We start from the raw sequence: 72,089 nt of genomic DNA, 5'->3' as shown, positions 1-72,089 counted from the left end.
ATACCATGTTAGAAATCACATGGATTTCTTCAATGGGATCCCAAACATAGCAAAAGGGAGAATAGGAAAATTGATTCCAATATTCATTCATTATTAAAATTGATAATAGAAAAATACAATGAGTATGCTATTTATAGCACAACTTCCTAACTAACTATTTCACTACTAACAAACTATCAACTAACTATTCCTAATCACTAAATGTGATTCTTATATTTCTAATATCCCCCCGCAAGATGGAAGTGGTATTTAGTAGTACATCCAGCTTGAAAATATAACTAAACAAAAACTGTAATGATGAAAATCAAATTCAGTATATAAGCAGTAGCAATCTTCATAGTCCGCAGCTCTCAAGTCTCAATCCATATCATGTACTCATAAACTGGCAGCCTTCTCTTATCCTCTAAACAGAACTCATTCAGCATAACAAACATAATGCTTGATCCATCTTGACAGAAAGTGTATTTTGTTTCAAATTACTTATTTCATTCTGTAATTCTGCAATTCGAACTAAATCTCCCTGTGAAAACCTATCACGCAGATCCTTCCAGGCATCACATGCATTTTCAACAAACACTATGCTATTAGCTATGGAAGAAGTTACCGAATTGAGAATCCAAGAATGGATTAAGCTATTGCATCGATCCCAAGCCTCATAGTTTGCATCTCCTGGCACTGCAACTGGAATCTCACCATTGATGAACTTGAATTTGTTCTTCGCAACCAACGCACGCTTCATTGACCGTGCCCAAGAATTGTAGTTTCTCCCATTGAGAGGAGGTGACACCATTGTTGCAGAGGGATTTTCTCCGGAATGGATGTAGTAGGGCGAAATCGGGTTCTGTGCTGGTTCCAATACCACATGCTGTTGTGGATTGCCATTGTTGTTGTTGATCTGTGCTTGACGCACCATAGCTGCGGAAGTTGGTGATGGCAGAACCCTGGTTAGGGCTCTGATACCATCAAAGAAATCAGAGAAGAGTTTCTTCTTAACAAGGAAGAAGAAGATGAACAATGATTTTGATTATTCAATCAATTATCGAAGATACAAGAGATGAAGCTATTTATACTATGATTAGCTTCTAACTAATTGCCAGCTGTATCTAACTAATTGCCAGCTGTATCTAACAGAATGCTAACTGACATTTTAACTAACTTCTACATATTACAATAAGGTCCTCACTAACTACTGTAGTTCAATTCTGACCCTTGATCTTTTACAATTTTCTTCTCAGCAAAGGAGCTAGGTTCAGGAATGACAGGAACAAGAGGAGGAAGAGGAATCTCAGTGATGCATCTTTTCATTTTCCTAGGCTTCTTCTCCCTTGAATGATGGTACTCAAACTCATCATCAGATGATTCAGTTGCATAAGGGTCATCATAAATCACCCGCAGTTTCCTGGTCATCTTGAACTCAGGCAAGGGTTGAGGCCTTAACCTTCTACTCGCAGGTTGCTTTCGAGACTTGGACATGGTGAATCAAAAAATAGGGGCAAAACCCTCACAAAACCCCCTCAAAACAAAATAAAGAGAAATTAATCAAACCAACAACAAATAAACTAAAAAGGGTAAGAAAATCTCAAAAGTTTTCAGGTGAGATCCCCTCTCAAAAATAAGAAAAGATGAGAAAATCTTTGTATGTGAAAATCTTTGTATAGTATTTGTTGTTGAATTTGATAGGACATGGAAAATTATCGGATTTATAAAATACAAAAATAAATATTAATATTATTCTATATAAATTGAAGTTTGTGATTTTATTGTTCAATTTGATATGAATGCCACAATAATCTTACTGTTTCACTTACACTTAGATATATATTTTTTAAGTTTTTAGTTAATATATATTATTTACATACTAATTAAAAAAGTTTAATATTAGTTACAGGACATAAATGATAATTTTATTATAGGATTATAGAATATAATAAGTAATATTAATACTAATCTTTTAAATGTTAATATCATTTACAAATATATATCCGCAATGTTTTATTAGTAAGCTCTTTACATCATTAAATACAAAAATAAATAACATTTGCATCGGTCTAATCAAATTAATTATACTCATATAAATATTTTTTATGTTTTTCTTTTCAGGAAAAGTAGAACAACAATCGTTATTCTCAACGTAATTATTTAAGTAGAAAAAATTGAGGATTTTCTCATTGTCTATTTTTAAATTTTTTTCCAACATTTGTAAGTGATTATGCCAACAAAACAAGCTAGGAAAAACTCTACCACTAAAATAAAAAATCCACAAAACTTCAATCACAAACCCCACAAGCATAAACGCATGTTTGAACTTCAAACAAATAACCCCTATCATCATCATCAAAAAAACCCAAAACGAATACTTAGACACAGTCTCCATTTGAAATAAAAAACAATGAAACAAGGCCCTATCAAGCCGTACAAAATCTGTCTTAACCAACAAAACGTCATAGAACTGAGACTCATGTCCTAAAGAAACATAACCAAAGAATAAATTAAAACTACAAAAAATAAGAAGACCAAACAAACTAACAACAACCTGAAACTGACGACATCTCCATCATAAACTTCATATAGGTTACTTCAACTCTTTGCAATAAACTATTAAATTTTTAAATAAGAATCTAAACTAAATAATGCAACATTTAGATAAACAAAGACAAAAATTACAAATAAATAGAATGATTGCATGTCTACAAAACAAAAACAAACACATTCACCACAAGGAAAAACACTTTAAAATTTTTATTTTTCTATACCAAAAAATAATTTTATTTCTTTTGATTCATAAATTATATTTCAATAAACATAACAAAAATGTTACACGATAAAAAAATATGAATATCTCTCGTGCAACGCACAGGTCAAAAGTACTAGTAACAAACATATATATAATACATGTTGACTATCTATATATGTTTTTATCTATATAATCTAAGAATATTCATAACATTTTATGAAATGCGTACTTTTTAGTAATTGTGTCATTACTAATAGTATTTGGTAATAATTAAAAGCTTACATAAAAGTAGAACTAACAATAAATCATGCAACTAACTTAATTTTTTATAGTGCATAAATATAAATTGTTAAAAAAACTTAATTCATTAATAAAAATTTTTTATAAATAAAAAATATAATATAATTTTTCATATTATTAATTTTTTTTTCGAAAAAAGAGAACAATATATAATAAAAGAGGAATAAGAGTCAACACACAACAAGTAAAAAAGAACCTGTGAAAGCAAAGTACAACAAACAGCTAGCTAAATGGCATTTCATATTTTAACTTACTATTTTATAACATTTAGCATTTCATTTGTGTTTTAAAATATACATCATTTTACTAAAACAAATTTAATAATGTCCGCTCAACGCGCGGGTCTAACATCTAGTTTCTCCTATTCATGTGCTTGATGAGCAATATGCTTCCATGTCGCATACTAACAGAGATGTATACTGCTTCTTTCTCAACGACAAGGGAAGGGAGTGAAGAACAAGAGGTAAATCTCGTGGTGGACGAGTCAAGCGTTGTGATTAAGACTAGGGAAGACTGTTGTCAGTCATCGAGAATGAGCCCCTCTTTTGACTACTGTTATTAGTTGATTAACTTCCCTCACTATTTTTTGAAAGATGAAGATATATTATATAAATAAAATCAAGAGAAAAATCTCAAGAAAAGTTACAGAGTGCCGCTTATAGGGTGGAGGAAAGTGCTTGGCTTCAGAAATCTCGCTTGCGCTGGTTGCGGGTGGGAGATAAAAATTCCAAGTTTTTTCATAAGGTATGCAAAGCTCGCCGTCTTCGAAAGAATATTTCATCAATTGAGATGGAAGGAAGAGTGTTTTCGCGGCCTGAGGAACTAAAAAATGCAATCAAGTCTCACTTTCAAGGCTTTTTCAAGAGCTCCTCGGTGTAACGATCACAGTTGAGAAATGGAAGAATTTTACAGGTCACTGGTACCCAGAACAGATTATTGGAGGTCCCTTTTACAGAGGCGGAAATATGGGAGGCTATTAGAAATTGTGAAGGGAACAAAGCTCCAGGCGGATTTGGAATGGAATTTTATAGGAAATTCTGGCACGTAGTTAAACACGATGTGGTGCGCTTGTTTCAGGAGTTTCATAGTCATAGTAAGCTGGTCCGGGGTCTGAATTCAGCTTTTATTTCATTAATTCCAAAGCCTGGGAAACACACGGGAACCATACCTGATTACAGGCCAATCAGCTTAATTGGGAGTACTTATAAGCTGATTTCAAAGGTCCTGTCTTTACGTTTGCGGGAGGTGATCCCTCATATCTTGACTCAGAACCAGTTTGCTTTCACTCAGGGTCGTCAGATAGCAGATTGTTGTTTTATAGCATCTGAGGTGGTGGATACGTTGCGTCAGAGAGAGGGTGGAGGTTTGATGTTTAAGCTTGATTTTTCTAAGGCTTATGATAGCATAGAGTGGCGAAGCTTATTTGACATGATGGATGCCATGAGTTTTGGAGAACGGTGGATTGGGTGGATGTAGTGTTGTGTTTCCTCGGCCACCTTGGCAGTGCTTGTGAATGGGTCTCCATCAGAGTTCTTTGCAATAGAGAGGGGATTACGGCAAGGGGATCCTCTCTCTCCCTTGCTGTTTAATATTGTAGTTAATGGAATGTCTTGCATGTTAAACCAGTGCTTGGAGGGTCCTTCTCCGTGTGGTGTTGAAGTGGCTCCGGATATTCGGGTAAATCATCTGTAGTTTGCAGATGATGTTCTTTTATTTTGTGAGGCGGATATGTGTCAGGTATTGTGACTGATGGATGCTTTGGAGTCCTTTTTGTTTACCTTAGGTTTAAAGCTTAACGTGTCTATGTCTGAGGTGATAGGGGTGAATGTGTTGGAGGAGTGTGTTAATATGGCTTCTGAAATAACAAGTTTTCGAATTGGTTCTATTCCATTTGTGTACCTGGGTTTGCCTCTTGGTGGTAATCCTAGGAGGCGGTGTTTTTGGCAATCAGTGGTGAGTAGAATGCAATTGAAATTAAGCGGGTGGAATTCCCATCATTTGTCTCTAAGTGGACGACTTGTCATGCTAAAATCTGTGTTGGCGGCAGTACCCTTGTATTTCATGGCTCTTTTTAAGGCACCAAAGGGGGTTATTGCTGATTTGGAAAAAGATGATGTTTCGCTTTTTGTGGGGTGGTGTTGCGGGACACTCCAAGGTGCATGGGTGGCGTGGGAAGAGGTGTGTAAAGGGAAGAAGTATGGGGGTTTGGGATTGGGATTTTTAGAATGGAAGAATCAGGCCATGTTACTCAAATGGATATGGCGGTGTAGTCGTGAACCGTAGGCTTTATGGAGAAGGATTTTTGTGAACAAGTATGGTTTGAGTGATAGGTTTGTGCTACCTATGTGGAAAGACTTGGTATTTAGGAGGGGGTCATTGGTGGTAGCAGATATTCTTTCTGTATATAGAGGGGGCAGCTTAGTGTTTAAGAAATTCAGGGAAGGTTTGGCTGTTTAGGTTGGCACGGGTGAGGGGGTGCGTTTTTGGGATGATTCTTGGTGTGGGGAGGAGGCTTTGAGGTCTCAATTCCTGCGAGTGTTTGCTTTAGCACTTTGTAAATCTGCTGATGTATCTGAATTAGGCGTTGTGCGAGAGGGTTCATGGCATTGGTCCATTCCTTATCGTAGAGAATGTTTTGATTGGGAACAGGAGCAGTTTGATCGTTTTATGGCATCTTTACAGAGAATTATACCTGCGGTGGGGAATGATCGAATCATCTGGAAGGGTGACCAAGTTGGAAATTATTCTGTGAAAGGGGTGTGTGCAGCGGTGGAAGCAAGATGGTTCGAATATGTTGCTGTGCATGCCTCAAAGAGCCTCCGATTGGTGTTGCCTCTAAAGGTGGCTTTGTTTGTGTGGCAAGCCCGCCGGAACAGAATTGCGACGCGAGCTAATTTAGTGAGGAGAGGGATTCATGTGGAAGGGGGCGTAGCATGTAGCTTGTGTAATGGTGGTAGTGAAACTACTGATCATTTATTAATACATTGTTCGTTGATTTGGCCATTATGGTCAGCTTTGCTGAATCGTGAGGGTTGTGCAGCTGCTCTTCCTGCATCATTGGACAGCTTGATGGAACAGTGTGAAGGTTTTAGGCATAAGACTGATAAATTGGTGTGGGATGTGCTGCCGTTTTCGGTTTGCTGGTCAGTTTGGCTACATAGAAATGATATAATTTTCAACTAGAAAAATTACTCTCTTCAATGCATCTGGGATTTTATCTTTATTTGGATTTCATGATGGATTAAAGCGATGTGGCAGGGTTGCCCTTATGATGCTTTCCAATTTGAGCAGAATTTTGAAAACATTAAGGTGGTCACTCCCCGCAAGGTTCGTGTGGCTCAGCGTTGGCATCCACCCACAGGTTCTGTGCTTAAGTTCAATGTTGATGGTTCTTCTCGAGGGAGTCCAGGTGTGGCTGGGGTAGGAGGTGTAGTGAGGAATGCGCATTGGAAGGTTCTTGGTTGTTTTTCCAAGAATGTGGGGGAGAAGTTTGCTTATGAGGCTGAAGTGTTGGCAATATTACACACTTTATTGTTCTGTCAACAGTATGCGTTGTTTAATGTATTGATTGAAAGTGATTGTCTGCTTGTAGTTGGTTGGGTCCATAACAAGTCTTCAAGGCCATGGATGATGCAAAATGAGTTTAATTTGATGGATTTTTTACTGCAGGTGGTGGGATGTGTGGGGGTGGTTCGTTTATTGAGGGAAGGCAATTGGTTTGCTGATTTTCTGGCCAAAGGTGGATGTGATCGAGTGGAACCTGTTTGGTGTTTGTGTGACCCTGTAGTTTTGGCCCAATCTTGAGGAGCTCTGTTTTAGTAGCAGCTATGCAAACCATATTTCATGGTTGACGGGTTAGGAAGTCTGTTTGTTACGCTTTGGCTCGTGGGTGGTATACAAGACAAGGAATTCCGGTGTTGTGCAGCTAAGTATTGCAGATTGGATTATAAAGGAAAGGATTGAGTTTAGTTTCATTGGTTTATAGAGGTTTTTGTTTGGGATAATTAGATTGCTATGATGGTGTGAATTGATTATGATTGTATTTGATGGGCTCTCTTTGGTTTGGTATACTCTTTTTCCTTATTTAGGATTTTTCCCTTTGGGTTTTCTCTAAATAAGGTTTTGATGAGGCACCTACCATAGATTTTTTAGCATTTGGGGGTTTTCAGAAGGTTATGCTTTATTGCTTTGTATCTGACTTGTTTGGTGGGAGCTGATTTATGCTCTTTGCTTTAGTAATATTCATTTTTCTCTTGTAAGAAAAAAACAGCAAGAAGAGGTGGAAATACAAAAACAGTAACAAAAGGACAAACCGGCGCTAGAGCACGCATAACACAAATGCTATCAACAACACCTCCAAAAAGCACCCCAAGGGACTTTCCTCTAGGACAAACCGAAACATGCTGACAGTACACCACCCAACATCACAAGAACAAAAGAAAACAAAGCTCGCACGCACTGCATCTCAGGCCTAATTTTTCTAATTTGCTTCTTAGCAGCTCTTCTTTTCGTGGATTTCCCGAAGCCTCTTACATTCTGCGGCACCCATGTTCTGCCCACCAGGAGTAGCGGTTAGGAGCTTGGCCTATGAGCTTGGATTTGCCTAACAAAAGCTTCTTCTTCAGAACATTCAAATACCACCCCCACAGAGGATCCCACCGAGAAAGCACGTCGAGCTCTTGCAAGAGTTTTGGAGAGATGGGAACATAGGAATCAAACAGGGGGCTCGATGCACTTGTGCTTTGCCTCGTGATTCTCGGCGTTACTCCAGCCAAGACGCCTCGAGACTGAGCGCTACCTCTCTTTGATTTGGAGTATTTCTTTGGTAGGTTGCGTTTGAGATAAATACTAGGTTAACCAATGTTGGGGGTGTCAGAAATAGGGGAACCGATATCACTCTGATCTAAATACAAGGGAGGGGCACCGACGTCGTTTATGCATAAAGTAGATTGGTACAAGGGGTCACCAACTTTAGAGGGCCCGCAACTTTGAGTATCAGCTGATGATATGGACCCTTGAAGGACTTGAGGGAATGGGCCCAAGTCGTAACATCCCAAAATCTCGGGGTCACTTTATTAATCTTTTTGAAAATGTGAATAAAATTTTTCCGAAATAAAAACCTTTTTAAATATAGCTTAACAAGTAAGGAAGTAGTGACATGAGTGAATAGACTGAATAATTCATTTTATTAATAAAAGTTTTGGAAGCGTACAATGATTCTTTCAAATTAAAACATAATTACTAAACTAGTGTTCGACCACCCCCGAGTCAACACAACAAGAAGGTCTCTAGGTTAGGTTCGAACCCTATAAACAAACTCGGCTCACCCCCAAGAACAGACTCAATGATCACGCCCAATACCCGACTCATAGTCCACGTGCCTCCAAGGCCTCCTCTGTGAGACCCAAGATTTTAAGCTTAGAATAAATTAGTGAAATTCCTTATTAACGAATAAGTTCGATGTATCGTGAAGGGAAACCTAAACGAGAGTTTATTGGATGAAATAGATTTATGAAGGAGAAGGTTCAGGAAAAGTTCAAGGATTGTATCAAAACCGATAAGAGTTATAGCACGACTAATATTCGCCTAAGCCTAGGTCAAAGACACTAGTAAATAGCTAATTTACACTTTAGGACACGACGGAAACTAATTCCAAAAATCTTCAGAGAAATGTTAGAACTTCTCTTATTCATTTATAGACAAGCGTTTCGATACGAAACCCTGGAATGTACGAACGTCAAATTCCAATTCTCGGAAGTTTGCCGAAACGGAATCCCTGATAGTTCAAAAACCCTAAAATCTACGGACGATGAAGACTTTTTCTATTCGGAGCTTCAAACGAAGATTCCACACGCGTTCACCCATTTCTCTTGATGTTTCTAATCTTTCTTCAGAAGGAAGTTTCTGCATCCGAGGTCAATATCATAAAGTGCATAAAGTGCATTTTAATGCCGGTAAGCATTAAAAACAAGCCTCGAAAACCAAAAATCATACTGATATTTCTTTGAAGAATTAGAAGATTCAGCGGGAAGAATATCGTGTCTAAAATACGTTGGAATCAGTAGGAAAAATCGGAATCGCGAAATAATCATTTTTCCGCATTTTCCAAATCCTATAAATAGGTGGAAAATGAGAAAAAAAAACAAAAAATTTCCCCACCTTTGAGAGAGAGTGGCCGAGAGCTTGAGGAGGAGGAGAGGAGAAGAAGATTTTCGTCGTTTCTTGCCCGATCGTTCCGCCGTTCGTTGCTAATTGAAGACATCGAGGTATAGTTACTATCCCTCACTTCTGATCGTCAGATCTGTCGACTTTTTCTATGTTTTTCTGAGCTCAAAGTTTGGAGCTTTTTGTAAAATTGTCCAAATAGCTTGATTTCTCTGTCTAAACATCTTCCCTACGTGCCCAAGAGTAGTTCTGTCGGATTACATTTTTCATTCTGTCGCCGAAATTCCGCCGGAATCAATTTTTACCTCAAATATTCATTTTTGGGGCAAAGTCTCATCCTTTCGGTTTAGAACTCACGACTTAGCTTAGTGTCAGTAGGATTAGTTGTCATAAACATCGTTAGTGACATTTCCATCCGATCAGTTTTTCAAAATTCGAATTTTTTATTTTCCGAGCTAAAAATATTGACCAAAATACCCCTGCGACAGTTTTCGACCCAATAATTTTTCTGAGAGTTTCCCTGGCCTAGATATCGCCTAAGAATACCTAGGAATTGATTTAGATCGAAGAAAAAGTTCGAAAACCCTATTTTCCATAGTGGCCGAAACCTATTTGCTTGGGTACCGTGTCCAAAAATAATTTTTGGGTCACTATGACCTGAGCCATTGCGTAGCTTTTTCAATTGTGGAAATTTTGGCTCCGGTTTCGTGTCATTCCGAGTTTTGTAGCTCGAGTTATGCACGTTTTAGCGAATAAAGTGTTTTTGTACAAAACTTGAATCGAGTCAAAACTCATCCATTCGGGGGAAGCCCTTCCATTCGTGCCTAAATGTGGTACTCTGAAGCTTCTTGAACTTTGTCGAACATTAGTTAGGATTGTTTCGACTGTATCGACTTGTGTTGATTCATTATTGCTTTGTTTGCTCAAAGGTTCAATTGTGGAAACTTTGGGATTGACTGAACAAGCTTGTGAGGGAGACCTACACCGCGAGACTGGAACAACTCGAGGTAAGGGCAACTCTCCTAGTTATTAGCTATATGATTTAGGCGTCGATAACTTCGACCTGTTTATTGCTTTTGATTATGACTGTTGGACTAGACTGGGAAAACGTTTTCTGGAGGCTTCGGCCGTGTGAACTGATTGAGACGTGCGTCTCCGTTTTCTGGAGGCTTCGGCCGTTTACTGGTTTCCGTCTTATTGTTTTATAGTGGATAGACCTGTTCTATTCCTTTTAATTGCAAAAGTGCATGAATCTTGTTTTATGCCCAAACCTTATGGATATATCGACTTCGAATGCGGAGTGTTACGAGAGTTAGCAAGTAGGATCTGTCGGAAGGACTGTGCTACTGTTGACACGGAGGATCGAGGCTTTCGCCTAAACCAGGACATTGGGGATCTTTAATCTGTTAGACTTTGAAATAAATGAATGCATAAGACTTTGTTTGAGAATAAATTCCATAATGAATTAACTCAAATTAGAACACTTTGAATAATGAAGATGACCCCTTTTGAGGAAAACTTCGGATATGAAATGAGTTCGAAAATGGGAAGGGTCGAATATTTGAGGTTCGAGGAAAGATAATGATTCGAGTTGTGAACATCATGAAGAGGAGCCGTTATGAGTAGAACCGCCATTAAGTGCAGGTGCTACTCCTTGTTGTGAAGTGATTGGTCAATGGACCGACGTTTACCTTAGGGAAAAACGATAGAGACATGAACCATAGCTAGACACGTATCCGGGGGAGGACAAATCGTGGTTTTCTAGCTCTTGCATACCTGCATGACTTGATTAAAGGGCTTGTCCTTAATCCTATTAATTATTCTTTGATTAAGAGGTTTGTCCTTAATCATATTATTTATCCATCGATTAGAGAGGGTGGACCTTAATCGTATTGTTTACCCCTGGATTAAAGTGGCTGGACCTTAATCCTATTAATTACTCTTGATTAAGGGGTATGACCTTAATCATATTATTCGTTATTGGATTAAAGAGGATGGACCTTAATCCTATTATTTGCTTATGGATTAAAGAGGATGGACCTTAATCCTATTTATTGCTGTGGATTAAAGTGGCTGGACCTTAATCCTATTGTTTGCTTGTGGATTAAAGTGGTTGGACCTTAATCAATTATTTGTCCTTGGATTAAAGTGGTTGAGCCTTAATCCTATTATGTGTTAGTTGATTTAGAGGATTGACCTTAGTCATACTATTTGTTATTTGCTTAAGAGGTTAGACCTTAACTGCTATTACTTGGGTCGATTAAGGGGCTAGTCCTTGATCCTGTTATCTGTTCGTTGATTAGAGAGTATAGAGCTCATCGTGCTAGATGATTGACCGCTGAGTCTTGCGTTTCCATTAGTGATACGTGACGCTGCCCTGGCAAGGAAATGAAGATACATCTAGGCGCAGGCGGCAAGTGATGGACTGATAACTTGACGTTCAAAGGATAGAGATCGACTTATGTTGTGTCTAATTATTATTCACACGCTACTTAACTATGCTAAATCTAGCTAGGACTTATATTACATTACTCTAGGAAGTTGACCCTTTCTGCCTTGTTTGCTTTGTTTGTGTTTGGGCGGTCGGCAAACTGCCAGGCCCTAACAGGTGTTGCTGTGAGTAGCTGTTGATCGCTGCCAGGAGGTGATTGGATTGATTTACGGGAAGACTTCTTGGAGTGAGTAGATTAACCGAAGACTGGTAGAAGTAATAGTTAGATGTAAGGCTAGAGCCTGGGGTAGAGAAGTTTACTGTTATTGGTTAAAACTTATAGGGATGGTTGTATAACTTACTTTGGCTTTGGGTAGGTTCCGATGCATTGCTCTTCTGCAACTCTCGAGTGCGGGGATTGTAGGAAGTATATTGGACTTAGGGTGTTATCGCATTCTGAACCTTGTTGTCTGTTAAGGCATTACGTTAATGTATATTACATGTATTGAACATCCGTCGTCACTCACGAGTACTTGCCTTGTTAAGGCCGGATGTATGGGTTGGGGCAAGTATATGCATATCAAGTTTTGGAAATGTTTTAGAAAACAAATGAAAAAAAAATATACCCTTATTTGTAAATCCTTTTTAGGTTACTAATTGTGACCCCCAAAAGTTGGGGTGTTACATTGTGGTATCAGAGCTCCGGTTGAGATTACCAGAGCTTGTTGGGGAATAGGTCTTCTGTGCTAGGTTGTGTGACTCTGTAAAGAGTAAAAATTGATTGTCTGCAAGCGATTTTTTCGCTTAGAATTGATTGAAGTTATTGCTTAATCATATTGCATAGTTATGTTAGATGCTATCTTATGATGAGTACTAACTGTTTGATCGACTTAACAGAACATGGTGAACGCTAACCAATTAGCTGAGATGATGGCCACTATGGCCCAAACTGTGACTGCACAGGCGAACGATAATGCTATGAGGCGTGCTGCTGAGGAAGCACGCGATCAGCATCAACGTCAGAGGGAAGTGACACTGGACCAGAACAAAGGCCTGAATGACTTCAGGAGGCAAGACCCACCAAAGTTCTCGGGTGGTACTGACCCGGACAAAGCGGATCTCTGGATCCAGGAAATTGAGAAGATATTTGGCGTGTTGCAAATTGCTGAGGGTGCCAAGGTGGGCATGGCAACCTTTCTGCTGCTGGGAGATGCTGAATACTGGTGGAGGGGCGCCAGAGGAATGATGGAAGCGAATAATGTGGAAGTGAACTGGGCTTCATTTCGTGCTGCTTTTCTGGAGAAGTACTTTCCAGATAGTGCTCGTGACGAGCGTGAGGCACAGTTTCTGACTCTTCGTCAGGGGAGCATGTCCATTCCGGAATATGCTGCGAAGTTGGAATCGTTGGCCAAACACTTCCGATTCTTCCGCAATGGGGTTGATGAACCCTACATGTGCAAACACTTTGTGAATGGGCTGAGGCTTGACATTGAGGACTCGGTGAAACCGTTGGGAATCATGCGCTTCCAGTCTTTGGTTGAGAAAGCCACGGAAGTGGAAATCATGAAGAACAAGAGGGCTAGCAGCGCACGTACTGGGGGACCAATGAGGTTGAACTTGCAGAATCAACAAGAAAAGGGAAAGTTGCGACAGGGGAAGCCATATCACCGTTATGCAGGGGACAATTCTGCACCAGGACAACACGAGCTGATGGTGACCGCATTGGGGGAAGAGAGAGGACAAGTTCTGAAGCGTGAGGTGGTGTGTTTCGCATGCGGGGAGGCTGGACATTTTGCTGATAAGTGCAAGAACAGGAGTACGCGATGCTTTAGGTGCCACCAACCAGGCCATCAAGCTAAGGATTGCGAGATGCCAAAGGCTGAACCGTCGGTGAACACAGCAAGGGGGAAACGTCCTGCGACTGGAGGAAGGGTATACAATTTGAATGCGGACAGAGCCGCCGGAGCAAGGAACTAGCTAGGAATTGGTGGAATTCGAACGAGGACTTTTTGGAACCATTTGTTTTGAACTTGTTTGTTAGTTGTCGGTGATTATATTTCGAACCACTTATGTCGTAATAGAACTACCTTTGCGATGCAACTACTAGACTGAAGATGTAGACCCCGTTGATGCTTTTGGGAAAGACTTTCTTATAATCTACGTTACGTTTGAAAGGAACTAGACTTATGCATGATGCATTTTGTTGAGTTGAAGACTCGCTATTGAGTCACATAGATGGGGAAGTACACTGGCCAAGTCAATACTTTCCCTGCGTTGAATTTTTACTTAGTGGTTATATGTTGTGTTCACCCTCATGGATGGAAGATGGTGGAACCAAACCATTGGTAAGATCAAGAAGCGGACTGAACCGACGATCTTATACGGCGATAGTGCCATAGATCGAACAATCTGGCGCCGGATGGAGTCGTCAGTTGAACAAGAATGGTGGATGGGGCCATTGTTCAGAACGAGATGGTGGATGACCATCAGGAAAAGCAGGATTTGGTTGGCTGGAACCAACGATCTTATACGGTGTTAGTACCACAGATCGGACAATTTCGATGGTGGCAGGTATCATCGAGCGGGCGAGGTGGTGGATTGGGCCACCGTGCGAGTCAATAGGTGGAATGAATCCTTGAACTCGAAGTCCATTGTTTTCCTGTGTCTGAGTTTGTGATGTTGCATCTGGATCACCTGGGCGGGACGCCGATCAGTGTGTTTCAGTATGGGCATGACACTTGTTTAAATTGTATTTTGTTGGCCTTTGGGGAGGATGGACCCTAACTGTGCCTATTGTCGGTTTGGTGGATGGACCTATACCGCGCGTGTAAATTGATTGAGAGGATAGACCTCAATCGTATCTTACTGGTTGTTGGATGGTAACGACCGGTCTTTGAAACACTCCAGCAAGTGCAGATGTTGAAGCTGTCATGGTGGAAATGATTCATTGGCCGTATCAGTAAATTTTTCAAACTCTCATCTTCTTGATAATAAGTCTGATCAGCTTTATATTGGGGAATGGTTTTTGGAATCATGGCTGGTATTGGACTTTGGAAACAAATGCTTGGGAAACAAGATTCTTGAGAAGGTATGATGGAGTCGGACAACATCGAGCTGAAGGACGACTTGTCATGCGTGACGAAGGGTTTAGCCCGGGGGAAGCCATTTGGAAAAAGGACATAGGCGATGCTACATGGGAACTTAAGGAAGAGATCAAGGAATAGTATCCGGAATCTTTACTGAAGCGTAAGTTTCGAGGTCGAAACTTTCTTTTTGGAGGGTAGTAATGTGAGACCCAAGATTTTAAGCTTAGAATAAATTAGTGAAATTCCTTATTAACGAATAAGTTCGATGTATCGTGAAGGGAAACCTAAACGAGAGTTTATTGGATGAAATAGATTTATGAAGGAGAAGGTTCAGGAAAAGTTCAAGGATTGTATCAAAACCGATAAGAGTTATAGCACGACTAATATTCGCCTAAGCCTAGGTCAAAGACACTAGTAAATAGCTAATTTACACTTTAGGACACGACGGAAACTAATTCCAAAAATCTTCAGAGAAATGTTAGAACTTCTCTTATTCATTTATAGACAAGCGTTTCGATACGAAACCCTGGAATGTACGAACGTCAAATTCCAATTCTCGGAAGTTTGCCGAAACGGAATCCCTGATAGTTCAAAAACCCTAAAATCTACGGACGATGAAGACTTTTTCTATTCGGAGCTTCAAACGAAGATTCCACACGCGTACACCCATTTCTCTTGATGTTTCCAATCTTTCTTCAGAAGGAAGTTTCTGCATCCGAGGTCAATATCATAAAGTGCATAAAGTGCATTTTAATGCCGGTAAGCATTAAAAACAAGCCTCGAAAACCAAAAATCATACTGATATTTCTTTGAAGAATTAGAAGATTCAGCGGGAAGAATATCGTGTCTAAAATACGTTGGAATCAGTAGGAAAAATCGGAATCGCGAAATAATCATTTTTCCGCATTTTCCAAATCCTATAAATAGGTGGAAAATGAGAAAAAAAAAAAACAAAAATTTCCCCACCTTTGAGAGAGAGTGGCCGAGAGCTTGATGAGGAGGAGAGGAGAAGAAGATTTTCGTCGTTTCTTGCCCGATCGTTCCGCCGTTCGTTGCTAATCGAAGACATCGAGGTATAGTTACTATCCCTCACTTCTGATCGTCAGATCTGTCGACTTTTTCTATGTTTTTCTGAGCTCAAAGTTTGGAGCTTTTTGTAAAATTGTCCAAATAGCTTGATTTCTCTGTCTAAACATCTTCCCTACGTGCCCAAGAGTAGTTCTGTCGGATTACATTTTTCATTCTGTCGCCGAAATTCCGCCGGAATCAAGTTTTACCTCAAATACCCATTTTTGGGGCAAAGTCTCATCCTTTCGGTTTAGAACTCACGACTTAGCTTAGTGTCAGTAGGATTAGTTGTCATAAACATCATTAGTGACATTTCCATCCGATCAGTTTTTCAAAATTCGAATTTTTGATTTTCCGAGCTAAAAATATTGACCAAAATACCCCTGCGACAGTTTTCGACCCAATAAGTTTTCTGAGAGTTTCCCTGGCCTAGATATCGCCTAAGGATACCTAGGAATTGATTTAGATCGAAGAAAAAGTTCGAAAACCCTATTTTCCATAGTGGCCGAAACCTATTTGCTTGGGTACCGTGTCCAAAAATAATTTTTGGGTCACTATGACCTGAGCCATTGCGTAGCTTTTTCAATTGTGGAAATTTTGGCTCCGGTTTCGTGTCATTCCGAGTTCTGTAGCTCGAGTTATGCACGTTTTAGCGAATAAAGTGTTTTTGTACAAAACTTGAATCGAGTCAAAACTCATCCATTCGGGGGAAGCCCTTCCATTCGTGCCTAAATGTGGTACTCTGAAGCTTCTTGAGCTTTGTCGAACATTAGTTAGGATTGTTTCGACTGTATCGACTTGTGTTGATTCATTATTGCTTTGTTTGCTCAAAGGTTCAATTGTGGAAACTTTGGGATTGACTGAACAAGCTTGTGAGGGAGACCTACACCGCGAGGCTGGAACAACTCGAGGTAAGGGCAACTCTCCTAGTTATTAGCTATATGATTTAGGCGTCGATAACTTCGACCTGTTTATTGCTTTTGATTATGACTGTTGGACTAGACTGGGAAAACGTTTTCTGGAGGCTTCGGCCGTGTGAACTGATTGAGACGTGCGTCTCCGTTTTCTGGAGGCTTCGGCCGTTTACTGGTTTCCGTCTTATTGTTTTATAGTGGATAGACCTGTTCTATTCCTTTTAATTGCAAAAGTGCATGAATCTTGTTTTATGCCCAAACCTTATGGATATATCGACTTCGAATGCGGAGTGTTACGAGAGTTAGCAAGTAGGATCTGTCGGAAGGACTGTGCTACTGTTGACACGGAGGATCGAGGCTTTCGCCTAAACCAGGACATTGGGGATCTTTAATCTGTTAGACTTTGAAATAAATGAATGCATAAGACTTTGTTTGAGAATAAATTCCATAATGAATTAACTCAAGTTAGAACACTTTGAATAATGAAGATGACCCCTTTTGAGGAAAACTTCGGATATGAAATGAGTTCGAAAATGGGAAGGGTCGAATATTTGAGGTTCGAGGAAAGATAATGATTCGAGTTGTGAACATCATGAAGAGGAGCCGTTATGAGTAGAACCGCCATTAAGTGCAGGTGCTACTCCTTGTTGTGAAGTGATTGGTCAATGGACCGACGTTTACCTTAGGGAAAAACGATAGAGACATGAACCATAGCTAGACACGTATCCGGGGGAGGACAAATCGTGGTTTTCTAGCTCTTGCATACCTGCATGACTTGATTAAAGGGCTTGTCCTTAATCCTATTAATTATTCTTTGATTAAGAGGTTTGTCCTTAATCATATTATTTATCCATCGATTAGAGAGGGTGGACCTTAATCGTATTGTTTACCCCTGGATTAAAGTGGCTGGACCTTAATCCTATTAATTACTCTTGATTAAGGGGTATGACCTTAATCATATTATTCGTTATTGGATTAAAGAGGATGGACCTTAATCCTATTATTTGCTTATGGCTTAAAGAGTGTAACACCCCGATTTCGGTGGCGTCACTTTAGTAACCAAAAGTAAACTTAATGCGGAAATACGTGAATATTTTTTTTTCGATATAATAACTAAGACAAGACTAAATTAAATAAAACCCAAATGCGAAAAGCAATAAAACTATTATACAATATATATTTACAACCCCCGCTGTAAGTACCCAACCTCGTCACGAGTAACCTCCAGTGACGGAAAGTAGTAGAAAAGAACGCCCGTAGGCAAAAGGTATAATCCAAAAGAAAGGTCAGGTGTCTGCAACACTGTCCCTCAAAATAAGAATAAGTCAGCCCAGATGGCCTAAAACAAGACCTCTTAAGTCCAACCAACTCTCTGTGATTCCCGTAAAGGAACCACACAAAAAGCTATAGGTGGGAAACTACCCTGTCCCCAAAGAAAACAAATGATGTTCAGAGCTAAGACTCTACTCCTACACTAATCCCATCTCGAGGAGCTCACACCAGCACTAAAACCTACATGCTAGCATGATCGTCGTCCGAATTCGAAATCCAGAACGACCTAGTCTATGTACACCATCCGTCCTCCGCTCGCTATCGCGATACGCTCCTGTTCCAGCATCCCAACTCTAGTTTCCCCCGAAGGGTGAACCGTCGTGAACCAGTCCGCCAAAGACATCTGACAAAGGGCGTTTGTCCGCCAAAGCACACACAGAAGACGCGAGGGTCAACTCCAAAGAATTACATAAATAATAGCACCAATAGATATAGATAAGAGAATAGCCACTTAGGCTTATAGCTAGGGATAACATCCTAGGGTTGCATATTCCATAATGAACTTAACGGCAATAATAACAATTAACATGTTCCAAATAGGATTAACAAATAACAATCACACTCGACAACTAAATCAGTATGCATGAATGCAGGATGATTAGTCAAACAACGTCTCCGACTCTCACTCGACACGTCGCCACGTGTTCTAGGTAAATTAAAGTCTCTAAAAGCTTACCCTAAGGTAAAGTCGATTCTGCGACAAAAGACACTTCTTCACATCAACATAGTAACTCATGATGATCTCCGGATCATCCGACTCATCTCAATCCGATGGTCACAACTGCTCAACAAGCAAAGAGTATCACATACTCGGAAACTACCGGTTTCCCGGACTTATCCCCAGGATAGCCCAACAATTAGGCATGTCAAGTCGATCCAACCCCTTGGGTTGAACATACGGACTCGCACACGCAACTCCCACAATTAGGCATGTCGAGTCGATCCAACCCATCGGGATGAACGTACGGACTCGCACACGCAACAAATGACAACGCCAAGTCGGTTCACTCAAAGGAGTCGAACATACGGACGTTGCGCGTGTCCAATGACTATCGCCGAATCGATCCAATCCATCGGATTGAACATACGGATCCGCGCGTGTCGAAAAGTTGTCGCTGAATCGATCCAATCCCTCGGATTGAACATACGGATTCACGCGAGGTAAAATGGCAATCGCTGAATCGATCCAATCCATCGGATTGAACATACGGACTCACGCGTGCCTGAGTGACTACCGCCGAATCGATCCAATCCATCGGATTGAATATACGGATTCGCGCGTGTCAACAATTATTGCCGAATCGGCCCAACCCGTCGGGTTTGGACATACGGATTCGCGCCGCAAAGTCGAAGATACACCCAACAACATAGCTGCTCCAACAGCACAACCACAATAGCTGCTCCAACAGCACAACAACAAACGCTGCTCCAACAGCACCACAACATCTACATACTCGAAGCCCCTCAACTTTCTCAATGCTGGGATCCGACGACACTTCTCGTTTTCCAAAACTATGATTTGCATCCAAAGCTTCCTTCCGAGATTATTACCATTACTTAAAGATTTAGAGGTTGTTTAATGTCTTATGAGTTTTCTTTACAAAATAATTATCCTTTTAGTCTTATCGCGAATCCTATAAGTTCTCGGGATCTCCTAATCCCCAAATGACTCCAGAGAATGTCTCGATCCATACAACACCACAACAAGGCCCGAATCTCATTCGTCCTTTCAAGCTTTCTCAAAACTCTCAAAATAAAATCGGCATGACCTGCCCGCTTTTCTCACCGTTCAGAAACTCAGATTATAGTGCAAAAGCAGAATTAACTCATCATAATCAATCAACATGTCATATGTCAATATCTTAAGCAATAACCACATAGCACCTAGCATATAAGGCATGCACCACACATCCTAAATTACCCAATTAGCACTTAGCATGTCATTCACTCATCAAAAACATTCAGTAGATGCATCATCTACATTGTCAGCCGAAGCCTCAGAAAACATTTTCCAATCACACACAATTCCAGTGCATAAACAGTAAACAATGTCGAAACATCGACCCTAAGCATTAACTAGAGATTCAGTGAGAAGCCCTCACCTGTAGATTCTCCAGGACGATCTCCTAACACTTGTTCACAATCAAAGGCTTGCTCCTCTGGGAATTCCTCAAAATCACCTTTAGAGCAAAACCACAGAAATACTATCAGAATCTATCGAAAACTAAGTTATCGATACTTACTAAGGTTACTCGAAGTAATCTATACTCTAAGGTACGATAATCTAGCGCGAAAGACAAGTTTTCGGAAAAGGAAATTTTCCTCCTCCCCCCTAATAGGGCTCGGCCACTTTGTGCAATTATGGGGCTCGATTTTTTTTCGATCAAACTTGGTTCCTATGCTTTCATAAGCCGTAACTAAGGGTATTCTGAACTCGGAAAAATTATCGGATCAAAAACTGTCGCAGGGGTATTTTGGTCATGATTTTTAACTTAGAAATTTCAAAACTGAAATCCCAAAAACCAAATTTTGCAGGGACGTTACTAACGACGTTTATGACAACTAATCCTACTAACACTAAGCTAAGGCGATAGTTTTTAGCCTAAAGGTTGAAGCTTTACCTCAAAAACTCCAAAAATTGGTATTTAAGGCTAAAATTGATTCCGGCGGAATTCCGGCGACATAACGGAAAATCTAATCCGGCAGAAGTGATCTTGGGCACATATAGAAGAGGTTTAGAATCAGAAATGAAAGATTCAGGATAGTTTTGCAAAAACCCATAAACTATCCGCTCAGAAAACTCTACAGAAAAGCTATGGAAAAAGCGATCAGAGGTAAGGATTAGCGACTATACCTCGAAACCTTGAAGCAGCAACTGATTAATCAACGATCAAGCAAGGATTGAACAAAATCTTCTTCTCCTTCTTCCTTGGTGAACTCGCGGCTTTGAGAGAGAAAATGGAGGAAAATTTGAGTTTTTCTTCCTTTCTTTGCTATATATAAAGGTTGGAAATTCGCGGGAAAATGAAAGTTTCGCGAATCTGATTTTTCCGGCGTCATTCTCCGTGAATTAATAGATATGTTTTGGCAAAAGAATTCCAAAACTATAAAGAGGTCTCCTTGTATTTTTGGCAACTAATGCATAGTCGGTATAAAACTATTTTACCCGATAAGTTGCTTTTTGCATCGGATGTCGGAATGGAAAACTTCCTTCGGAAGAAAGATTGAAATCATCAAGAGAAATGGGTGTACGCGTGTAGAATATTCATTTGAAGCTCTGAATAGATAAAGTCCCCATAGTCGGGTGATTCTAGGGTTTTGAAATACCAGGGATCCGGTTTCGGCAAACTTCCGATGATTGGAATCGGACGTTCGTAGATCCTAGAGTTTCGCCTCGAAACGATTTTGATATATGGAAAAAGAGAAGTTCTAACATTTCTCTGAAGATTTTTGGAATTAACTTCCGTCGTGCCTAAAAGTGAAAATTAGCTATATACTAGGGTTTCTGACCTAGGTTTAAGCGTATAACGATCGTGCTATAACTTTTATCGACTTCGATACGATCCCTTGCCTTTTCCTGAACTTTCTCCTTCATAAATTTATTTCATTTGGTAAACTCTTGTTCAGGTTTCCTTTCACGATACATCAAGCCTAATCGTAAATGGAAATCTCTTCCACTTATTCTAAGCTTAAAAACTTGGGTCTTACAAAGAGGATGGACCTTAATCCTATTTATTGCTTGTGGATTAAAGTGGCTGGACCTTAATCCTATTGTTTGCTTGTGGATTAAAGTGGTTGGACCTTAATCAATTATTTGTCCTTGGATTAAAGTGGTTGAGCCTTAATCCTATTATGTGTTAGTTGATTTAGAGGATTGACCTTAGTCATACTATTTGTTATTTGCTTAAGAGGTTAGACCTTAACTCCTATTACTTGGGTCGATTAAGGGGCTAGTCCTTGATCCTGTTATCTGTTCGTTGATTAGAGAGTATAGAGCTCATCGTGCTAGATGATTGACCGCTGAGTCGTGCGTTTCCATTAGTGATACGTGACGCTGCCCTGGCAAGGAAATGAAGATACATCTAGGCACAGACGGCGAGTGATGGACTGATAACTTGACGTTCAAAGGATAGAGATCGACTTATGCTGTGTCTAATTATTATTCACACGCTACTTAACTATGCTAAATCTAGCTAGGACTTATATTACATTACTCTAGGAAGTTGACCCTTTCTGCCTTGTTTGCTTTGTTTGTGTTTGGGCGGTCGGCAAACTGCCAGGCCCTAACAGGTGTTGCTGTGAGTAGCTGTTGATCGCTGCCAGGAGGTGATTGGATTGATTTACGGGAAGACTTCTTGGAGTGAGTAGATTAACCGAAGACTGGTAGAAGTAATAGTTAGATGTAAGGCTAGAGCCTGGGGTAGAGAAGTTTACTGTTATTGGTTAAAACTTATAGGGATGGTTGTATAACTTACTTTGGCTTTGGGTAGGTTCCGATGCATTGCTCTTCTGCAACTCTCGAGTGCGGGGATTGTAGGAAGTATATTGGACTTAGGGTGTTATCGCATTCTGAACCTTGTTGTCTGTTAAGGCATTACGTTAATGTATATTACATGTATTGAACATCCGTCGTCACTCACGAGTGCTTGCCTTGTTAAGGCCGGATGTATGGGTTGGGGCAAGTATATGCATATCAAGTTTTGGAAATGTTTTAGAAAACAAATGAAAAAAAAATATACCCTTATTTGTAAATCCTTTTTAGGTTACTAATTGTGACCCCCAAAAGTTGGGGTGTTACATCCTCTGACGCTCACATCATATTGTCTCGCATCCTTTTCTCTTTTCGATCCATGGTTGAACCATCAGTCACGAGGTTGATGTCCAAAGCCTTGTCGTCGTCCACATCAAGCAGGTATACGACCGCATCTCGACTGATCACACGCATGCTTGTTGTCTAGGCGTTAAGCGCCCCAAATAACAAACAAGCAAACAAGTAAACAAGCAAGAGTCAACTTCTAACACACACATATCAGAAGTAGGGTATACTACCCTACCAATCACAAGTAACTCCCTAAGCTAACATTCACAAATAGGGAAACTATATTCAGCTCTAAGGTTCACAAATATGGGGAACTATCTCGTAGTTCTAAGTTATAGTTAGTCGATACTTGTGTAGATGCATGCAGATGCTTTGGATATCCGTAAGTCGATCCCTCATGGAAAAGCAGGACGAACACGACTTCACGATCGGGGTTGGACCTCTCCAACGCACTGTCGTATCACGTTCCTCTTTTGTTCAGGTCCATCCCCTGAACTTCAACATCGACTAGCCCAATCCAGGCACTTGGTCCACAAATGCATGCCATGCAAGTCAGTCATCATCACTAGGCCCTAAGCCTTTCATGTTCATCTCATATGAACAAAATCTCATAACATAATAACTTCCATGCATAACAATAAATGAAGCTAACGCTCTAGTCATATAGGCATGTTCATAATCATAGTAGCTAACATTAATTAGCCCAAATTCCGAAATTAATTATTTTTCTACCTCAAAAATATTTATTTTTATGTTCAGATTATTTTCCATAATTTTAATAGCCCAACTTTTGAATTTTACAAAGATATTCCCATGATATAGTTTCCTAACTACCTTTTTATCTTTTAATAAAAAATAATTCCATAACATTCTAGAATTTATTTATTTTTTTAACAAAAATAATTATTTTTAATTATATATTGTTATTCAATCAATTTTATTTCAAAATACTATCCTCTTTTCAATTTTTAAAAGCTTTGGTTTAGATTTATGGAAAAACCCATAAACAACACCAAGTTAACTCTTCTAACCCAATTTTCTCTCTCCTAGTCATCAATCACGAAATTAATAGGGGTTTTCTATTTTTTTTTATTCTTATGACTTATATAATTAATTAAATAATTATTCTAAGTCTGATTCTAATAAATGTTCATTTCTGTTGTTTTACTGTCTAACTACGGAAATAAATCTTATGTTGTTTTCAATATCTAACCAACAACAAAGCCAACATAAACATCAACCATGATGATATTAATCATAAGAAATTCCACACATCATGCATTTGAACATTATATTTGCATAATCATAACGGCAATTAATCAATGTCATGTCTACTGAAAAGTATGATATTTTTTTTTGTTCGCCTTAATGGCAAGAACTACTCATCTTGGGCATTTCATTTCTAGATCTATGTCAAGGTAAAGAACTCTGGGGTCATGTTGATTGTAACATCCCACACTCTAACCAAACAAGTGATGACCGTTATACGACGAATTAACCCTAGAACTAGGAATGGACTAGGATTAGAACTCTAACAAAGCCTGAGGTAGTATGAATAACTATATATATATATATATATATATGATACGTGTATGTGTGTGCTTGTGTGTATATATATATGCCTATTTTATGCACGATTTACGATGCAACGATAGAACGTCGGTGTGACGATTAGATCAAACCGACAAACAAAGGTACCAAAGACATGGTTGTCATGACTCCCATTTAAGTGGATGACTCGAGTAGATGAGGATAGGAAGCTAATCTAATCGAATCTCTTGACGGTAGTAACACGCTGTCTCAGATCGATCGATAGTCGAACCGACGAGCCAAACCCTAGCATACAATATGTGTTAGTATTAGGCATTCAGAGGGGAAATACACTATTAGAAAACCCTTAGTATTCAGAAATGATGAAGTATAGTAGCCAATTCGTCCTGACTTGAAGGCACAATAAAATAATTGACCAACTGGTGCCCTAGGTTACTATTCACCCATGATGACACACTACTATTCATCAATAGTAAGCACCATGATGGCTTCTAGTTCCCATAAACCCCTCCTGAATGATGCCTGGACGAGTACAGACCTGCAGCAGCACCTGGAGCCTTGTGATAATCAGCTTGCATGCAATTCCATAGGTGGTGCGACTTGGTTAAGCTCTTAATCTTGATTTGCTTAATTTAGCCACTTACAGCTTATAAAATGGTACCATTCGAACCCCTTGAGCCTCAGACATTCCATTCCAACACTTAGCTTCTTCAGATAGTGCCCAGAGAGCTCATAGAGAGTGAGAGACCGAGAAGAGCTTCACAAGCTTCTTCTCTTCGATTCTCTCAAATTACTGAGTGTTAGAGAGTAATTTTCGTTCCATTAAGTTCTTTAGAGAGTAAGGATTCGATCTGGGTTAGTTTCATGAAGCTTTGAGCCCAGAAAACCCAAACCCGCGAGCACCCTGCAACTCCGGCGAGTATTTTCCAGATTCCGGCGAGTGCTTTGACCTGTAACTCGACTTTTCTCAAGTTCCAAACCTCCATAGCAACACCCATCAGCACCAAATTCATCCCCATAACCTGTAGAGCAAGTCCCAGTGCCCGGAACAGCACGGCGGTGATGATTTCAGCACCTCCGATCATCTTCTCCGGCGAACCTCGTCTTCTCCGGCGAGTGAGTTTCTGCAACTCTCTCATTTTCACGTTGTCTTTGATCCAAAACTTACCCTTAAGCACGTTAGGACATTTTTAGGAAGCTTTAGACTAGTTTGGAGCCTCGAATCACCATGAATTAGAAGAACCAATGTTTGAATTTTCAAGCTCGAATGAGCTATCAGATTGAACTTCTGGCCTTGAGTTAGAGTGCCAAATCAATCATTTTATGTTTCTGGAACATGGTAGAGCCTTTTAGGATAGATAGAATCGATGATAAAGCTCTGAGTGAAAAACCCCAATTTCACCTCACGACCGACTCAAGAACTGGCAAATTGAGGTAGTTACAGTGCCTAAATGCTTCTAATAATGGTTTAGATGAACTCAGAAGGTTGGAAACTATAGGAAAAGAGTATCAGAAGTTAGTTTTAGCCTAGTTTTTGAATTTCTTAATTTGCAAGTAAACTTAGGATTAATTTGAACTTAAGCTAGACTAATCAACTTAATTAAGTGATTCTGAACTTGATTATGAGTTAGGGATACTAGGAATAGAATAATGAAAGACCAGAAGTCAGAAGTCAATATGTTAACATGATGGATTAGGAAGTTAAGTTAGTAAGCTAATGAATAAGTGATTTTGGCAAAATGGCTTAAGGAATAAGTTAAATAGTCTAGAAGTGATTTTGAGCTTAAGGACTGAGCTTAGTAACAGAATCAGGTCAGTAGAGAAAATTGGTTAAGTCTAAGAGTAGAAGGGTAATAAAAAAAAAATTAGTACATGAATTAATTTATATTTTTAGCCTCATAGATTAATAACCCGACCATAATCCATGATGCAGAGCGTGAAGGATCAGGCTCTCGAGTCTCAAAAGAAAAATCATTGAGTCACAGGTAAGGGGAGTTAGACAAGACCTTGTCTTGGTACATGACGAATAAGTGATCGTTAAAGTGATAGTAGGCATATTATTATTTACTCGCTTGTTTACAATTATTGTTGAATTTTGCGAAGTAATGCTGAATGTTGCTTGTAATTCATATGTGAATTGCTTGTGAATGATGTATTGCTGCATTGCTAGTATGGAGAGAAAGTATACAATGGGATATGGTGATACTTAAGAAATCGGCCTAGTAGCCGGATAAAAGAATTGTCTTACGACAATATGAATCTAAAAACATCTGAGGTAGGAGGGTACAGGGAAATAATTCACCGGCTTAACATGTTATTGATACTTGGATTGGAAAACTTGACATACCCGTCACATATTAGGAGTCGCTTTAGGAAGATAGATAATAATAATTATAAAATGGAATTAGTGAATAAATAGGTGATACCCTTTTATTTAAATCAATGAAGGAAAGTACATAACTATTACCGGATCGAATAACTATTTCCTGCCCTAAAACCCGACTACTTGGTCCCTTCGGATCTCGCCTCCAAACAAAATGAGGCGTACTTACTTGAAGAGTAAGGTACTGATGTTTGTTTCTAGTTCACTAGAAACTCGAGAGGAGAATAAGAGGGCGATGTATGATGTTTGTAAACAACCTTTTGGAGCGATAAGGAGTAGGTGTAACACCCCGGTTTCTCAACTGAGGAGTCACATTAGTCACCTAACAAAGTCTAAGGACTATTTCGTAATCCTAAGAAAACACGATGATTTTTTTCCTTTTCAAAACAACTAAACACAGTTTAATACATAACGTAGTCTTAATTAAACAACCCGTTCCCGACATATAATAATAGTGTCTTACAATAGCATAAGCAAGTTTCCAAAATAAGTACGCACACTTAAACAGTGGCGAAACTAGGGTTTTAGTAACAGAGTTTTCAGATAACGAAGAAGACTCAAAGCATAAACTACTAAGAGGAAACTATACAGCTTCTTCCATCCTTGCTCCGCCGGTTACTATCCCTCCTCCATCTCAGCATGGCTAAGCATCGCCAGAAGGCTCTTCATCGCGTAATAGCGTTAAGCGCCCAAACAACAAATAGCAAACAGAAAGGGTTAACTCCATGCAATTACCACGTATAAAAGAGAAAATCATGCTATTCAAATTTAATTACCTAGCATGGTAAATAAACTAGCAACTTAAGTTAATCCAGATATCAACAAAACCAGCAATATAACTAAACTCATATATCAATAACTTAACATAGATTAACTTAGATAATAATAACCTCAACAATGTAACACAAAAATCAGATATCAATAAACCAATAACTAAAATCCAACAACATAGGGTCAGGTGTTAGTTCCCTATAATGCAACTATATGTTGCTACCAAAATGGATCGATCAATAACGTCTCGCAAGACGGGACAATCACGCGGGACCACACCCCACCTCATCGCCACTTTAGAACATCTCGCAAGATGGGACAATCACGCGGAACCACACCCCACCTCATCGCCACTGTATAACGTCTCGAAGGACGGGACAATCACGCGGGACCACACCCCACCTCATCGCCACATAAAGACCAAGCCCTATATGCCAAGTCAATCAACAACAATGCCCAAACCAATGATTAATTTGGAGTAACCACATGTTATTCCTATTATCAACGAACATAACTCAATTCAATTTCATACCAACTCAGTTCAATGACAGAAACCAGTAAACGGCCAAAGCCTCTCAGAAAACGGAGACACACATCTCAATAAGTTCACTCGGCCAAAGCCTCCAGAAAACATTTTCCCAGTTCAACATAATAATCATAATCATCTGCCGATCAATATAAACATCTTCATCTCAAACACAGGCAGTGCGATAAATACATGCAAGACTCAAGGACACTCTAAAACTGAGTTACCCTTACCTTCGTGAGTAAAAGTTGTGCATGGAAATTGCGAACCTAGAACAAGGAAACACAATCATCAACACAAGCCTAATTAGGAGCAACACGATCTAATAATACTAATCGAAATCGTAAAGAACGCTTTTAAAGCTTCAGAGTTCCTATTTAGGCACAAATTGACAACAGAACTTCATTTGCTAAAACGCGCATAACTTGAGCTACAGAACTCGGAATGACACGAAACCAACGCCAAAATTTCGACAATTGAAAGAGCTACGCTATAGCTCAGGTCATAGAGACCCAAAAATTATTTTTGGACACGGTACCCTAACAAACAGGTTTCGGCCACTTTAGAAAATAGGGTTTTCGAACTTTTTCTTCGATCTAAATCAATTCCTAGGTATTCTTAGGCGATATCTAGGCCAGGGAAACTCTCAGAAAAATTATCGGATCGAAAACTAGAACAGGGTTATTTTGGTCAAGATTTTTAGCTCGGAAACTCAAAATCGGAATTTCGAAAAATAAATTGGATGAGGTCGATACCCACGACGTTTATGACAACTAATCCTGCTGACGCTAAGCTCAGTCGAGAGTTTTTGATTCAAAAAGCGGAACCTCAGCCTAAAAATGGGGTTTTCAGCAGAATTGAAGTTCTGCGGCGATTCGACGAGATTCGGCGAAATGTAATCCGCTAAACATGCTCTTGGGCATGCAGGGAATAAGTTTAGACAGAGAAATCAAGTTATTTGGACAGTTTTACAAAAAGCTCAAAACTTTGAGCACAGAAAGACATATAGAAAAACGACAGAATTTACAATCAGAGGTAAGGAAAAGCATCAGTACCTCGAGGCCTACGCGTAGCAACGAACAGAGCGACGATCAGACAAGAATCGGCGAAAAGCTCTCCTCCCTTTCTCTCCTTGAAGCTCGCGGGTTTGGGGTGTTGACGGTGGTGATGAAGTTTTGATTTTTTTCAAGCTATTTATAGTTGGTGGAAAATGCGGGAAAATTCCTCTGTGAATTCTAAGATAGGTTCTGGCGACGGAGTTCCAGAACTCAAAACAGGTTTCTCAAAATTAAAGCAAACGATCCAAAGTCGGTGTAAATCTATTTTACCCGAAAAACTACTTTTTGCAGTTGATGTCGGATGAGAAAACTTCTTTCTGAAGAAAGATTAGAAACTTCGAAAGAAATAGGTGTACGCGTGTGGAATCTTCGTTTGAAGCTCCGAATAGAAAAAGTCTTCATCGGCAGTTTACTTTGAGGTTCTTGAGCTATCAGGGATTCAGTTTCGGCAAACCTCCGAGAATCGAAATCGATCATTCGTACATTCCAGGGTTTCGTGTCGAAACACTTGTCGTGGAAAGGAATAAGAGAAATTCTTATATTCCTCTAGATATTTTGAATATCGTTTCTACAGTGCTTTAAGAGCAGATTAGCCCTTTATTAACGTTTTCGCCCTAAAGCGGAAGTGAATAACTCGTGCTATAACCTATAGCGAATTTAGTAATAATCTATGTCGTTTCCAAAATTTTCTTCTTCATAATACTAATCCAAACATCAAACACAAGTCAAGTTCCTCTCACGCTTACACATAATCCTATGCGTGAGTTGGAAATTAATTATTTATTTAATTCTAAAATCCTGGGTCTTACAGTAGGAAAGTGTTGTTACTACCACTAAAGAGAGTGGGAATACAGAGACGCCAATGGTGATCTTGTTCAGAGATGAATAGACCCGGGACTTACACAATGACTCTACCTCTCCATCAGCTACCGACAGGTTCCGGAGGGCCGGCCTGATGCAATGTACCAGGAGTCACGAAGTTGTGTATTTCTGTCGGAGAGCTATTGAGCGATCATGTCCGGTAAAGAGTGGACTGTAAGGAGTGTCCATGTTCCCGAGACGACTTTTCGAAGATTAAGAGAAGCTAAGGCTTCAAGCCCCATAAAATATACTCATCACATGATAAATATAATTAAAAAGGTTGGCGATGAACTCACCATTTCGTAAGGAAGTAGTGAGAGAAGTCAATTCGAAGGACGAAGATATAAGGCGGTAAAACCTCATACTATGTATGATCTGTATGTGCTTGTTGACATGCTTGTTTTTAATAGTATGTTATCTTGAACTTTATCGTTTATTTTATTTGACAAGTGGCTTGTGCAAAGTCGCGTTTGGCTCACCCTTGCATTATTTTTAATATAAAGCAGATCACAGGTTTGAAGATGAGCCTCCCTCCAGTACTCGCCATTCATGCTGACTTCCCGTCCCGTACTGGCTGGCACCTTGACCCCGCTACCGGTTTCTGTTTTTATTCTGGACTGACCATATTGTGGTGCAGGGTACCCGGATCAGATGAGCTTGGCTACCCAGTGATCATTCCCCTCATGTTCTCATTCTATATGTCGAGGCATGCCCGGAGGTTCCGTCGGGCGTTCCTGATCCGCCACCACAGCCTCAGCCGGAGGTGGATCCAGCGCCCCAGGCCGGATTGTGTCCCGATCCGCAGGTTGGTGTGGACCCTGTGCCCCAGGATGAGCCATTCCGACCCGTACCGATCCGAGTTAGGAGCCCACATGAGCTTTTTGCGCCTAATCAAGCACCTCAGGAGCCATTAGGTTCTCCGCCCCGGAGGACTGCGCCTCGTCTCAGGTCGACAGCAAGAAAGAGGGTGCGGTCACAAAGCTTTTCCAGAGACGCCCGAATCTACAGACAGCGGTTCGTGAAACCCGATGGATTGGGAGAGAGAGTGCCTATGGCAGTGCCGGAGGAGGGGAGCAGTGGTGACATGGAGGAGGATCCGGAAGAGGAGGAGGTTGGGGAGTGAAGTCGTATGGTCCGATGATAGTTCTCACTAGTTTTCTTAATTAATTAAGTTTATGTTTGATGATGCCTTGTGGGGGATGTGCATACCCTCACTTGAACGCTCTCTTATTTCTGTCATTCGAACTTTATAGTGGCCTTGGCCACGTATGCTATGTGTTTAATGTTTCATTGCGTGCTAACTTGCTTGCCTTTAGGTATACGGTCATCCATCTGAAAAGGTTAGAGGGGAACTCTGCGAGTGTGAGAAGTCGTAAGTGGTCTTTGAATCGATGCATCATTAGAACGGTAACACTAACACTTATGCGACAAAAAAAAACGGCTCACTCATTCATAAGTGATAGGAGTTGGGTGAATATGTCACTTGTGGAAGAGGGACGCCACATTGGTGGTAGCAGCTCTGCTCCTAACAAAGAGACACAGAAAAATGAATATGACAAGTGGGAAGTCAAAGATAATCAAGTCACAGTATGGGTCATAGGCTTTGTTGATCCAAATATTGTGCTCAATCTTAGACCATATGGCACTGCAGCCAAGATGTGGGCCTACCTGAAGAAAATATACAGCCAGAAAAATAATGCTCAAAGGTTCCAGCTTGAACATGACATTGCCAAATTTCAACAGGAGAGTCTCTCTGTAACACCCCGAATTTCGGGGGTCACCATAGTAACCTATATGCAATGTTTTCCAAAAGGATTTATAAACATGAGTATATTTTTTTCTTTTCAAAGTGTTTCTAAAACATGTCATGCATACTCCCATCTACATATAGATTTACATCAAGCCTTGAATAAGGCAAGTACCCGAAGGTAAACACGAAAGCACCCAACCTACAAAACCTAACCAATAGAAACAACTCAATGAAGAATCTATAATGCAAGGACGCCATAAATCCGACATACTTCCTATGGTCTCCGCATCGGGGAACCGCAGGAAAGCAAAGCATCGGAATCTACCCGGAAATTCAAACACAAATTCCTAAAAATCATTAGGAGAGCTTAAACCAATAACGGTAAGCTCTATAATCCAAGGCTCTAGCCTTTAACTCGACTCTACTCTTTAGGTCCTTCACTAATCTTCAAGTCATCATCTTCGGCTCGTACTGAGGTCAAGCTCCATCGAGGGTTCTCCGTCGCCTAATAGCGTTAAGCGCCCAAACAACAAGTAGCAAATAGAAAGGGTTAACTCCATGCAATTACCACATATAAAAGGGAAAAGCATGTTATTAAAGTTTAAGTGCATAACATGGCACATAAGCTAGCAACTTAATTTCATATAGATGACAGCATATATCCAACAACATAAAATCAAATCAGATATCAACAACATAGATTTAATCAGATATCAACAACATAATAACAGATTTAAATCAGATAACAATAACATCAACGATATAACATCAATTCAGATATCAACTCAACAACATATAACAACTCAGATATCCACAACCTCCACAGTATAGAATCAAATCATATGACAATAATCTCAACAATATAACATCAAATCAAATAACAATAACCTAACCGATATAACATCAAATCAGATATCAACAACCTTGACAATATACCATCAAATCAGATAACAGTAAAACCAACAATATGGGTTAATCAATGACGTCTCATAAGACAGGACAATGATAGGACCACACCTCCTCATCGCCACTTATTGCGCCACACAAGGCGGGACAACCAGGTGAACACAATCACCTGACCGCCACTTATACATCACACAAGACGGGACAGTCACGTGGAACGAAAACCACTGATCTACCACTTAATAATGCCACGAAGGCCACACAGTCGGTCAAATCAAAAGCGTCTAACAAGATGAGACAATCACGTGGAACGAAAACCACTGATCTGCCACTTAATAACGCCACGAAGGCCACACAGTCCGTCACGAAGGCCACACAGTTGGTCAAATCAAAAGCGTCTTGCAAGACGGGACAGTCACGTGGAACGAAAACCACTGATCTGCCACTTAATAATGCCACGAAGGCCACACAGTACAATCCAACAACGCATATGCACAAATATCAACAGTTTCAAATCCAATAATCAAGACAGAGTAACCCTATGTTACTCTTAATATCAACAAGCATACGTCAATTCAGTTCCATATCAGCACAAACACATCAAGCTCTATTGAGCGATGAGTGAATAATTCAGTGCTGTAAAACATAACCTTGTCATATCTACTAGAAAACAGTAATGACAGAAACCAGTAAACGGCCGAAGCCTCTCAGAAAACGGATACACACGTCTCAATAAGTTCACTCGGCCGAAGCCTCCAGAAAATATTTTCCCAGTTCAACACAACAGTCATAATCAAATGCCAATCAATTTAAACACCTTCATCTCAAACGCATGCAATGCGATAAAAGCATGCAAGACTCAAAGACGCGCTAAAACTGAGTTACCCTTACCTTTTTATTTCTCCCTCCTAGCTCAACGTCGCAGTCCAATCCAAAATAAAGCTCCCGAACTCAGCAAGTTCCCCGGGCGTCCTCCTCAGTTGTGAAACCTCACTGCTTTCTCCAAAGACCCTTCCCTCAGCTCAACTCGTTCCAAACCTTAAGCAAAATATCATTTCTTAGTCTCTAAGGAACAATATAAACTAATGACACTAATCAAAACCGGAAAAGAAGCTTTCGAAGCTTCGGAGTTCGGCATTTAGGCACGAATAGACGACATGACCTTTGTTCGCTAAAATGTGCGTAACTCGAGCTACAGAACTCGGAATGACATGAAACCTAAGCAAAAATTTCGACAATCAAAAGAGCTACGCCATAGCTCAGACCATACAGACCCAAAAATTATTTTTGGACACGGTCCAATTCCTACAAGTTTCGGCCACTTCCAAAAATAGGGTTTCCCGAACTTTTTCTTTGATCTAATTTAATTCCTATGTATTCTTAGGCGATATCTAGGCCAGGGAAACTCTCAGAAAAATTATCGGGTCGAAAACTAACACAAGGGTATTTTGGTCAGTGTTTAGCTCGGAAATTCAAAGTTGGAATTTCAAAAAATAAATTTGTTAAGCTTGATCCTAGCGACATTTATAACAACTAATCCTACTGGCGCTAAGCTCAGTCGAGAGTTTTCGAACCAAAAAGCGAAGCTTTCTCATAAAAATGGGTATTTCCACATAATTGGATCTCTGTGGCGATTCGGCGAGATTCAGCAGAAAGTAACTGGATATTCATGCTCTTGGACATGTAGGGAATAAGTTTAGACAGAGAAATCAAGTTATTTGGACACTTTTTCAAAAAGATCAAAAGTTTGAGCACAGAAAGACATAGAGAAAAGCGACAAAATTTACGGTCAGAGGTAAGGAATAACATCAGTACCTCGAGGTCTACGCGTAGCAACGAACGGCACGTCGAACCGTCAAGAAATGGCGAAAAGCTCTCCTCCCCTTCTTCCTCTCAAACCCACGACCATCTATGGAGGAAAATGTGATTCTTTTTTTCTTCTATATATAGGAGATGGAAAACGCGGGAAAATGAAAATTTCGCGATTCCGATTTTTCCTGCACATTCCTCTGTGAATTATAAGATAGAATCCGGTGACAGAATTCTAGAACTCAGAACAGGTTTCTTGGAATTTAAACAAACGATCCAATAACGGTATTAATCGATTTAACCCGAGAAATTACTTTTTGCAATTAATATCGGATGAGAAAACTTCCTTCTAAAGAAAGATTGGAAACATCGAAAGAAATGGGTACACGCGTGTGGAATCTTCGTTTGAAGCTCCGAATAGAAAAAGTCTTCATCCAAGGTTAACTTTAAGGTTCTTGAGTTGTCAGGAACTTAGTTTCGGCAAACTTCCGAGTAATGAAATCTATCGTGTGTACAGTCCAGGGTTTCGTATCGAAACACTTGTCATGGAAATGAGTGAGAGAAAATTCTTACATTCCTCTGAAGATTTTTGAATTTCGTTTCTACTGTCCTTTAAGAGCATATTAGCCCTTTACTAACGCTTTCGCCCTAAGGCGGAAGTGAATAACGCTCGTGCTAGAACCTATAGTGACTATAGTACTATTATTGGTCATTTCCTGCACTTTCTTCTTCATAATACTAATCCAAACATCAAACACCAGTCAAGTTCCCCTCACGCTTACACAAAATCCTATGTGTGAGTTGGAAATTAATTATTTATTTAATTCTAAAATCCTGGGTCTTACACTCTCAATTTGTGATTTCTATTCTAATTTCATGAATCTTTGGTCTGACTACACTGACATTGTCTATGAAGATTTTTCAACTGAAGGCCTTACTTCAGTGCAAAGTGTCCAAGAAACAACTAAACGAGATCAATTTCTTATGAAATTGAGATATGATTTTGAAGGTATTCGGTCCAATCTCACGAATAGAGCTCCAGTACCTTCCTTGGATGCATGCCTCAATGAACTGCTTCGTGAAGAACACCGTCTCCTTACTCAATCAACCATGGAACAACACAAGTCTGCCTCTCTTCCAGTTGCGTATGCTGTACAAGGAAAGCCTAGAGGACGGGACCTAAGTGCTGTTCAATGTTTCTACTGCAAAGGATTTGGACATTTTCCCTCAAATTGTCCTACAAAAACCTGCAATTACTGCAAAAAAGATGGTCATATCATTAAGGAATGTCCAATAAGACCACCGAAGAAAACTGCAACAACATTTACAGCCTCAGTTAATTCTCCTGGTGCTTCTGGTTCTGTGGGTAAAGCTAATCTGTACCATAATGCTTCAACCCATGTTCAATCTTTGACCCCTGAAATTATTCAACAAATGATAATTTCAGCATTCTCAGCTTTAGGACTCTCAGGCAAACCTTCTTCTACCTTTTCTCCTTGGTATTTCGATTATAGGGCATCCAATCATATGACCAACGATGTTGAACCCCTTACAAATGTCACCAAATATTTCGGAAATCTCAAAATCCATACCCTGGTGGAAACCATTTACCAATCACAGCTATTGGTGATATTTCTTCAGCATTAATCAATGTCTTTGTTTCACCTGATCTCACTAGTAACCTTATTTCTGTTCGTCAGTTAGTTGACAATGATTGTCAAGTTTCTTTCTCAAAATCTGGTTGTCTTGTGCAGGATCAACACTCAGGGAATCTGATCGCGAGGGGGCCTAAAGTTGGATGTCTTTTTCCATTTCATTTTTCAGTGTCTCCACGTTCTTCCTTTGCGTTTTGTTTATTGTAATTCTGCTACTGTTAATTTTGAATTATGGCATAAGCATCTAGGACATCCAAACTCCAAAGTACTTCATGACTTGCTCAAATCTGGTGTCCTAGGTAATAAAGAGTCTGCACCTCTAAGTACAATTCAATTTGGTTGGAATTTTTGTAAACTTGGTAAAAGTAAAATTCTACCATTTCCAACTCATCAATCAAATGTGAGTCAAGTTTTTGATATGATTCATACTGATGTCTGGGGAGTAGCACCTGTTATTTCTCATGCTCATTACAAGTACTTTGTCACTTTTATTGATGATTATAGTCGTTTCACGTGGGTCTATTTTCTGCGCTTTAAAGGTGAAGTCTTCTCTGCTTTCAAGTTCTCTTCCAAAATTAAAATTCTTCGCTCTGACAATGGGGGGGGGGAATACACATCTAATTTATTCCAAGAATTCTTGCAAACAAATGGTATTTTATCTCAAAGGTCATATCCTTCCACTCCACAACAAAATGATGTGGCCGAAAGAAAGAATCGTCATCTTCTTGATGTTGTTCGTACCCTAATGTTGGAGTCTAGGATCCCATCAAGGTTTTGGTGTGAAGCTCCCTCTACCGCTGCCCACCTTATTAATTTTCTGCCTTCTCCATCATTAAACAATGATTCTCCTTTCTTGCGGTTGGTCACCCACCCACATATTCCAATCTTCGCACTTTTGGTTGTGTTTGTTATGTCCATCTTCCCCAACAAGAACACACCAAGCTCACAGCTCAATCTGTTAAATGTGTTTTTCTTGGTTACTCAGCCCACCAAAACGGTTTTATGTGCTATGATCCTAATCTACATCGAATTCGGGTGTCTAGAAATGTCATTTTTCAAGAAAGCACATATTTTTTGTATCTAATCATGATACTATCTCCCCACCATCCACATTTGTTTTGCCATTGTTTCCTAATAATTATGCAGGAAACTAATCATGATACTATCTCCCCACCACCGAAACCTTTCTTGGTGTACCAAAGACGTCAGGCTGACACTCCAAATCAGCCAACTCCCCTCAAGATCACTCTCTGTCTACTGATCCAGTGCTGGATCTAGAATCAGCTCCACTACGACGCAGTAGTCGCAACCGTAAACCACCAGAAAAGTATGGTTTTTCTTCACTGCAACTTTAGCATCTATTCCTATTCCTATTCCTTCTTGCTATAAACAAGCAATGGAGCATCCATGTTGGCAAAAGGCTATTGAAACATAACTTTTAACACTAGAAGAAAATCAGACATGGGATGTTGTTCCATGTCCCTCGTTTGTTAAACCTCTTGGCAGCAAATTTGTATTCACCATAAAGTTTCGCTCAGATGGTTCAATAGACCGCTACAAGGCTAGGCTGGTAGTTCTTGGAAATAAGCAAGAATTTGGCCGTGACTATGATGAGACGTTTGCACGCGTTTCCAAGATGACAGCCTTTATTTTAAATGGAGGGTAATTTTGGAATTTAAAATGCGGATGGGGCTAGGAAAACAAGAATCCGGATCCTCTCATGCAGCCTCCAGCCCCTCCTGCAGTATTTGTGTCCGTTTGATTTATCAAATGGTGCAGATAATTTTAGTATTTAAATTATAATAACTACAGTGTGAAAATTAATCTCAACTTTAAGATGAATCTAACGGTAGATATTATTTAAGGTTTAGTGAAAGAAAAAACCCAATTAACTGGACTTGGATCTCGCTCCACCGCCACAGACTCTGCCCTGCCGTCGCAGCAGTTCCCCCTTCCCCACCCTCCGTCGCTGTCGCCACGGTTACTGGCGCACTACCGTGCTTCGGCGGGCATCAGTACTGGTATTGGTATCATTGATTTTTCTAGTGGTCAGTTAAAGGTACAAATTGAGTAAATTGATACTAGTTAATTGATACTTTTCGTGAATTTCCTGAGATGAAGACTCTAAACTTGCTCAATTTTGCTTCTGTATAAATCCAACTTGTTTAGGAGGTTGGAGATTGGAAATCTCACCATAGCTGGTACTAGCACACAGTGGTTAATTGGTACTTCCTCTCTCCAACACTCCGCCGTCGCCTTCAGCATTCGAACACTCGCCGTCAACCTTCCCGGGTTCAAGGTCATTTCCGTCAAACCTCTGGTTTCGCTCTTGACTCTCAACAAGCAAGCTCTATTTACTCTATAAAACTACTTCAATTTTCATCTCCCTCTTCGATCATCAACGTTTTGCGAATGGAAGACGACATGGAGAAACTGAGCAACTCAGAAGAAGAAGAAGAACTCAGAAGCACAACCTTCCAACGCTTGAAATCACACTCTTTGCAACTTCTCGACCTAATCCGTAACCCTAACAATCAGAACCAGAAGCATTTTTCTCTTGTTGTAATCCCGGAACTCCTTCATTTCCTTCACAATTCTTCATCCTCTGATTTACAACCGTTCTTTGAGTAAGATATATATATATATATATATTTTTTTTTTTTCTATGTATAAAAACAAACATGCATGAATTAAAAACCCTAATTCCTAATGTAATTTGTTTCAGCTACACTTTGTTCCCGTTACTTCTGCTCCTCGACGCCGCAATTCAATGCAGATCATCTCAGAAGGTTGACTCTCAGGAAATGTATGTCCCCAAAACACCTTTTCAAGTGAGTGATGGCATTGCTGAAGGCGTCGTTCATTGCTTGGAGGAACTTCTGAGCAAGTGTCATTTGAATTCTGTGGATCAGGTGGGCTGATTAATTTTGCATTTCGCGTTTTTTGTTAAATTTTTATCTGGATTTTGTTGTATTCAAATCATGAAATTTTACTCTGGGATGTTTATTTACTTGCTCGGTGTTATGTTGTTGAATTAAATAAAGCTGGGCTGTTGTTGTTAAGTGCGCAGTTTGTGTAATGAGAAGTTTACTGCTATCAACATTAGGAAAAGAGGGGGAAAAAGCAAAATAAATCTATAGCCTGAATGAATGTACATTAACAGAAAATTCATGAAAACGTTTTATCTTAATATTTTCTGGAGTAAAACTTGCGAAACAAATGAAGGTATCTTGTGCATTATAATGTGATGCAATTATACATAGTTAGCTCATGGTCATTTTTCCTCCCTTTGGTTTCAGCTCCATGGTTTTTTATTGATTATTATAATTAAATGGTTTTAATGTATTTTGATTGTGTGCTGATATGCATACTGTGATCCAGTGTTGTCAAATCGCGATCGCTGACCATCGTGGTGAGCCAAAAATCCGCTAATTCGGCCACTATTTAGCGGCAAATAGCGCGCTATAGTGGGCAATAGCGGCGCTGCGATTAGCCAAAAATCTGCTACGCTATAGCGGCGTAGCCGCTATTTGATAGCACTGTTGTGCATCAAAGCTTGTTTGCCGTCAATAATTTGGATTCACAGTGAAATGGTTTGTAGAGGAATGTTGCATAGGTACTCGGTATATATATCATGGTTATTAACACATCACTGCTTTAGAGTGTGTACCCCTCATTATAAGCTTGTTCCATAGGCAGTCATTAAGCTTGTCTGAGCAGTTGTTTGAACTGAATTTTGTTGTTTAGAATAAGTAAAAAATAAATAAAACTAACCTATATGTTGTTCGTTAACAGATGGTTGTGCTACTGAAGAAGTTAACTTATGGGGCTTTGCTGTCACCGTCCGAGGCTTCAGAGGAGTTTCGTGAAGGAATTTTGTTGTGTTTCAGGGCACTGCTTTTAAGTTTACATTCCTGTTGTGATGTGTCATGCTCATGTAAACAGATTACTGGTTTGCCTGCACTCTCAGATAACATTTATAATGATAGACTTCATAAAACCTTCAATTATGGTTCAGAATCAGGAGAATGTCTACTTGCATTTCTCCGGTCTGAAGCTGCATCAGCTGCTGTAGGACACTGGCTATCACTTCTTCTCAAAGTATGTTCACTTTCGTAGTCGAATTTTTTGGAGAAATTCCAAATCACCTTTTTTGAGTTGGGCTGGGGTACATAATTAAGTTCTTTTAATAACTGGTTCTTAACCACATTTTGTATAATAATCAACATACATATATTTGAATATAAGCATTCTTTTATTCAAGTAATCAAGGCAGAAATCTTTCTATTGAAAAGGACTTTAATAGGAATTCTCCCTTCTTTATTTTGTTCTTATACGTTATTTACCTCATCTCATATAAATTTATGATACCAATTTGGTTTATGACAAGGCTGCAGATACAGAGTCTGCAAGGGGACAACGAGGTTCTTCAAGACTTCGAATTGAAGCCTTCAAAACTCTGCGGGTGCTTGTTGCTAAGGTAATGTAATAAGCAAGCTCTTTGGAAAGGATTTAGGAGTTATTTATTTATTTTGCAAAAGAAAGGGAAGTATTTGTAGAATGGTCTATGCACGAGTAGATATAAGAGGGTAAGTTATCCTTCTAGAATAGGCAGTAAAAGAGAAAAATAAAATAACATACAACAAACAAGTTCATAAGTGCAATAAAGATCTGTCTTTTTGAACATTTGATAAGGAGGTTCCAATAAAAAACCATGGAAAGGGACCAAATAGAATGGATAAAATATTTTCTATAATTTTATTCCACTACAATGATAAAGATAATGAAACACTTCTGAAACTTTGAGCATTCTACTCCAACAAAATACGTCAAGTAACTGCTCAAACAGGATTCCTCCATAAAGCTTTACCTTTATTGTATCTTTGAAAGTTGAAACCCTTTGGAATTGTTCTATTTCTAAGCTAGCACTGCATAAAAAACTCATCCTTAGAGGTTATTTACGTTGTCTATGAACTACTTACATATATCATTAGTGTGAGTCCTATTAATTATTAAATGTCATTCTCCAAACCAAAGGAAGAGAGAGAAAAACTAATTGTTGGTTTTAGGGTTAGGGACTCTTCATTCTGTGTTGTTTTAGAACTCTCTTCTATTTTTGTTATCTTTTCTTTATATTTTGGCTCTTTTCATATGGACATTTTGTCTTCCCTCTGAAATTTTCTCTTCAGTTTTGCAGATTGGTTCTGCAGATGCATTAGCCTTCTTTTTACCCGGCATTGTTAGTCAGTTAGCTAAAGTTTTGCATGCTGCAAAAACAATGATAAGTGGGGCTGCTGGAAGCATGGAGTCTATTGATCAAGCAATTAGAGGTTTAGCAGAGTTCCTTATGATAGTACTCCAAGATGATGCTAATGCATCTGTCCTGGATACTGAAACGTCTTCAAACTTTGATTCAAATGAGTGTAAATCTAGTATTTCTCTTTTGGAGGAGCTCCGTTACTTGCAAGATAAAGATTGTGCTAAAACAAAATCTTTTGAAGATAGAAGTGTAGAGTCAGAAAACATTTCTTGTTCCCAAAATCAACTTCAAGGAATAGGGAGCACCAGTCCTGTCAAAGAGAACAAGTCTTTGCATGTGACCCGAACAAAAGATTGGATCCAGAAGACGTCAGCACATGTAAATAAGCTGTTGAGTGCAACTTTCCCACAAGTATGTCCTTATTGACAGTTAATGAATCTAGTTTCCTTGCCTTTTTTTGCAGACTTCAGAGTTATTTAGAACTTCAGTGCCTTTTGTTATTTTGATATTGTAATGTAATGTTTTATGTGATGAGTGAACCTATCAAATTTCAGATCTGTATTCACTCTTCACAAAAGGTGAGAAAGGGACTTGTTGAGGCCATAAAAGGACTATTATTGGAGTGCTTCTACACACTGCGGGAGAGTAGACAGATGCTTCTGGTTAGCTCTAAACTAGTTAATAGGAAATAATTTTTGCTAGGATTGTGCCATTGGTTTGTTTTATTTTGGTTACATAATATAATGAAAAATTGTTGATGGCTTTGTAGCTTAGTGAAAACTTGCACATGTAGCAAGCACTGAATATTGGATTCGATTCCCCCATGAGTCGTAGTTCTCAGTGTTCTCACAGCTCCCTGTTTCCATTCCCTTGTCAGCTTTTGGAGCTCTAGTAACTACAAGAATAAAAAAATTGAACATGGTATTAGAGCCTCCAACCAAATGGTCTAGAGTTTAGTCATCGTTGCCCATTATTCTAGTAAAAAAGTTGAGTTTCAGTAGAAGGTAGGTGGGCCTGTGCATTGCTCACGCTTCAAGCCCAATGGGCTCTTGCTTGAGGGTGGTGTGTTAGAAATATAATTTAAAACCATTCATATGTCCTTTACCCAACAACTTAAGCTTCCGAGATAGTTGGTTCATGAAAATATATATTATATGTCGAGAAGCCTCACATTGACTAGAGACATGGCTAAATACGTGGTTATATAAGGTAGAACAACCCTCACCACTAAGCTAGCTTTTAGGGTAGAGTTAGGCTAAACCTAAATTATGATATGGCAGAGTTGTCAAGATCCCGATCCGGATCTTAGGATCCCACGATCTTGCAATTTTTCTTGGGCTTTATGATCTGGGTCCCACACAGGTCTCATTAGAGCATGATTTGTCCTGGATCCTGATATTTGGGGAAAGGATCGTAGGATCTTGATCTGATCCTAGGACCAGGGTTTTGGAAATGAGCTTATGGGGTTCAGCCCGAAAAGATAGACCTGCTCGGGCTGCCCAACCTCTGCAACCACTTCCGATCTTCAACCTGACTGACCTCTGCGCACGACCTCCGCCGTCGACCATTGCGCAGCTGTTTGAGCCCTCTTTCTAGTTTAAGTTCATGTGAATCAGGTTATTTTCATCATCTATGTATGTGTATTTTATTAAGTATATTTTGCATTTCTAGTAGGATCTTACCATCCAATCCCAACGATCTACGATCTTGCACCCATTCTTCCTATCTTGAGTAGGATCCCGATCCCGACAACATTATATCAGAGTCTATCATAGATCTGTTTATTTGAGACCACCCAATACATGGGCCTCCCGCAGATGTTTATTCCTGCAAATTCCACACTCTAGATGTCTAGCCTTGGGCATGAGAGGGTGCATTGAGAAGACTCACATTGACTACATATATGGCCAAATATGTGTTTATTTATGGTAACCCTCACTTCTAAGTTCTAAGCTAGTTTTGGGGTGGAATTAGGTCTAACACAAATTTTAATATATTTAATTTGTTTACTGTGTTATTTTATATTTGGTTTGGTTATTAGAGTATATTTATCATCAGTCATGTAATCTTTTCTTGTAAATTGCTTTTCATTTTTAATTCATTTCGCTAATGATTCAGGAGTGCTTATGTGCTTTGGCTGTTGATGAATCTGATGATGTCTCTTCAACTTCACAAGATTTCCTTGAGTGTCTGTTCTCACAGAATCGGAAAACTCTTATTGAACGTGATGCTGCCGATATATTTATTAGGTTAATCTTTTTATTGGACATAAATTACTCACTTAGGATGGTTTTCCTTTTATTTCTTTCAATGATCAGAAATATTACCTCTTACAAATTCAGGCACCTTGAAAAGCTTCCCAAAGTGGTGCTTAGTAATGAGGAGTCAAATGCGGTGTTACACGCTCAACAATTATTGACAATAATATTTTATTCTGGTCCTCGTCTATTGGTGGATCATCTTCAGTCTCCTGTATGTGCTTCTACAATAATTCCACTTGTTCTTGCTTTACATTTTGTTTTCCTAGATACGTATATGGAGTAAGCTAAATAATCTTATGTTGTACAAAATGGCTTATATTATAAGCTTGCATTGAAAGAAAAGATAACATCAATTGCTTGTGAATGACTGACATCTTCCATATTTTGTGGTGAAATATTTTTTTTATTAGAATATCTAGAAAATGTCTCATATCATATTATCACTTTAGAAGTGGTTTCCTAATCATTATATTTCATAATTTTCTCTCTTATTTAATTAGGATTCGATGTCTATTACTCCCTCCATCCCTAGTTATTAGACCCTTTAGAGACATACCTGGTGTCCCTTTATATAAAAGCCCCTTACTAGATTTTGGAAATATTGATTATCATTTTCCATGCCCTTGTATTTATTATACTTTTGTAATTCCAAAATTTTGATTACCACTAATAATTAATGCTTTTCCACTCTACTCAGTACATTAATTAAGGGTAAATGTGGAAGATTGTATAGATTCTTTTAAAACCTATACATTAATTAACCTTATTACATGTTTTTTTTATTATAATTAGGGATGGAGGGAGTATTACTATAATAGGGGTTGATGGATGTTTGACACATGGTGCACACGCACACATTAGAGACAAGAGAACGGTTCATCAAATCTACTAATTAGGCTTTAAAGGGTAAAGCTCTCCATGTGTGTAATCTGTAAAATTTGGATAACTATAGTATAACTTGTGAGTCCTGGCCCATTAACGCTCAATAATACTAACCTGATATGCCTCTGAACTCCCTCCTCAAGCTAGATCATATATGTTAATTATATACAGTCGCATGCTCATTGTTTAATCATATTTGTCTAGGTCAGTCCTATAAATTATTGCTTCTCACTTCTCACACATTCATAAAAACATACGGTATTGTATGTCTCCTTTATGTTTATATTTTACACATTTAGTTTTGGTAAGAGTTGACTCTTTTGAATGATTAGGTAGGAGCTGCTAAATTTCTGGATGTGTTTGCTACATGTCTAAGCCATAATTCAGTGTTCTCTGGTTCGCTTGGAAAAATTACTTCAAGTCGATCATCAACCCTCGGATACCTTCCCTCGATTGCTGAGTTGAAATCTGGAGCTAATTTCTTTAGTTATGGTCTTCCCCTTATAAATTCTGGTTCATGTGAAGCCCCTAAGTGCAGCCTTATTGAAGAAAAAAGTACACAAGGACCTTTTAAAAGTGCACACGAGAACAAAAAGCTTCCTCGTATGCCCCCTTGGTTCAGTTATGTTGGTAGTCTTAAGCTATACCAGCCACTTTCATGGATTCTCCGACTTTTGGCTTTATCTTCAGTCGCAGGTGATTTCAAAATAAATACTTTTTCTTAAAGCTCTCACAGTGTTTGTTCTAAACTTGTTACCTTTGTCTGCCATTGCTAGATCATAGAAGTGAAGGTCTTCTGTCGCATTTGACTGAAACTCTGCTTGGTTACTTCCGTAAATTGGTTACTGACCTCCGTTTAAAAGAATACAAAAAAGAAAGCTGGCAATCTTGGTATGACAGGACTGGTTCTGGACAGTTATTGCGGCAGGCAAGCACAGCTGCATGCATGCTAAATGAGATTATATTTGGTCTATCAGATCAAGCAGTGAGTGATTTTGCTAGAAAGTTTCATAGGTCTTCTATTAGCACAAGAGGTCAGGATCAGTCTGACAAACTTGATTGTTCATTGTGTGAATCTTTCTGGAAGATGCCAAAGGATAAAGGTGTAAAAAGTCGTTTAGTTGATTGCATTGGTGAGATCTTACATGAGTATCTATCTGCTGAGGTGTGGAATGTCCCAGTTGATCGCAGAGTTGCTGACCTGCAGCTTGATTTTGCTGTCGAAGATATTAGTCTATACTTTTTCCAAGACTCCGCAATGTTACATGAGGAAAGACACTTTTTCCATGGCTGTTTATTCTCTGTCTGTTGACATTTATCTTTAGAGCATATTTTTGTAACATATGCAATGGCTTCCTTCATATGAAACAGGTTATTATTGATGGAGTTGGTATCTTTAATCTATGCCTCGGAAAAGATTTTGTTTCAAATGGATTTCTTCACTCTTCTCTTTATTTATTGCTGGAGAATCTCAGTTCTTCAAACTCCCAAGTTAGAAATGCTGCAGATACAGTCTTGCATATACTTTCCTCCTCATCTGGCTATCCAACGGTTAGTTTATACGTTATGATCTTAATTTATTTCCTAAATTTTCTTACTTTTATCATAGATGTATTTATTATGCAGGTTGGACACTTGGTTTTGGAAAATGCAGACTATGTGATTGATTCAATATGTCGGCAATTACGCCATTTGGACCTTAATCATCATGTGCCAAATGTGCTGGCATCCATACTGTCCTACATTGGAGTGGCTAACAAGATATTGCCACTACTGGAGGAACCGGTATGACCACACATTTGATACTGTTTTGATGCCACTATCTTCTCAGTTTTAGGGTATGTTGTGATAATTCTTGTTTTAATGGCCATTAGATGTTTGTTATGTATGTGCCATGTGTCTTATGTTCTCTCTGTCTTCAAATACTAAAGAAAGGTTGATTCTCTAAATAATGCTCAGTTGACAGTTAGTATTGGGAATCTTTTATTTACCGTTGCATCTATATGGTCATCCTTGAAACTCTATTACCTTTGATGGTACCAATTACTTTTTGTCCCTCGAGTATGTACAAAGTAAAAAATTACCTTCCAACATGCTTAGACTTTATTGGTTAAAATCTTATGGTCCTGTGATGTGCAATTGAACAGATGCGCTCCGTGTCAATGGAACTCGAAATACTGGGTAGAGATCAACATCCGCATTTAACTGTACCATTTTTAAAGGTTTGTTACAACCCCTGTTTCCTTCTATCTCTGTATGTATATATCTATGTGTTAGTGTTATCAAATATCTGCCAAGGCAGTTTCTCATGGTGGTTTTTTGGCTTTCCGTCATGGCTGATATCCCGCCATATGGCCACAATATTCCGCCATTATTTGTCATGTATGGCGGGATTTCGGCTTTCCACCATCCGCAATTAACAACACTGGTGTGCATATTTCCCCCCTTCATCTAAAATTGTGCTCTCATTTCCTTCTTTATTGGATTTTATTTAGATACCGACCTCATTCTTAACTCCTTTCCCTCTAATACTGAACAAATGTTTTGTAAGTGTAACGTGAAACAACACCTTAACCTAACTCGTGTTTATTACTAAAACTACGCCCAAGCAGGTATAAGCTAAGCTCACTAACACTAGGACAATTAACCCTAATATTATGTTTAATAGGAAACCTCTCCTTTATCTCAATATTACTCTTCATCTGGTACTTAGCGATTGATACAGTCCTAATGAAGCCCATTACGATGAAGGTGTATGCGAGGATGCCAAAAAGGTAGGATGCACCGTGCATGATTAGGAGAGAGAATGTGTAACCAACTGCCCTGGGCAGTGCACGGGAAGTGGGGAGAATTAGTGGGAAAAACTAACTGTAGGGGAATGGGGGATACAGGAGGCAAGGGGGTTGTGGAGGGAAGCAGGTTGGGATGTGGGAATTGAACCCTGGGAGAGTAAGGCCTCTCGAAGTGCCTATAGCTTCTATTTCATTGTTTCTTTTTCTTCCCTAATCACTTTAAACAATGGTTATGAAAACCGGACCGGGAACCGGACTGGTGGACGGTCTGAAATGCTCAGAAAACCGGATGAGAACCGGTCAAAACCCGGTAAAACTGGTCAAAAACCGGCTAAACTGGCCAAAACCGGCAGTTAGACAGGTTGGACCGGTTCATCATTCAGTCATGATTACAACCAGACAAAAAGCACAGCATGCTGAGAATGAGTGAGAAAGGAGGGGAAGGCTCCGATGAAGAATAAGAGAGATCAGAGATGAAAAATAGGGTCTCAGACTCAAACACCCGCTAACAAATAACAATTGTCACAACTTGGTAGCTGATTGAACAAAAAAACGAGCTGCAGCTTGAACAAGGGAAGAGGCTGCGCTGTTTTGAGGGAGAGGGCAAGATGATATCTGAATGAAGAAGCACTTTTGCATATCAAACCCTAAAAGGCTTTAACTTAGGCCCAACCACTTTACAGACCATTTCATTTTATGTCAATTGCTTCTTTTTACGGCCCACGGACCACGGTCATCTTATTTTACAGACAACCCAGTTTACTTATTTTGTGTATTAAAATAAGAGTCACTTACTTAGATCCTTTTCTCATACAAAATGTTATTTTTTTTTGTGAAAAACAAATTTGTTGTGTTTTGAATCAATATACCAAAACCATTTCAATCTTCCAGATGTATTGAAGATTTTTTTACCGTTATACGAAGACATAAAAGACAAAAATTGAGTTAATTTCAAATCAATCCTTTCAAACTATTTGATATCAATTTGAATGTAAGATATTTGAAGTAAATATAAATTTAACTTCTCAGTCAAGTTTTATTTTGTGACATTTTTTTTCTTACAAATTGTCAGCCCAAGTTTGATACATGATATATAGTTGTTGCAGGGTTTTATTTGTGTAATTTTAATTATGATTTTTATTTGTAGTATGAAATTATGGATTTCATTTTTTTTATTCAATATTACTTTATATATAATATAGTTATTTTAAATTAATATTATTTTAATTGTACGGTTCAACTACGGTTGAACCAATGAACCGTGAACCATTGCCCTCACTGGTCCGATCACCGGTCCGGTGTTAATAACCTTGCTTTAAACACTGCTATACTCAGGTCATGATCATATAATCAGGCCTGAAAGAGTAAATAATACCATATTTTACTGCATTGAGGCGCTATTTGTGTTGATACATGTTAAGTCCCACATTGACTAGAGGTATGGCCATGAATTCTTATAAACGGTAGAACACCCCTCACCTCTAAGCTTGACTTTTGCAGTAAAGTTAAGCCTAACTCAAATTCCTAGTGGTATCAGAGCCAGTTGTAGTTTCCTTTGAAGGGAGGTCATAGTATCATGTGGTAGTGACTCACACTTAAGGGAGACTTATTGTTAGTAATTCAAGTGTTATGTATGGAGTCCCACAATAGTTAAGAATGTGTAAGGTGAAGAAAATATAAGAGATCTGACCCACATACCTATCAGTGAATCACGTAACGCTGTATTAAAGACAGATTTAGCGCAGCTCTTTTTAAATTTTTATAGATTGACATATTTGCCAATTTCTTGCTTTAAAAGCAGCTATGGCTATTCCTTTTGCCATGAATTTGCTTTCTCTTTAGCATGCATGTCTTATGGTTTTAGTGTTAAAAAATTATACTTAATTCATATATCAGTTGGTTATTTGTGAATTTGTTGATCTTAGGCTGTAGCAGAAATTGTGAAGGCATCAAAACATGAAGCCCGTCTGTTGCCCCCTCAGGCAGAGTCATTTGCCATAGATGTCAGGTCTATAATCTCCAATGCTGAAGAAACAACGCAAGGTTCAGAATGAAATTCCATCTAGTAGATTGTTGTTTTGTGCAGTTCTCTTTGAAACTTGTCATTGAATCTTGTAACGTTGACTTGAATATTGAATGCATCCTTCAATTTTCTTGAAACTGGAAAGAATTACGAATAATTGATTGATACTTGATTCAGAAGTAAAATATTTATAGACTAGATTTCTAGAGGTTTCCTAGTCTACAAAGTCTAGACAATAAGATCTTATCTTATCCCAATCTATCATAACAAAATTATAACAGTATAGAATCTAATCCTAACAAACCATATCTTAGCAAATCTTCTCAACAAAACATATTCTGAATTCCTAATCGATATCTCGTAACAGGTATCTCAACAAACTTATTGCAGTCTCTGGTAGAGTTCAGCTTTTGGTTCCTTCAATTGCATGTAGCGATCTGCTGCTCATTATGCCAAAATATGCTTTAAAATGTGACTAATTTTAAGTTTGATGTTGTTAAGGTGTGTCCAATGCAGATTGACGCTTCTTAGGCTGTATACTTGGGATCTTTTCTTCTGGAATTTTGATATTAAAAAATTTGTCCTTTGACAATATCTAAATGCCTTTAAGTAGTCTCCAGATTTTGAAAAATCCAAAACAAATCTGTTCTAAAATATGTATGCCTTTAAGTTCTTGAGATAGTTAATCATGATATGGTTTTTGAGCCTGTATAAATGATATAGTATTCCATTCTTGTTGCCTCATTCATTTAATATAGGTTGATTCCGCACAACGTAGATGGCCTTTTGCATTATCCTTTATTGAATCCTAAAGGGCTCTTGTTGTGTTAGAGATATAATATAAAAACTAATCTTGTTTCTTCACCTAACAGCTCATGACACTTACCTTGATTATACCCAGTATATATCAACTACACTTCATTTATTTGTTAATGTTTGTAGGATTACCATACCAAGTGCCTAGGTCTCCTATTGACACACATAACTTAATTAATAATATCAATTTCCTTGATCATGTTTAGTATACAGCAGTATAAAAGGACTTACGTAACGTTTTTGCATCAACAGGATTCTGTGGTCTTGTTTTTTCATGTTAATGTTGGTTCCTTGATTCTTACTTAAGTGTTTTTCTGTAGACCAATGGGAGGATGTTTCATTGAAGTTAAATGATTCTAGAAGATATAGACGAACAGTTGGTTCCATTGCTGGTTCATGTATTACTGCAGCAATCCCTCTTCTAGCTTCATTCAACCAAGAGATATGCTTGGCCGCCCTGGATATAATTGAGGTATATGTTGTTTGAAAATTGTTTTACACTTTCATTATTGTAGATGTTGATGTAAATATTAAAAACAACAATCCTTCATCAATTTGGCTTCCACTAGTAGTTTTGTAGATTTTATCACGAATGGCTGAGCAATGGTGCTTCCATTATTGAATAAACTATGTTAGTTTTAAAATAAAGAGATACAGTGAAGTTGGGATTGTCAGATAATGTAGGAAAATAACTGGAAGAGACAGGAAGGAAATTTTGGAGAAAAAATATTGATGGTGAGCAGTAAAAGAAACTTTGGTAGTTTAGAGTTTAGACTGTTTTTTATTTTATTTTTATTTTGTAACCATAAATTAAAGTGAACTACTAAAAATAAAGAATTTCCTATTTGATTGTTTTAATATAAGTTTGTTCAAAAAGAATTAAATAAAAATAAAAATATTAGATATACTCCAAAATGAAGTATCCAGAGTGAGCACTAAATGGGACATTTAAATTTTGAACAGCATGTTTAAAAGGTCTAACCAGAGGTTAAAGTAAATGTTCTCTCGTTCACTTGACCAACCAAAAGCTTTTGAATAGAATTTGATTACGAGAAAAATTCTGCTTTCACAGTTTCTGTATTTTAGTTTGGGGATCCCTTTAGTTTGTTAGGTTGTGATGAAGTTATCTTGGTGTCCATGTTAGAAAATAGGATTGAAGTGTGGTGAGTTATTTTGTTGTGTTTATTATGATTGTGAGTGTAAATTTAAGAACCAGTTTCATACAACTGGTCTCCCTTTTCAAGTGTTTCTCTCCTAATTTTTTAAACAAAGTGCATAGCTTTATTGTACTGGTGTTTATATTAAGATTTTTCTTTTATGTATTGCTTTTAGAGGATATCTTATTCATTAATTTCCACTTTATATCACTTGAAAGTAGGAGAAACTGTATTATTATTTCTTAATCAGAGAATACAAAGGGTAATTACATTATATAGAAGAAGACTAATCCTAAATAAGGAAATAACTAATTATGTACACAATCTCCTAATAAGAGAATAAATCTCCTAATACTGAATATAATATTCTAATAATAATTCTTATATTAATTCCTTATTTACAACACCCCCCCTCAAGCTGGTGAATGGATATCTATCATTCCCAGCTTGCAAGTAAGCTCTCTAAACCGCTCCAAGGGAAGTCCTTTGGTGAGCACATCAGCCAACTGAAGTCCTGAGGGGACGTACTGTGTAGATATAAGACCACTATCCAATTTCTCTTTGATGAAGTGTCGGTCTATCTCTATGTGCTTTGTTCTGTCGTGTTGGACTGGATTGTGCGCAATACTAATGGCAGACTTATTATCACAGAAGAGTCTCATGGGAGCTTCATACTTTATTTTTAAATCATCTAGTATGATCTTCATCCACAACAATTCACAAACTCCTTGAGCCATGGCTCTGAACTCTGCCTCTGCGCTTGATCTGGCAACTACATTCTGCTTCTTGCTCCTCCATGTAACTAAATTTCCACCCAAGAACATACAATATCCAGTAGTGGATCTCCTGTCAACAATTGACCCTGCATAATCTGCATCAGTATAAACCTCCATAGACAATTGCTCACTCTTCTTGAACAACAGACCCCTCCCTGGACTGGCCTTCAGATACTGCAAGATTCTATCCACAGCCTGTAAGTGTCTCTCCTGTGGGTCATGCATAAATTGACTGACAACACTAACAGGATAAGCTATGTCAGGTCTAGTGTGAGATAGATAAATGAGCTTCCCCACAAGTCTCTGATATTGAGCCTTATCAACCCTAAGGTCCTCCTCACTACTTCCAATCTTGTGGTTTTGCTCTATCGGCACTCCCATGGGCTTACAACCCAATTTTCCAGTCTCTTTGAGAAGATCAAGGACATACTTTCTTTGAGATATGAAAATCCCTTGCTTCGAGTATGCCACCTCCATACCTAGGAAATATTTCAGCTTTCCAAGGTCCTTCATTTCAAATTGGGCTGCCAACTCTTTCCTCAGATTCTGCTTCTCAAGTTCATCATTACCTGCAATGATCATATCGTCTACATAGACTAACAAAAGAGTGAGTTTACCATTTCGAGTATGTTTGATAAAGAGGGTATGATCACCTTGGCTTTGTTTATAACCCAGAGACACCATAGCATTAGTGAATCTCCCAAACCAAGCTCGGGGTGACTGTTTGAGCCCATATAAAGCCTTCTTCAGTTTGCACACCCTATTTCTTCCTGAAGTAGGGTCATACCCTGGTGGAATCTCCATATACACCTCTTCCTCCAAATCTCCATGCAAGAAAGCATTTTTAACATCAAACTGTTGCAACTCCCAATCAAAGTGAGCTGCTAAGGAAAGAATGATCCTTACGGTGTTCATTTTTGCTACCGGAGCAAATGTCTCATCATAATCAATTCCATAGGTCTGGGTGTATCCCTTTGCAACTAGCCTCGCCTTATACCTGTCAAGTGTGCCATCAGATCGGTACTTCACGGTATATATCCACTTGCAACCTACTGTCCTCTTGTCATTTGGCTTCTCAACAATCTCCCAAGTGCCATTTTTGTCCAGTGCATGCATCTCTTCATTCATGGCTTGAATCCAGTTCTTATCTTTTAAAGCTTCTTGTACTGATGTAGGGACTCTAATAGAGTCAATAGCTGAAATAAAACTCTGATGCTGCACAGAAAGATTTTGAGTAGACACAAATTGGGATATAGGGTACTTGGCACAAGAACGTTTTCCTTTTCGTAAGGCAATAGGTAAGTCATCAAGGTTATGCTCATAGGAATTACTAGGCTCAGGGTTCGGAACACTTACCTCAGGATCAGATGGTTGGTCTTGTTGTTGGATCAGGACGGGTTTTACTTTCCGCTGGTACTTTATCCTGAACCTGTCAACATTATTTTGATCCGGTACTAGTTCAGGACCATTGTCATCATTCTGATCTGGTACTAACTCAGGACCATTGTCATCATTCTGATTTGGTACTTGTTCAGGACCATTGTCATCATCATCACTGTCCTCAGTGATAGAAATGGAGGAAGGCATCAAGGGCTCCTGTAGAAGAGGAATAACAGACAATTCTGGAGACTCAGCTTCCTGAGTATTCCCCCCCTGAAGCTGAGGATTGGGATAAAAAGACTCTGATTCTTGAAAAGTAACATCCATGGATATATAGACACGACGACTAGGAGGATGATAACACTTGTATCCTTTTTTATCTGAGGCATATCCTATAAAGATGCACTTAATAGCCCGAGGATCTAACTTACCCCGATGATGACCATGAACATGAACAAAGGCGGAACAGCCAAATACACGACTTTGAAGCCCTGACTTAATGGGCACTGACGGAAAAAAGCTAGTCATAACCTGCACAGGACTAACATTAGATAAAACCCTAGAAGGTAACCTATTAATTAAATAAGCAGCCGTTAAGACAGCTTCCCCCCAATAAAACTTAGGAACATTCATTTGAAAGAGTAACGCTCGAGTGATTTCAAGAAGATGACGATTTTTCCTTTCAGCAACCCCATTTTGTTGTGGGGTGTCAACACAAGTCAACTCATGAACAACACCATTTTTTGTAAGAAATTCAGAAAAATTCTTGTTAACATACTCTTTCCCATTGTCTGACCTTAACCTCTTAATAGGTTTCCCAAACTGTGTTCTAATCATGTGGAAAAAGTTAACAAATAATTGAAACACCTCAGACTTATCTTTCATAAGAAAAACCCATGTAATCCGAGTACAATCATCAATAAAAGTAACAAACCATTTTGCACCAGAAACATTAGAAATGGACGAAGGTCCCCACACATCAGAGTGAACAAGATCAAAAGGTTGAGCACATTTATTATTACTAGGAAGAAAAGTTGAACGATGATGCTTAGAAAACTGACAAACATCACAATGAAAAGATTCGACTGACACTTTTGAAAATAAATGGGGAAACATGGTCCTAAGAATACTAAAAGGGGGATGCCCAAGACGCTTGTGTCGCAACCATATTTGAGAAGTATTCCAGGACTCTGAACTCGTCTGATGACACTTGCTTTCCTCGTGCTGCAGACAGTATAACCCGTCCTGTTCCTTAGCAATCCCAATTATCTGTCCCGTGGCAAGATCCTGAAAAACACCATGAGAGTGGAAAAAGGTTACTGCACAGTTCAAGTCTCGAGTGAGTTTATGGATGGACAAAAGATTGTTAGAAAGCTTTGGGACATGAAGCACACGCTTTAAGGGAAGAGATGGACTAAGGTGAATGTTACCACATCCCGTAATCTGGTTTTGGGATCCATTAGCAACAGTGATATAATGTTTTCCAGGGTAAGTGGAATAAGAAGATAAATGTGAGGGGTGAGGTGTCATATGATCTGTAGCACCAGAGTCAATAATCCAGTCATTTTCAGTACTCAAAGCATTAAGAGATAAGAAGGTAGAACTCTTACCAGTCATTGTGAGAGAACAAGAACCAGAGGGCTTACTCAATGAGTCCATAAAAGCTCTCAGACGCTCCAATTCTGCTTTGCTAAGGCTAGGAACATCTTCTGCTGGTGGTACAGGTGGGACTTCACCATCATTCTCCATGTCAGAAGCTGTGTGATTTGCACGCCTCTGCGGAGCACCTTTGGACTTGCTCATACGTGCAAGGACGTTTTCCCTTCCATAAAGTTTGAAACAGTACTCTTTGGTGTGACCAGACCTCTTACAGTAAGTGCAACGATCATCACGGTTGAAGCGATCGTCACCGTTAAAGCGATCATCACGGTTGGGGCGATCATCACGGTTAGGGCGTCCGAAAGAGGTGGATCCTTTTATGGGACCCTTTCCAGAGGCTAAGGCTGAACCATCAACTGATTTGTCTTCCACCATCACTGTCCTCCGAGTTTCTTCACCACGAACTATAGAGAACACCTCTGAGAGAGAGGGGAGTTGCTCTTTACCCAAAATTTGGACCCGAATCGGATCAAATTCAGAGTTAAGCCCAGAGAGAAACTTAAAGATTCGCGCTTTTTCAATAAACTTATTCAATGTTGTGGAGTCAGAATCACACTTCATCTTCAGATTTTGATACTGATCTAATTCAATCCAGAGACCATTCAAGGTCCCATAGTAATCTGTCACAGAGAGAGTTCCTTGCTTAGAATTGAAAACTTTATTTTCCAATTCATAACAAGCTGAGAGATCTTGTTTCTTAGAGTATGCTTGTGCCAGATTATTCCAAATCTCTTTGGCAGTAGGGAAAAACATATAATTCCGGCTAATTTCCGGAATCATAGAGTACCAAAACCAGGTCATAATAAGAGAATTCTCTTCACGCCATGTGTCATATTGTGGATCAGTTTCAGCTGGGGCTGTTTCTTCAATATAACTGATTTTCTTGCGACTTATGAGAGTGTGACGGACGAGCTCGGACCATTGGAGGTAGTTGCGCCCATCCAAGCGAAAGGAACCTTGTAATACCGGGAGATCTTTGTGGGTCAAAGGTGGAAGAGAGACCCCTTTCACTCCAGAAGTGAGTTTCTCCTTAGGTATGGGAATCTCGTCTCCAGACATACTGAGAGATGTTACTGTAGAAGGGAAATAAGAGGAAAATAACAGAAACAGAGAAGATTGCACTCTCCTTGAATGGAAGAACCAAAGGCTTCTTAAGAAAAAACACCAACAAAGTGAGGAAACGACCCTCGGAAACAGGACCAGAAGGCACGGGGAACCCTCTCTGTGCAATCGCAATCGCAGTCAGGAACAGAGGTTGGCAGGCCGGTGATGAAGAGCACAGGCCTCCAAACAGTATAAGCCAACAATGGCAAAACAGAAAACGTTACCAGATAAAAGGGCCGTAATAAGACGGCTAGGGTTTTTTTTTCGCAGAAGCAGAACTCCCAAGATCGGGAGCTCTGATACCAACTTGAAAGTAGGAGAAACTGTATTATTATTTCTTAATCAGAGAATACAAAGGGTAATTACATTATATAGAAGAAGACTAATCCTAAATAAGGAAATAACTAATTATGTACACAATCTCCTAATAAGAGAATAAATCTCCTAATACTGAATATAATATTCTAATAATAATTCTTATATTAATTCCTTATTTACAACAATATCAAAGCATGGGGATAAGGCCCGTAAAAAAAAGGCCCAGGGATAAGGCAATCTATAGACTCACTGCTCTGTTCTGTATTTGCTGTTACTGGGGAGATTTAATAGTGGACGTTAATTGAGTTCTAGCTTTCTCAGGAATTTCTGTTCTAGTGAATATTTTCTTAGCAGAAAGAAAGCTCATGTACGGCCTAAGTGGTTATTATCTAAAAGGATAAATAAATATTTCAAATGAATTATATTCTTCTTATAGGACAAAACCTTGACACAAAATGGCTGGTGTTTGGAAAGTGCTTGTCAGATATTATTTCCTTTGATGAAACATATAATGGTGCCTAATATGTCTAACATGTTTATTTTATGTTGCGGTTCGATTATCACTCTAAAATCAGTTAAAACAAATACTTTATCTTGTGGTTTCTTAATTTGGATCATTTGTGGGTTTAGAGTGGCCTGTTGGCACTAGCAAAAGTAGAAGCAGCTTATAAACATGAAAGAGAAATTAAAGAAGCAACAGAAGAAGCACTACAATCACTGTCATTGTATCTGCTGAAGGATACTTTGGATACTATTGAAGAAGGGGCTGATGAAAACAGGCTGCTTCCGGCAATGAATAAAATATGGCCATTCTTGGTTACTTGTATCCAGAACAGAAACCCAGTGGTGAGGAATCCTTCTTTCATGTTCAATGCTTGTTTAAAGATTTGATTTCCATATTTGGATGTAAATAATGACTTGAACTGCTCGTTCTGATGATTGTATGTGTTCTCCTGTGGAATTTCATTCGTCGAAGACTTATTCGTGTTATATTTTGTGCTTCTGAAATTGCTAAATAATAATGTAACTCGTATACACAGGCTGTCCGGAGATCTCTGAATGTGATCAGCAATGTTGTGCAAATCTGTGGAGGAGATTTCTTCACACGTCGTTTCCACACTGATGGGACACACTTGTGGAAACTTCTGACGACATCCCCATTTCGGAAAAAGACCTATTTCAATGATGACAGGACCCCTTTACAACTTCCTTATAGAAGCAGTTCTGTAAGTTCAGAGGATTCATTGGCTGAGACTTCTTATCTGAAGGTTCAGATTGCAGTGCTTAACATGGTTGCGGATTTATGCCGAAATAAGAGGAGTACCTCAGCGTTAGAACTTGTTCTGAAGAAGGTAAGTGGTCTGGTTGTAGGGATAGCTTGTAGCAGCGTAGTTGGACTTCGCGATGCTTCCCTAAATGCCCTTCATGGGCTTGCATCTATTGATGCTGATCTTGTGTGGCTTCTCTTAGCTGATATCTATTTCACTGTAAAGAAGACAGAAACTTCGCCTCCGCCTAGACCAGATTTACCAGATATCTCTGAAATCCTCCCTTTCCCTTCATCTCCCAAAGAACATCTATATTTGCAGTATGGGGGGCAGAGTCATGGTTTTGACATAGATATGGCCTCCGTGGAGTTTGTTTTCACGAAAGTTAATTCTGAATATGAAATGTATGGTTGATAAGATCAGAAGTCAGAACTTGCACATATAAAACTATATGTAGCTTCTGCTTCTCCATTCCTCCCCTCCCATAAAGTCCTGATTTCAGTGTATTTAGCAATGGGATTGGAGGTAATTTTAGTTAGTCACCCACCCTTCCCTATTCCATTCAATGTCATAATATAGTATTAATTATTTCACATCTGAAAGTATAGAAAGTAATGTTATTTTAAAGGGCAATCTAGTCTCTAGAATAACTTCGGACGAGGGGCTACATTAAATTTAATCCCGTCACTAAATGATACGCTTTTAATAATTCCTTGGTCATTAAATTAAGTCTCCATCTTTGTTTTTAGATCACAAATATCGTTTGTATGGACCAATTAAGTTCTTTGTAACCAGTTGCATACCTAGGTTCAATCTGGATACTATATGTTGGATCAATCTCTCCACTTTCTAATCCAAGCACTCGATATTTTCATACTAAGCAAAACTAAATTTTGATAAACCCACTCATTATCTTTACATCATGACTTCATATTTGGGATAATTTTCTTACATAAGTGTGTATATATATGTACACACCTTTTCAACTGCCATGAATATTACGAAATAAATCAGGCTTGACACGAATTAACTTGTCCCGAATAAATAGTCTATGACATAAACATAGCACATATCTGACCCAGGTCTATATATGACAATGGGTAGAGTTTAAAATATGATGGAACAAAAAATACTTAGTACTTATAGCTTGTTGGATAGTAACTTTAATACATTCTTACACATTAGGTATCTACATACACATACTTAATTGTATACACTACATGCATTTTTATTTTTATTTTATAATTCCCTACATGCATTTTAGTTAACTTTTAGTTTATAATTCCCTACATGCATTTTAGTTAACGTAGATATGTCTAAGGTGTTATGTTCATTTGAGAATTTTTAGAACATAGAATACGATTAAAATACTAACTTCAAAAGTACAACTATTAATTCAATTAAAAATTACTTAAATATCGTCTACTTCCTAGTTTTTTTTTACACTGGAAAGTTAACAGACAAGAAAAAGAAAACAGGAAAGCTAGCGCAAGGCCATTCTATTCTTCAAAATGAAGTACTCCAGCTCGGGGGGATCAACCGACTCTCTAACACCTGAAATGAGATCGCCTCCCTGACACGCAAGCTAATATGCATGGGCATTACCTTCCCTATTGATCCAAGCCAGGCTGCACCTCCAGTTTCTATTCACAAATCTCCATTGCCGTGGAAGCCACTAGGCCAATTAGGCACATGCCTAAGGGCTCAAATTTTCTTTTACTACCTATAGGCCCAATTTGTTTTGACAATAACCGACCAAAGGAAAAAATGGATAATTACTATACAATAGTTCCTCAATGGTTTGGAGGCAGCGTTGGCGGTTCCGTGTTTGTCTTGTCCGGTTCCTTTTCATTTTCTAGTTGTTTTTTGTTTCTGTCTCTGTTGCAGGTTTAGGTCTTAGCCATATGGCGACTTTTTCTTTGGGTCTTTTAGTTTGCACATATGGGTTGGTCTCAGTTTCTGGTGTCGTGCAACTTGATAGGATCTTTGGTTGAACCTGTAGCTGTTTTCAAAATTTAACTGTACAATATATATTATGATACATACATATATGGGCGTGTATGTGAAGAAAAAATTGAGTTTAATTTTTTTTCTAATAAAATATGTTTTACAAAACATGAATTCTATATAAATTACTTTTAATATTATAATATAAATTATTAAATTTTTATTAATATTTTAATTTATAATAAAGTATTAGAACTAAATTTATAAAAAAAATAAACACAAAAAATGCTTATTTTATGAAAAAAAAAACATGCATAATTATTAATTGGTCAGATAATTAAATAAATAACAATTTTGTATCTCATAAATTTATAGATATCTATAGATTTATATTTTTCTTGAATATTTTTCTTATGTAAATAGAGGGCAATTTTGTGTTTAAAAACATGACAAACACATAAAGAACCCGAACCTGTATATCTCATCCAGTTCCGTCTACTAATCGCTACCAAAATGAACTCAAAAACAATATACAAAAAGACTCAGGTGATATTAATTCAACACTGTAATGTGCAATAAAATTACAATTAATTACAAATAAAGTTTTGAATGCATTACATATATAGTACGCTCCTGTGACGTACATAAAGAAAAGTGAAGCTTGATGATTTTATTCCAACACTGCGATTTCTACATTCATTGCAACCTTGGTCACAAACATGAAAGCTTGTGAGCTCGAGCAATTAAATACTTGTAGTGCCGCTCATTATGCAAAGCCAGCCATACTATGTACTAGTATTTTTACCCGTGCGATGCACGGGGGTTATTCATTTGTGTTTATCATGAATATTTTTTTCTTTTAAAATATGTGTTCTTTTTTATGTTTATTGAAGGAAAATTTATTATGAATTAAAAGAACAAAATTAATTTTAGATATAAGTAAACATAAATTTGTTTTTTTTTCAAGTGATGAATGTATTTGTTTTTTATTTTGCAGAAGCAGTATAATTTCTTTTTTTTGTGATTTTTGTCATGATTTTTTTATGAACTTTGATTAAAAATGTACTCACCACTGCCTTTCATAATAATTCTTCGTATACGTAAAATACCATCACTTAAATTCTCTCAGATTTCTTTCCAAACAAATTATGCCCTTAAAAGCATATATGATAACAGTAAAGTAGCAAAAAGTCTTCAAAGATTGTTTGCAGTACCGAGATGCAAAGCTTCTATTACTTCATCGATGTATTCTTTATCATCTTCAAGTAAGTTCATCGTATAACACGCGTCCTTGAATGTGTCATATGTAACTTCATATATCTTTCTTATGTTTCGAAAGGAATGAGCCCCTTTGTAAGATTTAGCAACAACCTCACTTTTGTAGAGCCTATAATTTCTCAAAATCTATGTTACTTTTGTTACGTTTATAAAAAAATATTATGCATTAAAAGCTTAAAATTAAATTTAGATATAAGAAATCATAAATTTGAAATTTTCTTTTACCATGAAAAAAACATGAAAAAAAACTATTTGTAAACCATGAAAAAACCTATTAGTAAACCATGGAAACTGTCCAATATAAAGTAGGATGGAAGGATGGAATCAAGAGGAAATCATTACAAAATCAAAGAGCAAGTTATAGCACATTTAGATAATATAAACTAAAACATCAATATCTAACCTCTGGGATAAACGAAAATGACTAAAAGTTCAAGCCTTAATTCAATGTAAATACGTCAACACAGACTATACGAAGTGCACGCTTTGAATGAGCGGTGTTACTAATTTATATAGTTGTAGGGACGATGAAAAAATTATTCTTTGGAGTGATGTCATATTTAGTATTAAAACCACCACCTTTAAATTTTACGTATTAATATCAATATTAATTAAGAATTCTCTAGATCAAAACATATTAACTGTGCCCTACAAAATTCTCTAAATTATATGAACTAAATAGTAATGAGCTAAATAATAATAACCTCATTAAAAAAAATTTCGAGGTAAATAATTAAAATTTTAATATACTTAAAAATCATTTAATTTAATACTTATATACTTCCAGGAAAAAAGGATAATGAGAATGTTATTTTCTGTATTGATATAATATTAAACCCACCATCTTTATCTTTTTAAATTTCTAAAGATTAATAATTATATTAATATTAATATTAATTAATATATTATATAAATACAAAATATTTTATCATGTTCTATAAAATTTTGTCAGATATTCACTTTTCAAGATTAACATTAACTAATGTATAAAAAAGTGATATTTTTATTTTGGTGAGTAATTTTTTAATTCATATAAAATTTAATGTTAAAACATCCAACATTATGCTTTACATAAATATTTAAATATTTTAAAAAATAAAATAATTGATGTCTTAAGGAAGATTTAAATTGAATCTTTAAAATTTATATTTTCTAACTTCTATATAACCCCTAAAGTATACTAATGAGTTTTCTTTATATTCACCTGTGTTTTTCTCCCTTGTGCTTTAGATTTTACTTTTGATTGTTTTATTGAATAATAGTTGCTGATAGACTAAGCATGCATATCAATGGATTATTTTTCAATTCTAAAATGAAAATAAAATTAGACCAATATCCTTCAATTTTTGGTATAGAAAATGTCAATAATAAAAAAAATTGATAAATCACTTATTATGAAAATCTAACTTGAAGGTTAGAAATTCTTTGTCATATAGTCATTCAAACAAAATGTCTTCATGATAGATCTACATTCTAAGTGGGCTTTTTCCAAAAGCATAAACTTTTATTCATTAAGAAGATAAAATTGAAGAACAATCTTTCTTAATTTGACAAAGAGCCAAAATATGACATAAAAATATATCTATCACACTCAACGAAGCATACCTTCAAAATTGACATAGAAAGCCAATTAAATGGTCTTCCAGCCTACAAAACAATCTTTAAAAAATTATGCAATGATAATTTAGATGTTAAATGATATGAATGAATATTGTTCTCAAGAAAAAAAATGATATGAATGAATAATTACGCCACTGAAAAGCAATTTTTTAGGTGTTGTCAATCCCTTGAGGATGTTCACAAAAACTTTTCAGTGCCACATACCAAATTTTTCAAGGATGATAAATAGGCAATGGAAAGATTGAATCAAACTAAGAAGAAAGATATAAAGAAACTATATAAAAGATGAGAGTTCATAAAGTTTAATTAGTTGGTTACCTTGATATGTACAACTTTTTAATGGCTAACACCAAGCCTAGCATGAGAAACTTCACATCAGTTACATTATACCTTAGAGAGTAGATCTACAACAAAAGTAAATCACACAAAAAGTAAATTGATAAACATGAAGTCAGTGTTCCGGAAATCCTAATCTTACATCCTTATAGAAAATCTAAAGAAAACAATAAAGAACAAAACAGAATATGTACACTATCTAAAAATCACATTGTTTTTTTGTGCAGGATTTATAAAACTTGAAACCTAAAACAAAAGCTGGTAGCTCACCAATTTCACAGCAACAAAAAAAAACCCTGCATAAAAGTTACTGACAACTCTGCAACTCAAAAGTGTAGATGGGGTTATAGGAAATATGAGGACAAATCAAACAGATGAAGAGTATTTATATCTAGAGACTAAACCATGAAGGATATGGAAAGCCTTAACAATTATCTTCCTCATTCCATTCATTAAATAATATTCATTTTAGAATCAATTGAAATTGGAAGAAGAGTTTTGGAAAATGAAAAGTCATGAATCATTAATTTAGAGAAGTTGAAACAATAAGAATATTAAAAGATCAATAATTTTTTTAAAGTCATAAAATCATTAAAGTGTTATCAAATTTTAAAATCAATTTCATAAGAGATGAATTAAAAATATTTTTTTTTGAAAATGTATAAATATTTGATTGGACAATGAAAACAAAACTACATAAATTCTATAAATTTAGAATAAATGAAAAACTATGTGCCAATAAAATAACATATTTGTATCACTCACAAAAATCACATAGAAAATAAAAATATTGTTTAAAAATAAGTATGCTTCTGAAATAATTGTTGATTTTTTTTTAAGCTGAATTTTGTTGATTAAACTAATGGAATACAAAGAATCAATGTTATAAAAATCACACATTAACTAATATTTAAATTTAAAACGTTAAGTTTTTTGGGAATATAAACATGTATTACCATCTAGGTTGCATAAACTTCTTTTTAAGTATAGATATATAGATAGATATTAATTAAGTTTGAATTAATAATTCAATAAATGAAAACTAATTATGTTTGCCCAATGGAATTCCATAACTTATATGATTTAAATGTTAATAAATATATTTAAATAAATTGTAAGGACGGTCACGATCAAAACTAATCAACGGTCAAGATTGATTTCCTAGAAAATATTCTACAAAATTACATAAAGACCCATGGTAAAATATTCATTCATATGCCATAGTTAATTGCATGACTATTTTACCCTCCTTGTTGCCAAACTTCACTTTTATATAATATATAGATATAGATATAGATAGATAGATAGATATAGATATAGATATAGATAGATAACTTATTTAATGCTAAACATTTCTTTTGCAATAAGCAATTTTTTTAGTAGTCATACAATCACTTTAAGCAAAGTCACAAATACATAAAGATATAGATAGATAGATATTGATAGATATAATTTTTTTTATTTTAAAATTATTTTATCTAAATTATTTATTAATAAATATTTATTTTTTAATTTTAATTTTTAATATTTATCTAATGCAAAGCCCAAGTCAATTTTAAGTTTATGAATGTTGTTATTTTATTTTAGTAGTTGAATAGTTTTCTAATTTTTTTTTCAGTTTTCAATATATTTAATATTTTTTTATTTTTTAATATATTTAATATAAATGTATGGGAGCTTTATGGTTTAATGCATTTAATACATGCAAAACCTCAAGTCTCCTTTACATATATATATAGATTATTTATTAATAAATATTTATTTTTTAATTTTAATTTTTAATATTTATCTAATGCAAAGCCCAAGTCAATTTTAAGTTTATGAATGTTGTTATTTTATTTTAGTAGTTGAATAGTTTTCTAATTTTTTTTTCAGTTTTCAATATATTTAATATTTTTTTATTTTTTAATATATTTAATATAAATGTATGGGAGCTTTATGGTTTAATGCATTTAATACATGCAAAACCTCAAGTCTCCTTTACATATATATATAGATTATATGCAGAAAATAAAGCCAGGAATTGCATGCTCTTTAAGAAGAAAACAAAAAAATAAGGTAGATTCTATAGCAGCATAGAAAACACTTAAGAGCAAGACTTCAGTGTCATATAAGGAAATGTGTGATTGAACGAGATAATTCCTATCATAGATCATGAGTGGAACGGCTATTATCTGCATGATCCTGAGATCCAACATTTGAGTTTTGGGAGGAAAATAAGTTGGGGTATGAGAAATATGGGTCATCATCCATTGAGGGTAATCTCTTAGGCTGGTGATTAGAGGAATCGTCACCCAATACATGATCACCAGGTAAAGAAGTGTTGAAATCTTCCTTCAGGGTGTCAAATGAAGGAAAACTTGATGAATGAGAACCTGGGGAAGCATAATGGTCCTGGTGAAGTTCGTGATCCTCTCGGACAAAGACATCAGACATACCCGCAGTATTTTGCTCAGTGGAGTGTCCCCTTTCTGTTCTAGATTCATTATCACCACCAGCATAAAATGGGTTCTCAGAGCTGCTATCTGGTATATCTTCACTACTTTTCTTCTTGGTAAGCTCGTTAATGCGGACTTGAGCAAGGCTAGCCGCTGAGCGAGCTGCAGCTGCTGCGCGTTCAGCAGATTCAGCAGCAGCATGGGCAGCAGCTAACACATCCTGCAAGTCCACATTGGCTTCAGATTTTCCTCTTGACGAGGAGGGGGCTGAGTCACTATGTCTCACGGTATGTGATCCAGATGATGCTGATGGAGGGGAGATGAATCCAGATGATACTGATGGAGGGGAGATGAAAGGCACAAACTGTTTACTCTCCGTTTTACCAAATGAAGCATGGGGTTCATCTTTCTGAACCCTTGATCTTTCTTCAACTTGATCCTGCTTTACATCTTCAAAATCTCCAGAATGGTCTGATGAATAATGATTATCAACTTCAATGGGATGCATCTGTATAACTGATTCTTGAGCTCTGACAAAATTTGCACTCGGCTGGACTGAGGCCTTAGGAACTTCAGGAAATTCAAATGTGTCAGAATCAGAATCAGAAACATGTTGTTCTTCATTGGGTGTATCATGAGAAGAATACAACTCTTCATTGTGTTTTTCATCAGGAAGCGGCAATTTTGACCTGCTAAAAAATTGGGTGGGGCCATTCTGACAAGGAGAGGAATGTAATGTAAGACAATAGCGTGTAGAAGAACAAAATTAGAAAATCATAGCAAGTTCTTACAGTGTAATACTTACCAATAAGTCTTCATGTTTTTTAGAGAACTCAGTTTCTGAAGCAGCTGGATCCCAATCTAAGTCGTGCTCAACAGCAATTTCTTTTAAAAGGTTAAGTTTCTTTTCTGGTGAGGGAGCACGGATTGACAGAAGCTCTATTAACTGTGCAATTAAAAAAAGTCCATGGAGAATGTCATACAAGAAAATAACTTTTGGGATAAGATGTTTTATCTACAAAAGAATAAAAAAAAAAATTATGTATAGCATGTAAAACTCATGGAACCTGGCGATTAACACCACAGTCCGGCCTGAGCTCAGTAGCAGCAGATACAAATTCCTTCCCATATTTGGTAGCAAATTGCAACTGAACCTGCAACAACTCTGGCAGATCAGCACACCTTGGTGCTGCAAAACATATACTAGATATGGCTTCCTTCAAGTCTAGGGGACATTCCCTGAATAAAATTGAGAAATTTGATGCATAATTAGAGAATAATGGTAAACTTTTTATTCTTCAGAAACAACAACAATTGGGTCCTAATCATAATATGCACTTGTGAGAAAAAGATTACCTGAACAACAACAAAAATCCATTTAACACATTTTTTTGACTTGTTATATTCACAAATACATAAAATCAAGCAAATTCCGTAGTCTGCCCAGCAATACTGATAATAGATAGTACAAGTATCCTAATACTGATGTAAATATTCTGAAAATTAGTTGATGGTAAAGCATATGCACGGTTCTTCACAGAATATATTTTCTTTCCAAGTTTGACCCTCCTATCACTTCATTTGGTAGGCATGCACGCCTCAGAAACAAGGATGTTACTTTTTTTTCAAATAAATGACATAATAATGGACATCTAAAGAAACAAAAGAATTGGGGTGGTGGGTGGGTGCAAAAGAGTGGTAGGGGTATACAGGAATATGAAGCGTGTTGAGGCAACAACCATGGTGCTATATGAAAAAAATATTTACAGATTAGTTTTCTTGTTATTTGTTTTTCTAAAAGAAGAATAAGCAAATTCAACGAACATACTATGAGGTTCTTTATAAGAAGCTAGAGAGTGCATATGTTTCTTCAACAGTGAAACCTACCACACAGATTTCCTTTCCTATCATTTTCGATTGTGGGCCGCACAGGGGTAACGTAATTTTCACTGTTTTCACTCCCATGTTATCTCTCCTCTGGTTTTCTCAAGAAGCAAGGAAACCCTAAGTGTAGACAATGCAGACAGTCAACTCATATTATACTGAAATTCAACTATTTTAAATAGGAGAATGTGGTGAGAAGGAACAAACTCTAGACCTCTGATACATTGTCATGAACCAATTATCCTAAAAACTTAACTTCTTAGGTGAAGTAACATGAACATTCTAATAAAACTGTAAAGAAGCTGAAAACAATCCTATCCAAATTCCCGAAGTAAGGGAGAGACATGTTTTTTAATCATGAATAAATTTCCAAGCCAAGGAAAGAAAAACTGTAAAATGGACTTATTGCATGAGAAGGGTGACTAAAAGAGTGGTGAGCATGGCTGTTACTGGTTATTCACATACAGTGACTGAAAAGCCTAAGACTGTAATGTGAAATTCCAAGCTAACAAAGGAAAACAAAAGCAGCAGAACTGTCTTATAGCATGTGAAATTGTGAAGGGTGATTGAAAGAGTGGTGAGTGTGGTGGCTGCTCATACATTACATTAGATAACCATCAAAGACAGATATCACTTGTAGAAAATTGTGGATATACTATTTGATTATGAGGGAAGAAAATAAGTTGGTTAACTACGATAGTGGTGTTTACACTTCACACAGCCAATAATCATGATAACTGAGGCAATTTCGATAGGGATAATTATATCTTAACACCTCACTTTTGAGGTGTGGAGAGGTGGAAGAAGAGAGAGATAGGAAGAAAGGAGAGAGAAAATAAAGATGTGATATGTGATTTGATTGATAAAGAAGAGAGAAATAGATAGAATGGAGGTGGAAAAGAAGTGGAGAGGTGTGTATATATCATAACTCTTTCGATAGCCGTAGAAAGTTGTAAATCATAAAGGTTGAAGCCAGAAAGTGCTAAAAATCATGCCAATAACATGAAATTACAAAGGCAGTAATAAAGGCTGCAGTTGCAAAAAAGTAACAACAACAAAGTTTTATCCAGTAAGCTGAGGTCACCTAGATGGATCAGTTGGCACTGTTGGACTATATCAAAAAGTAATTTTCAGTGAAACCAAACAGAGCAAGAACTTTTTCTGGTGTTCTTGGAATTTTTTCTTTCATCATCCTCTACCTCATTTAGTTGAAATATATGCAATTTGATCCACTTTTCTCACAGGAGTCTCTATTGGTGACCAGACCACCTTACAAAAGTTTCCATCTCTATATGTGCTATTCTAACTTTGTTTTGAATAGAGTTGAGTGTAATTTTATATTTTCTTGCATATCCACTGATTCACTCACTCGCCTCAGTATTCTCATCTCTACAAAAAACACTTTTTATTATTGTCGACACGTGATCTTCCAGACACCAATGAGCATCAGTCCTTTCATAGTTTGCGGTAGAAATTTCCTTTGAGTTTCACAGACACTTTGAAATCACAAAACTACGTTTGAAGCATTTATCCATTTAATCAAATGGCAAGAGACTAAGTTATATTCTACAAAACCAATGTTAAGAATATTTAGGCAAATGCTAGTTGAACATTTGAAAATTCTCACCAGATCAAGAGTCAAGCTATCGTGCGAGATGAATTAACAATTCATGCGATGTAATTTAAATAGAATTGGAAAATACTGAATAGATATGCTGAGAATATTAATCATCATTTTTTAGCTTGTCACCAAACAACTCATAAGAAGTGACTTTTGGTTGTGTTGTTTAAAATCTACAAAACAAATTGGTCCTCCGTAGTTACTAGATATTAAGTTGCGTTAGACATGGTAAGTTGGTTACACTTCGAATTAAGTTGGATAGCATACCTACAGTTTCATCAATACATGTTATGTAAATGGCTAGCTTGAATGTGAATCATATTGGCATATCAAACAAATTCAGACAACAACTATTCTAGTCAAAGCCAGATTTCCATATCATATGTAGCATACCTTTGAGACTCAATTATTGGAAGACGAACAGCAACAAGTTCACAGAAGAGTTCAATGATCTCTTGAGCAGCCATCATGTTCTCTTCTCTAATAATATGTTCTACCTGCACAGATCACCATCTTAAGAACATTGATATACAAAATAAAATATAAATCAACCATAGGGCAGTGGTTTAAAATTCTGAAACACAAACACAAACAAACGACACAAGACAACATCCTAAGCAAATCAGGTTTACCCTAATACGAGCTGTCGCTTCTTGGCCAGTCTCAAGTAGCTTGGCAATATCGCGTCGCATATTCTTCAACTGAATCTCTCTTCTGTTTCTTAGTAACTTTATCCGCGGGATTGTCAGTTTCAGCAGAGTTTTGCTGAAAGTGCAAACATACATTTGTAAGCAAACCATCTTGCCCGGAAAAAATTAACTACTGAAACTCAGTCCCCATAATTCATACCCAAACAATATAGAACAAATTATGAAATTGTAACAATCTATTACTTTGACTTTATAAACAAAATTATAACAAAGTGTAGTCCTCAGTTTAAAATTGCCGAATCCATGGAATTAAAGCATTAAAAAACGCTGATAAAACGAAATCTATTGTAAACAGTACCACTTGGCAGCTTTAAAACCCTTGCTGAAGAAGGAATCGAGCATCGACATGGCGCGAGTTTCGATGAAGATGAATTTCTCAGAAAAACCTAGAAACCGAAGATTGCAGCGCGTTTACAGAAAACAGAGGTGCGGTGAGTGTATAGGAAAGGAAAGAGATGATAAATTAACGGAGGAGAAAATCAAAGGGTTATGTGTTGGTTGGGGTGGGTCTTTCTTCCTTAACGAGCAAGGATTCTGATTTGATTTCTCAAGAAGGATCTATGAAACTCAGCTCTAGGATTTTTTATTTTTCTCATTTACTTTTTAATTTGTAGCTTATCTAAAAAACAAAAAACTTTTTTATTTGTATTGCTTTTTTCAGTGTTCACTCCGTGTGGGATATCGTGTAATATTTATTTATAAAATAAAAAATTTGTAGTCCTATAAGATTAGGTTTGGATTTATTTTCTAAAATAAGTATATATCTAAGTGGGTCTTTAGTTAAATTATAAAAATAATGTTGTTCTAATTATAAAAGAAAAATTAACTTATTTTTTTAATTTTTTTTAGGCTTAATTCCACTTTGGGCCCCTGATCTTTCAAAAATGAGCGATCGGGGCCCCCCGTATTTAAATGTAGCGGTCAGCCACCCTAACGTTTCAAAAACGTGCGATCGGGGCCCTTCTGTTAAGTTCCGTTAGTTTGACCAAACAGAGCAGTGATGTGGATTTTCTTTTTTATTTTAAGATTAAAATTTTTACCCAGAAATTTCCCACTCAATACACAAACCCAATTCCCCCAAATTTTACCCTAATTTCACCTCAATCCTAACTTAGCAAGCAAGAGAAGAAAAATCGAGAGGTCCCTGTAGTTCATTCATTTATCTATAGTGAATTAATTAATTAAGGTTTCACTAATCAAAATAATTAATCTGGTCAATTAGCAATTAGGCAGACAAATTTGAGCTCTCTCCTTCTTGAAAACCCTAGAACTCACCATCTCTCTCACCTAGCCACCGCCACCCTTCATCCATGGCTGCGCCGTCACCACTACCTTCGACAAAGATCAATCGGCTCCATAACCACTCGCAACTAAACCCCCACTGCACCCCAATCCACAAACCCAGTCCAACAATCTTCTCCACATAACCTAAACACCAGAACCCATAAATCCCCAGATGCAGATCCATTGTCCAAGGGAGGAAAGGATGGGAAGGGAAGTTCAGATCTTTCTCCTCCTGATTTCGATTCCATGGCGTGAGAGAAAGAAGAAATTGAAACGCTGTTGAGGCGGCTCACCACCATCACCATAACGACATCCCCACCGTCCCTTACACCCCACTCCGCTGCAAGTCATGCTCCTCCCTTCTCAACCCCTTCTGCATCGTCGACTTCAACGCCAAGATATGGATCTGCCCCTTCTGCTTCTCCCGCAACACTTTCTATCCTCACTGCGCCCAAATCCAGAGGAGAGAGCGAGAGCGAGATCGAGAGAGAGAGAGCGAGAGAGAGATGCAGAGGAGAGAGCGAGACCGAGAGAGCGAGCGAGTCTGAGAGATTTGGGGTTGTGGGGTGGGGTGATGTTGGGGTGAGGTTGAGGAAGCCATAGAAGGAGGAAGGAGGAAGAAGAAAGAAGAAGAAAGAAAAAGAAGCGTGAAAGAGGGAGAGAGAGGTTCGAGTGTGAGAGAGAGAACTGAGAGGGGTAATTTTTGGGTAAAAAAATAATCTTAAAATAAAAAAGAAAATTCACGTCACTGCTCCGTTTGGTCAAACTAACGGAACTTAACATAAGGGCCCCGATCGCACGTTTTTGAAACGTTGGGGTGGCTGACCGCTACATTTAAATACGGGGGGCCCCGATCGCTCATTTTTGAAAGATCAGGGGCCCAAAGTGGAATTAAGCCTTTTTTTTATAAAATTTGGAAAACAAAAGATCGAATTACAAAACTAAATCCCAATTATGAAGTTGAACTAGAAGGAGGAAACTTCTAGACATGAAGGGGAATATTCTCTCGAGAGGCTTGTTTTGCCAAAGAATTTGTGGTTGCATTAGCTCGCTAAGAATGTGGGAGATAGAAACAGTTCAATCCGATCTCACCTCTCTAACCTTAAATATCAGGTTTTTTAACCAATACGTTTGGACATTATCCAAAAGGATATTTCCA

The 72,089-nt window shown here is 37.8% G+C and overlaps 3 protein-coding genes across 3 annotated transcripts; 2 read left to right on the top strand and 1 right to left on the bottom strand.

Moving 5' to 3' along the window:
• Positions 1 to 13,193: 13,193 nt before the first annotated feature.
• LOC130736335 (uncharacterized) lies at positions 13,194 to 13,607 on the top strand. Its single transcript, XM_057588172.1, has one exon. It carries the CDS (start codon positions 13,194 to 13,196, stop codon positions 13,605 to 13,607), a length of 414 nt encoding a protein of 137 aa, XP_057444155.1.
• A 24,397-nt stretch (positions 13,608 to 38,004) lies between these two features.
• Positions 38,005 to 58,445, top strand: LOC130737884 (uncharacterized). Its single transcript, XM_057589741.1, has 18 exons — positions 38,005 to 38,175; positions 38,286 to 38,743; positions 38,842 to 39,028; positions 39,912 to 40,217; positions 40,507 to 40,596; positions 41,314 to 41,787; positions 41,931 to 42,038; positions 43,495 to 43,625; positions 43,719 to 43,848; positions 44,852 to 45,215; positions 45,296 to 45,790; positions 45,892 to 46,070; positions 46,146 to 46,304; positions 46,667 to 46,741; positions 49,237 to 49,354; positions 50,471 to 50,622; positions 57,175 to 57,390; positions 57,585 to 58,445. Exons 2-18 carry the CDS (start codon positions 38,529 to 38,531, stop codon positions 58,224 to 58,226), a joined length of 4,041 nt encoding a protein of 1,346 aa, XP_057445724.1. The 5' UTR covers positions 38,005 to 38,175; positions 38,286 to 38,528; the 3' UTR covers positions 58,227 to 58,445.
• Positions 58,446 to 65,026: 6,581 nt separating this feature from the next.
• Positions 65,027 to 70,230, bottom strand: LOC130737883 (uncharacterized). Its single transcript, XM_057589740.1, has 6 exons — positions 69,945 to 70,230; positions 69,569 to 69,701; positions 69,330 to 69,433; positions 66,499 to 66,670; positions 66,237 to 66,377; positions 65,027 to 66,146 (listed from the first exon to the last, which is right to left on the bottom strand). The coding sequence occupies exons 1-6, from the start codon at positions 69,992 to 69,994 to the stop codon at positions 65,139 to 65,141; spliced, it is 1,608 nt and encodes a 535-aa protein (XP_057445723.1). The 5' UTR covers positions 69,995 to 70,230; the 3' UTR covers positions 65,027 to 65,138.
• Positions 70,231 to 72,089: the final 1,859 nt, after the last annotated feature.

Source organism: Lotus japonicus, chromosome 2 (assembly GCF_012489685.1).
Source record: "Lotus japonicus ecotype B-129 chromosome 2, LjGifu_v1.2".
Taxonomy (NCBI): domain Eukaryota; kingdom Viridiplantae; phylum Streptophyta; class Magnoliopsida; order Fabales; family Fabaceae; genus Lotus; species Lotus japonicus.
The sequence above is the reverse complement of the archived record's forward strand: the minus strand, read 5'-3'. Positions and strand labels throughout refer to the sequence as shown.

Bases quoted from the DNA above. Each gene is read 5' to 3' on its own strand.
- LOC130736335 (XM_057588172.1), top strand. From the start codon at position 13,194: ATGAAGAACAAGAGGGCTAGCAGCGCACGTACTGGGGGACCAATGAGG.
- LOC130737884 (XM_057589741.1), top strand. From the start codon at position 38,529: ATGGAAGACGACATGGAGAAACTGAGCAACTCAGAAGAAGAAGAAGAA. The intron at 42,039-43,494 runs GTTAGCTCTAAA...CTAATGATTCAG, and splicing joins AGAGTAGACAGATGCTTCTG to GAGTGCTTATGTGCTTTGGC. The intron at 45,791-45,891 runs AAAGACACTTTT...ATATGAAACAGG, and splicing joins CTCCGCAATGTTACATGAGG to TTATTATTGATGGAGTTGGT.
- LOC130737883 (XM_057589740.1), bottom strand. From the start codon at position 69,994: ATGTCGATGCTCGATTCCTTCTTCAGCAAGGGTTTTAAAGCTGCCAAG. The intron at 69,702-69,944 runs GTACTGTTTACA...TTGCACTTTCAG, and splicing joins GGTTTTAAAGCTGCCAAGTG to CAAAACTCTGCTGAAACTGA. The intron at 66,671-69,329 runs GTATGCTACATA...AATTTTATTCAG, and splicing joins CCAATAATTGAGTCTCAAAG to GGAATGTCCCCTAGACTTGA.